This window comes from Ascidia mentula, chromosome 4 (genome assembly GCF_947561715.1).
Source record: "Ascidia mentula chromosome 4, kaAscMent1.1, whole genome shotgun sequence".
In the NCBI taxonomy this organism is placed as follows: Eukaryota; Metazoa; Chordata; class Ascidiacea; order Phlebobranchia; family Ascidiidae; genus Ascidia; species Ascidia mentula.
Genome location: NC_138569.1, coordinates 5,260,907 through 5,319,041, shown reverse-complemented (window position 1 = coordinate 5,319,041; position 58,135 = coordinate 5,260,907). Strand labels below are relative to the sequence as shown.

The window sequence follows — 58,135 nt, the reverse complement described above, 5'->3', positions numbered from 1 at the left end:
TAACCCACTGCGCAGCTGTCATTGAATGTAGGGTTATTGAATTTCACTTTAATTTCTATCTTTCTTTCATGTTCCTGATTGCTTTCATTGTACAGGCAACTTCTTTACAAAATGAATGGTCACAGAAATGATGCCTTCCGTTTAATACGACAATAAGAACATTTTACAGGACATTAAAAGAAGTCAAACATAGAACCAACATTAACAGAACATAATAACGTGTTCACTATTTTTGATGTTTTTTGAAGAACGTTTATAGGATACAATGGCCGTTGGGTTATATGTACAGAATGTCATGTAACACTTTATCGACAAAAGAAAGTGTAATTTTTTTTACTACAAAAATATTGCTTGTAATCAAGGGTGTTTAAGACGTGACTTCAATCCTGTTGAGCATTGTCTCAATGGTTTACAGGTATGGCAAGACTGCAATCGTAAAGTCGAAGCAGACTCTACTTGCATGAACAACAAAATACATTTCCTTTCAACAAACATCTTCCATTGACTTCTAAACCTGGGCATCCACCCACGTTGGAAAACGAGGCTTGTCCGTAGTTTACGTTGTGAGTCCAACACACTCTCTTACCAAGAAAGTTGTTGTCGTTTCCAATTTGAACCCAGTTGGCATCGGGCTGCGAGTCCCTGACAACAAAATGAAGTGAAGACGTTGAATAAGTTTTACTTCACAAATATGAACGATCGATGCTTTGTGTATATTAAATTAAATTAAATGCCAATCCTCCTTAACCCCAAAAATATTCAAGCATAATTCTTACAATATTGGGACCCATTTGTCCCCTTGCAAAACTCCAGTAAGCAGTGGAACTCCGTTGGGGCATATCTCGTCCGAAGTGCACAGATCTCGTCCTGGTTGCGCCTGACAGAAGCTACGAGCATTACCCCAAGTCAGCCATTCTGGATCCATTGTGAAGTGGTAAATGTTGTATGAGTATGGCTGGGGAAGGGTGGCTGCAAAATCAGATTTCATTTACAAATTTGCAGTGAATTTAAAGTGTAAATAGTGACTGCAGGAGTCAGCCTGTGCAAGTCGGTGACCGACGAATCTGCTTGTACGAATCAATATATATTATATACCTGGAACTTCAAAAGGAGTTAAATTTAGGCCAGACAATTGGAATGTTTTATAAAGCGGTTCAAACCTACCAGGGTTTGAACTGTCACAACACACTATATAGCCCTTTGGCACACAAGGATCGCCTGCGGATGTGAATCGGCAAGTTCCAGTTATAGTTCCCCACGTTGGTATTCCGAACCGTTCTATGTGCTTGAAACACTCCTTAGCGGTGCTGATTCCAACCCAATCGTTGTAGGTGTCCCTTGCAAAGAACGGCGTAAATTGACAAACGAAAAATACACTGGGTCTACCGCAATATTAACGGACCAGGTCCAAAATAGTTTACCATGGCTTTACAGAAAAGTCACTCAAGATTTCAAACGTGACCATTGAAGTTTACTTGTTGATGTGCAGCGTGAAAAAGGGCTCCTGCACGATATGATCTGCAATGTTTCCAAAAATTCACCTCATTGGAGCCCACTCATCTCCGTCTACAGGCTGAATTGCGGTCAATGAACCGTCTGTGCAGAATTCGTCGTAGGTGCAAAGGTCTTTTCCAAGTTCTAAGCAATAGGAGCGCGCGGAATCCCAGGTCAAGTACTCTCCGCCCAGGTTAACTGGAACAAACTCAACTTTATCAGGGGGAAGCACAGGAAAAGATTACAGTTTTTTCCACGTCGTCATTTGCAAATCCAAGAATCCGAATCGTTTAAAAGAAACGCAACACAAACAGTGCCAATCATGACAAATGTAGACCTACTCCTTGTAGGGTCAAGTTCACCTGCGTTGCAGTAAGGAAAGTTTCCCACATCCCAAGCGCCATTTTCATCACAGGAGGTCGAAGACGGTCCCACCAGCACCCCGTTATCACAATGAAAAGTAACAGTGGTGTCCGCGGTGATCACGTCTGGTCCCGTTGCATTAACAAATGGAGCCAAGCACGGCAGGGGATCACAGACTAATGCAAAATGTGGGATATAAAAATGTGCAATTTTACTCTGAATTTTGCATACTAACTTCGTGAACAAGTTCCGGGATCGTCGCTCGACCAGTCATTGTACATGCAAGTGTTGGACAAAGGAGCATTCAGATGATAGTTGGCATCACACATATAGTTAACTGTGGTGCCATGTGTGTGTGTGGTTCCACTGGGCATGTTTCCCCCATTGCTTGGCACAGTCGGCAAATTTTCACAATCTTCAAAATAAAAACTTTAAATTTAATAGTCTGTTCTCCTGGCACATTAAAAACGTAACTTTATTAACGCCTGTTATCCAACAAGGCTGCCTTGATGAATTAAATAAACATTAAATTACTATATGCCTGGCAGCAACAGAAACATTATTTCAAAAACGTTTGTTGCTTTCTTTCTGCAAATCAATTCAATTTACTTTGGCCGTTGCAATCTAAACAACGAAGCTTAAGGAAAATTTGGGTAATGTTTGAAAAAAACAACTATAAGATATAGCCACAAAATATAACTACACGGTACTACATTCGATACAAACATAGACAAAAATACGAATTAAAAAATATCGTTGGAAGGTCAACAGATTAAAAAAAATACTTGACGTAAACGGATATTAAGTTTTACATACAAAATATTCTACCTATGTAACATGTTGGAAAAGTGCTCCATACGCCGTATTCGTCGCATTGAACCATAGTAGATCCTTCAAGAATTCCTTGTGAACAACTTAATGTAATTGTTTGTCCAGTTAGTTGGGGGTCATTCGGCGTTATTGGATTCAAATTTGGGTCCAAGGGCGAAGGCAAAGGATCACAAACTGTAGAAAAACTTGTGATAAACGCTTAACAAATTAATATATCAACAAATTGTTATACTATGCAGCCTATTTTAAGATTTAAGTCATCTCACATTGTATTTATTAACTTTAATTTTCGAATAAAAAGAAGTCTTACTTCTGGTGCAAGTTGGGGCGGTGTCGGTTGACCAATCGTTGAACGTACATGTGTTGGAATTATCTCCATCCAGGTAGTAGCTGGCGTCACATGCATATCTGACAGTGGTTCCATGTGCATGGGTTGTTCCACTAGGAGCGTTTCTTCCGTTTGCTATGATTTGTGGCAGGTCAATGCAATCTATAAAAGGTATTTATCGCGAACATTTTTCGAGGGAGTCCGAGAACTGTTTGGAAATGAGGTTTTCAAACGAGATATTCTACCTATGTAACATGTTGGAAAAGTGCTCCATACGCCGTATTCGTCGCATTGAACCATAGTAGATCCTTCAAGAATTCCTTGTGAACAACTTAATGTAATTGTTTGTCCAGTTAGTTGGGGGTCATTCGGCGTTGGTGGATTCAAGTTTGGGTCCAAGGGCGAAGGCAAAGGATCACAAACTGTAGAAAAATGTGTGATAAACGCTTAACAAATTAAACATATCAACAAATTGTTATACCATGCAGCCTATTTTAAGATTTAAGTCACCTTACATAGTATTTATTAACTTTACTTTTCGAATAAAAAGAAGTCTTACTTCTGGTGCAAGTTGGGGCGGTGTCGGTTGACCAATCGTTGAACGTACATGTGTTGGAATTATCTCCATCCAGGTAGTAGCTGGCGTCACATGCGTAGTTGACAGTGGTTCCATGTGCATGGGTTGTTCCACTAGGATCGTTTCCTCCGTTTGCTATGATTTGTGGCAGGTCAATGCAATCTATAAAAGGTATTTATCGCGAACATCTTTCAAGGGAGTCCGAGAACTGTTTGGAAATGAGGTTTTCAAACGAGATATTGTACCTATGTAACATGTTGGAAAAGGGTCCCATTCGCCGTTTCCGTCGCATTGAACCATAGTAGATCCTTCAAGAATTCCTTGTGAACAACTTAATGTAATTGTTTGTCCAGTTAGTTGGGGGTCATTCGGCGTTGGTGGATTCAAGTTTGGGTCCAAGGGCGAAGGCAAAGGATCACAAACTGTAGAAAAACTTGTGATAAACGCTTAACAAATTAATATATCAACAAATTGTTATACCATGCAGCCTATTTTAAGATTTAAGTCACCTTACATAGTATTTATTAACTTTACTTTTCGAATAAAAAGAAGTCTTACTTCTGGTGCAAGTTGGGGCGGTGTCGGTTGACCAATCGTTGAACGTACATGTGTTGGAATTATCTCCATCCAGGTAGTAGCTGGCGTCACATGCGTAGTTGACAGTGGTTCCATGTGCATGGGTTGTTCCACTAGGATCGTTTCCTCCGTTTGCTATGATTTGTGGCAGGTCAATGCAATCTATAAAAGGTATTTATCGCGAACATCTTTCAAGGGAGTCCGAGAACTGTTTGGAAATGAGGTTTTCAAACGAGATATTGTACCTATGTAACATGTTGGAAAAGGGTCCCATTCGCCGTTTCCGTCGCATTGAACCATAGTAGATCCTTCAAGAATTCCTTGTGAACAACTTAATGTAATTGTTTGTCCAGTTAGTTGGGGGTCATTCGGCGTTGGTGGATTCAAGTTTGGGTCCAAGGGCGAAGGCAAAGGATCACAAACTGTAGAAAAACTTGTGATAAACGCTTAACAAATTAATATATCAACAAATTGTTATACTATGCAGCCTATTTTAAGATTTAAGTCACCTCACATTGTATTTATTAACTTTAATTTTCGAATAAAAAGAAGTCTTACTTCTGGTGCAAGTTGGGGCGGTGTCGGTTGACCAATCGTTGAACGTACATGTGTTGGAATTATCTCCATCCAGGTAGTAGCTGGCGTCACATGCGTAGTTGACAGTGGTTCCATGTGCATGGGTTGTTCCACTAGGATCGTTTCCTCCGTTTGCTATGATTTGTGGCAGGTCAATGCAATCTATAAAAGGTATTTATCGCGAACATCTTTCAAGGGAGTCCGAGAACTGTTTGGAAATGAGGTTTTCAAACGAGATATTGTACCTATGTAACATGTTGGAAAAGGGTCCCATTCGCCGTTTCCGTCGCATTGAACCATAGTAGATCCTTCAAGAATTCCTTGTGAACAACTTAATGTAATTGTTTGTCCAGTTAGTTGGGGGTCATTCGGCGTTATTGGATTCAAATTTGGGTCCAAGGGCGAAGGCAAAGGATCACAAACTGTAGAAAAACTTGTGATAAACGCTTAACAAATTAATATATCAACAAATTGTTATACTATGCAGCCTATTTTAAGATTTAAGTCATCTCACATTGTATATATTAACTTTACTTTTCGAATAAAAAGAAGTCTTACTTCTGGTGCAAGTTGGGGCGGTGTCGGTTGACCAATCGTTGAACGTACATGTGTTGGAATTATCTCCATCCAGGTCGTAGTTGGCGTCACATGCATATCTGACAGTGGTTCCATGTGCATGTGTTGTTCCACTAGGATCGTTTCCTCCGTTTGCTATGATTTGTGGCAGGTCAATGCAATCTATAAAAGATATTTATCGCGAACATTTTTCGAGGGAGTCCGAGAACTGTTTGGAAATGAGGTTTTCAAACGATATATTGTACCTATGTAACATGTTGGAAAAGGGTCCCATTCGCCGTTTCCGTCGCATTGAACCATATTAGATCCTTCAAGAATTCCTTGTGAACAACTTAATGTAATTGTTTGTCCAGTTAGTTGGGGGTCATTCGGCGTTGGTGGATTCAAGTTTGGGTCCAAAGGCGAAGGCAAAGGATCACAAACTGTAGAAAAATGTGTGATAAACGCTTAACAAATTAAACATATCAACAAATTGTTATACTATGCAGCCTATTTACAGATTTAAGTCACCTTACATTGTATTTATTAACTTTACTTTTCGAATAAAAAGAAGTCTTACTTCTGGTGCAAGTTGGGGCGGTGTCGGTTGACCAATCGTTGAACGTGCATGTGTTGGAATTATCTCCATCCAGGTCGTAGTTGGCGTCACATGCGTAGTTGACAGTGGTTCCATGTGAATGGGTTGTTCCACTAGGATCGTTTCCTCCGTTTGCTATGATTTGTGGCAGGTCAATGCAATCTATAAAAGGTATTTATCGCGAACATTTTTCGAGTGAGTCCGAGAACTGTTTGGAAATGAGGTTTTTAAACGAGATATTGTACCTATGTAACATGTTGGAAAAGGGTCCCATTCGCCGTTTCCGTCGCATTGAACCATATTAGATCCTTGAAGAATTCCTTGTGAACAACTTAATGTAATTGTTTGTCCAGTTAGTTGGGGGTCATTCAGCGTTGGTGGATTCAAGTTTGGGTCCAAGGGGGGCAAAGGATCACAAACTGTAGAAAAAACTTGTGATAAACGCTTGACAAAATAAACATATCAACAAATTGTTATACCATGCAGCTTATTTTAAGATTTAAGTCACCTTACATTGTGTTTATTAACTTTACTTTTCGAATAAAAAGAAGTCTTACTTCTGGTGCAAGTTGGGGCGGTGTCGGTTGACCATTCGTTGAACGTACAGGTGTTGGAATCATCTCCATCCTGGTGGTATTTGGCGTCACATGTATAGTTGACAGTGGTTCCATGTGCATGGGTTGTTCCACTAGGATTGTTTTCTCCGTTTGCTATGATTTGTGGCAGGTTTGTGCAATCTACACAGAATGTATTTATCGCAAACATCTTTCAAGGGAGTCCTTAAAATGTTTAGCCGTTTCATGATACTTGAGGCAGATTTTGGCAACCTGCGCATATAGCATATTTATGTGTGAGGTGCAGAACGATGAACTGCTTTGACGCATCAGTGAAATTTTGTGAGTGGTGACGTTCTGACGATCGACGTCTAAACCATTGTAGCTGGACCAGTGTAAAAAGTAAATTTTAAAGCTTACTAATATCACATTGTGGTGCGTCGTAGAACCACGTGTTGTCTCCCAGACACGTGTTGCTGTCCGCGCCCAACAGTATACCGACAGAACATGAGTAACTCACAGTGTCGCCGCCGCGGAATGGACTGGAACCATTTACCACAACGTATTCGTTGGTTGGCGCTGCGGAGCAACCTAACAATACAAGCAAGAGGTCAGTTGAACAAAAGTTAAGTGAGTGGGGACTCTGAGTTTTAAATTATTAAAATTTAAATCAACGTTTATTATATTGATAGAAGGCACAGTACGTCATATGACTACAATTTTGGCAATATCTTTACCCACGTCTAGTTTAAACTAATTATGGGTCGTTTCTTGAATCTGCAACGTAGAGGAAATTAATTTACGTGTATACGCACAAAACAACAGTATTGTATAGCCGATAACTTACTTCCACAGAATCCACAAGTCATTCGGCAATCCTCAACAGCAAAATTACAAACATTTCGTTGGACGTAAATTTGACATGTTTCGGTCGCGACAATGTCTATGCAATCTACAACAAACAAACGTGGTTTTAACGTTTTACTTTAGCTAAAAAAAAACCTTAGTTAAAATTACTAGTTACATACTAATATTCAAAGCTTTTATTCTCGCTGTCTTGCATCTGCAGCAGTGCTTTTTTGTTTGCTATTACTTACCTGGAACACATAACGGTGCCGCATTAGACCACGCCCCATTAGTACACAAGTTGGTTTCGGGTCCTGTGAGTTGATGGTAATCGTTGCACCCGTAATTCACACTCTCTCCATTCGCATACCTCCGATTGGTCGGGTTCACGCCATCCGAAGGTATCATGGGCGGCGCATCACAAGAACCGCCTGCAATACATTGAACCGGTAATCATAGTCCATCATCATGGTGCGCAAAAAGGTCACAATATTTGCGCATGAAAATAAGGCTTATTCAATGGGTAAGGACCTTGCCGAAATAATAAAGAAAATGTTGGAATACAGTTTGTTCAGAATCCACTTACTGGAAAACCAGGCTTACTTGAGTCGCATGATGGTAAATTCCCGCTCGTCAACGACCAGGCAAGGTTTCCTGTTGGTCCTGAACATGTGCTCTCAGATTGACCAACGATATTCGCGCTGGGATCGCTGCACTCATATCGAATAGTCGATCCATTGGTCAAGGGTGGAGTGGAAACAATAGTTAATTCGCTTGAAGTTGGAACTGTTGGGCACACTAAATAATATTAAGCAGCGTTTATTTCATTCTTACACCAAATCAGAAAACCACACAATATCCGAAAACAGTGTGCAACTGGATATGTCTCAAAATATAGCACAGAATTTACAAAAAATTATTGGTCTAAACAGCTATTAGAAGCAACAAATTCATCTGATTATCAACTAACTGCAATGTATTAGCCTTAATTTGACTACATAGCCTCAACCGAAACAAAAACCAACCCTTACATTGCTCGCAGTATGGGGCGACATTCGAAGTCCACGTTTGGTTAGATTGGCAAGTGTTGTCGGCGACACCAACTGGAGTGTAGCCAGTATTGCAGTGATATGTTACCACGACACCCACAGTATGTGTGACTCCAGCTGGTTGATTGAAACCATTTGCGGCGATCAGGGGCAGTGGAGGACACACTGCGAACAGTTACGTTTGCGTTAGCTTAATATTTAAGATAGTTTTCCACCAAAGGCAAATTATTTTTCGGTATTTTTAAAATACACAACTTGCACCAATTAACAAAATACATTGTTTTGTTTCTCAAGAATGTTTTTTGCGATATGCGCTTGTAACAGTGCGGAATGGGTAATGCCAAACTTCAATTGTTTTAAGAAATGATTTGAAAACGCCGAATATAACACTTACAGGCGCATAATTCCGGTTGGCAAGTACGGGCGCAGTTCGATAGCACGCTGTTGCACAAATTTGCGTTTTTGTAAACTAGACATATAGCCTCTGTCCATAAGTCTGTACACTCTGAGAAAAATAAATATTGATGAGCATATTTCAATACACAAATTTGTGCAAACCAAATCTTGAACTTATACCTTGACAAATCCCGCGACCGAAAATCGTTAGGAAAACGAGAAGAAACTTTTCCTTCATAATATTCTGTAACATTAAAACTGCAATAAAAAAATAAATCGGTTTCTTCTTTGCGTAATTTGCATACAGTAAATCTTTAATATGACAATAATTATTACAAATGCGTCCATACAAAAACGGTGCTATTATAATAGTAAATTTAATTTTCACAATTGCTGTTATCCATTATCCTTCCGCCAAACCCCACACACCTATACTAAAACAACACCAGTTCTGTATTCGTCCTGGTGGTCGTTGCAACTGAACGGAGGTCCCAAGCATCTGAGTTATAACAAGCGCTGATCTACGCTTCGTTGAAAAACACCGCAGCTCACTTCTAAGAGCAACAATGGGGGTGATGCACGTTTCCTGTGTTACCGGTTTAGGTTTTTATCTGGTATAAACCATTGTCAATTGTTTTGTTGAGCAATATGCAATGTACTGTAGTGTCTTTGCTCGTGGTTAACAAAATGACTGCCGTTAAGGTGCTTCCTGGCGTGTGTAAATATTAACGCCGTGAAATGCTCAAACGTGGTAACCGCCTAAAAGAGATCTAGCCTACCTTTAGATATATTGAAATATTCCAATCCACTCACAAATTTTGTTTCCACTGAGTTACTCACATCGTGGGAATTCGGCGCAATTGAAGCGAGGTTTGGGTGGTGAACGGGTGCTGGTATCTCATGAACATTTAAACTTGCTGAAGGTTGTTCCATAATGCCCGGTGCATAGATCCGATCCACATGCAGTCGTCTCTATGAGATTCAGACACGACATGATGATGCTGGCAGTAAAAAACATTGGTGAATATCTGGGGGAGAAATACGATAAATACGCATTTCTACGATAAGTTGGAAGGATGCCTGAAAAGATAATCACCCGGCGAACTCACGCCCATGGGCTAAGCAGGCCAGACGCTCTACCAATTGAGCTACAAAACTCAGCGGTCGAACGGAGGTATATTGTAAGTAGCCAAGATACACTGGTGCGCAAGCGATAACTTGCCGGTAACCCTTTACCAATATGTTTAGTATTTCTACCACTATAATCAGGTTACACACGAACTTAAAACGTTGGACTGAGTTTTCCGGTCAGTTCATGCAAACTCTATGACGTGTTTATCACGAACAGCTTTTGAAGGAGTCCGTAAACTGTTTGGCAATGAGTTTTGTACACGGGATATTCTACCTGTGTTACATGTTGGCACAGAACCCCATACGCCGTCTCCGTCGCATCAAAACGTACTCGGCCCTTCAAGAATTCCTTGCGAACAATTAAATGTGACGTTTTCACGCGTAAGGTGTGGGTTATTGAGCATGGATGGAAAAAAGATCCAAGCATTGCAAAGCATTACAACTATTATACTGATGGAAAGTTATGCATTTCACAAACGCCGTATTACTCTGTTCTTCCGCGCAAAACCCTACACCTTAAAACGACATCAGTTCTGTATTCGTCTTGGTGGTCGTTGAAACTGAACGGAGGTCCGGAGTATCTGAGATAATAACAAGCGCCGATTTAAGCTTCGTTGAAAAACTCTACAGCTCACTCCCAAGAGCAACAATGGGGGTGATGCACGTTTCCTGTGTTACCGGTTTTGGTATTGATGTGTTAACCATAGCTAAATGTTTTGTTGAACAATATGCAATGTACTGTACTGCCTGCGCGTGGTTAACAAAATGGCCGCCGCAAGGCACTACCTGGCGTGTGTAAGTATTAACGCCGTGAAATGCTCCAGCATAGTAACCGCGTAAAAGAGTTGTAGTCTTAGTTTTAACATCTTTGGTTAGTTTGAAATATTCCAATCCATTTACAAATTTTGTTTCCACTGAGTTACTCACATCGTGGGAATTCGGCGCAATTTAAGCGAGGGTGGGTTGGTGGATGGGTGCTGGTATCTCATGAAGATTTAAACTTGCTGAAGGTTGTTCCATAATGCCCGGTGCATAGATCCGATCCGCATGCAGTCGTCTCTATGAGATTCAGACACGACATGATGATGCTGGCAGTAATAAACATTGGTGAATATCTGGGGAGAAATACGATAAATACGCATTTCTACGATAAGTTGGAAGGATGCCTGAAAAGATAATCACCCGGCGAACTCACGCCCATGGGCTAAGCAGGCCAGACGCACTACTAATTGAGCTACAAAACTTAGCGGTCGAACGGAGGTATATTGTAAGTAGCCAAGATACACTGGTGCGCAAGCGATAACTTGCCGGTAACCCTTTACCAATATGTTTAGTATTTCTACCACTAAAATCAGGTGACACACGAACTTAAAACGTTAGACTGAGTTTTCCGATCAGTTCATGCAAACTCTATAACGTGTTTATCACGAACAGCTTTTGAAGGAGTCCGTAAACTATTTGGCAATGAGTTTTGTACACGGGATATTCTACCTGTGTTACATGTTGGCACAGAACCCCCATACGCCGTCTCCGTCGCATTAACACGTACTCGGCCCTTCAGGAATTCCTTGCGAACAATTAAATGTGACGTTTTCACGCGTAAGGTGTGGGTTATTGAGCATGGATGGAAAAAAGATCCAAGCATTGCAAACCATTACAACTATTATACTGATGGAAAGTTATGCATTTTACAAACGCCGTATTACTCTGTTCTTCCGCGCAAAACCCTACACCTTAAAACGACATCAGTTCTGTATTCGTCTTGGTGTTCGTTGAAACTGAAAGGAGGTCCGGAGTATCTGAGATAATAACAAGCGCCGATTTAAACTTCGTTGAAAAACTCTACAGCTCACTCCCAACAGCAACAATGGGGGTGATGCACGTTTCCTGTGTTACCGGTTTTGATGTGTTAACCATAGCTAATTGTTTTATTGAACAATATGCAATATATTGTACTGACTTTGCGCCTGGATAACAAAATGGCCGCCGCAAGGCGCTACCTGGCGTGTGTGAGTATTTACCCTTGAAATGCTCCAGCATAGTAACCGCATAAAAGAGATGCAGTCTTAGTTTTACATCTTTGGGTATATTGAAATATCCCAATCCATTTACAAATTTTGTTTCCACTGAGTTACTCACATCGTGGGAATTCGGCGCAATTGAAACGAGGATGGGGTGGTGGATGGGTACTGGTATCTCATGAAGATTTAAACTTGCTAAGGGTTGTTCCATAATGCCCGGTGCATAGATCCGATCCACATGCAGTCGTCTCTATGAGATTCAGACACGACATGACGATGCTGGCAGTAATAAACATTGGTGAATATCTGGGGAGAAATACGATAAATACGCATTTCTGCGATAAGTTGGAAGGATGCCTGAAAAGATAATCACCCGGCGAACTCACGTCCATGGGATAAGCAGTCCAGACGCTCTACCAATTGAGCTACAAAACTCAGCGGTCGAACGGAGGTATATTGTAAGTAGCCAAGATACACTGGTGCGCAAGCGATAACTTGCCGGTAACCCTTTACCAATACGTTTTGTATTTCTACCACTATAATCAGGTGACGCACGAACTGAAAACGTTAGACTGAGTTTTCCGGTAAGTTCATGCAAACTCTATAACGTGTTTATCACGAACAGCTTTTGAAGGAGTCCGTAAACTGTTTGGTAATGAGTTTTGTACACGAGATATTCTACCTGTGTTACATGGTGGCACAGAACCACATACGCCGTATCCGTCGCATTGAAACGTACTCCGCCCTTCAAGAATTCCTTGTCAACAATTAAATGTGACGTTTTCACGCGTAAGGTGTGGGTTATTGAGCATGGATGGAAAAAAGATCCAAGCATTGCAAAGCATTACAACTATTATACTGATGAAAAGTTATGCATTTTACAAACGCCGTATTACTCTGTTCTTCCGCGCAAAACCCTACACCTTAAAACGACATCAGTTCTGTATTCGTCTTGGTGGTCGTTGAAACTGAACGGAGGTCCGGAGTATCTGAGATAATAACAAGCGCCGATTTAAGCTTCGTTGAAAAACTCTACAGCTCACTCCCAAGAGCAACAATGGGGGTGATGCACGTTTCCTGTGTTACCGGTTTTGGTATTGATGTGTTAACCATAGCTAAATGTTTTGTTGAACAATATGCAATGTACTGTACTGCCTGCGCGTGGTTAACAAAATGGCCGCCGCAAGGCACTACCTGGCGTGTGTGAGTATTAACGCCGTGAAATGCTCCAGCATAGTAACCGCGTAAAAGAGTTGTAGTCTTAGTTTTAACATCTTTGGTTAGTTTGAAATATTCCAATCCATTTACAAATTTTGTTTCCACTGAGTTACTCACATCGTGGGAATTCGGCGCAATTTAAGCGAGGGTGGGTTGGTGGATGGGTGCTGGTATCTCATGAAGATTTAAACTTGCTGAAGGTTGTTCCATAATGCCCGGTGCATAGATCCGATCCGCATGCAGTCGTCTCTATGAGATTCAGACACGACATGATGATGCTGGCAGTAATAAACATTGGTGAATATCTGGGGAGAAATACGATAAATACGCATTTCTACGATAAGTTGGAAGGATGCCTGAAAAGATAATCACCCGGCGAACTCACGCCCATGGGCTAAGCAGGCCAGACGCACTACTAATTGAGCTACAAAACTTAGCGGTCGAACGGAGGTATATTGTAAGTAGCCAAGATACACTGGTGCGCAAGCGATAACTTGCCGGTAACCCTTTACCAATATGTTTTGTATTTCTGCCACTATAATCAGGTGACGCACGAACTTAAAACGTTAGACTGAGTTTTCCGATCAGTTCATGCAAACTCTATAACGTGTTTATCACGAACAGCTTTTGAAGGAGTCCGTAAACTATTTGGCAATGAGTTTTGTACACGGGATATTCTACCTGTGTTACATGTTAGCACAGAACCACATACGCCGTATCCGTCGCATTAAAACGTACTCGGCCCTTCAAGAATTCCTTGTGAACAATTAAATGTGACGTTTTCACGCGTAAGGTGTGGGTTATTGAGCATGGATGGAAAAAAGATCCAAGCATTGCAAAGCATTACAACTATCATACTAATGGAAAGTTATGCATTTCACAAACGCCGTATTACTCTGTTCTTCCGCGCAAAACCCTACACCTTAAAATAACATCAGTTCTGTATTCGTCCTGGTGGTCGTTGAAACTGAACGGAGGTCCGGAGTATCTGAGATAATAACAAGCGCCGATTTAAGCTTCGTTAAAAAACTCTACAGCTCACTCCCAAGAGCAACAATGGGGGTGATGCACGTTTCCTGTGTTACCGGTTTTGGTATTGATGTGTTAACCACAGCTAATTGTTTTGTTGAACAATATGCAATATATTGTACTGCCTTTGCGCCTGGATAACAAAATGGCCGCCGCAAGGCGCTACCTGGCGTGTGTGAGTATTTACCCTTGAAATGCTCCAGCATAGTAACCGCGTAAAGAGATGCAGTCTTAGTTTTACATCTTTGGGTATATTGAAATATCCCAATCCATTTACAAATTTTGTTTCCACTGAGTTACTCACATCGTGGGAATTCGGCGCAATTGAAGCGAGGGTTGGGTGGTGAACGGGTGCTGGTATCTCATGAACATTTAAACTTGCTAAGGTTGTTCCTTGGTGCCCGGTGCATAGATCCGATCCACATGCAGTCGTCTCTATGAGATTCAGACACGACATGATGATGCTGGCAGTAAAAAAACATTGGTGAATATCTGGGGAGAAATACGATAAATACGCATTTCTACGATAAGTTGGAAGGATGCCTGAAAAGATAATCACCCGGCGAACTCACGCCCATGGGCTAAGCAGGCCAGACGCTCTACCAATTGAGCTACAAAACTCAGCGGTTGAACGGAGGTATATTGCAAGCAGCCAAGATACAATGGTGTGCAAGCGATATCTTGCCGGGAACCCTTTACCACTATGCTCATGCGACGCACGAACTTACAACTTTAGACTGAGTTTTCCGGTAAGTTAATGCAAACTGTAGAACGTGTTTATCACGAACAGGTTTTGAAGGAGTCCGTAAACTGTTTGGCAATGAGTTTTGCACACGAGATATTCTACCTGTGTTACATGTTGGCACATACCCCCATACGCCGTCTTCGTCGCAAAAAAAACATACTGCGCACATCAGGAATTCCTTGCGAACAATTGGATGTGACGTTTTCTCGCTTCAGGTGTGGGTTATTGAGCGATGCTGGAAAAAGTTGGATCAAAAAGGAAAAAGCATTGCAACTATTATACTGGTGAAAAGTTTTACATTTCACAAACGCCGTATTATTGGTTTTCTTGTGCGCAAAACCCTACACCTTAAAACGACATCAGTTCTGTATTCGTCCTGGTGGTCGTTTCAACTGAACGGAGGTCCGGAGTATCTGAGATAATAACAAGCACCCATCTAAGCTTCGATGAAAAACACCTCGCTCCCTAGAACACAAATGGGGGGTGATGCACGTTTCCTGTGTTACCGGTTTTGGTATTGATCTGGTATAAACCATAGTCAATTGTTTTGTTGAACAACATGCAATATATTGTACTGCCTGCGCGTGGTTAACAAAATGGCCGCTGTGAGGTGCTACCTGGCGTGTGTAAATATTATCGCCGTGAAATGCTCAAACGTAGTAACCGCGTAAAAGAGATCCAGCCTTAGTTATTGAAATATCCAAATCCATTCACAAAATTTTCGTCTCTGCCAGATTCAGACACAAAATCATGTTGGCGGTGATAAGCGTTAGTGAATAGCTTGAGTGAAAATGTTTTTTGCCACAAACCTTGTAATTTAGTTGTGTTAAAACTTTAAAAGATTTTAACTTCTGAAATACCGGTAAACTAAGTTTACAGATCACGCAGCCCAGGAATTGCAGTCTAGCCAGATCAGCCACAATACGATAGCTGTGATCGCCAATTGAGGCCTGCGCATTGGGGCGATCCTGTCAATCCAGCGATTGCATGAAACATTATAGCATGTAATAACTAAATTAGAAACAACTGGAAGTGGTGCATCTAACGTTCGCGATTCGTTTGCCAATAAGTTATGAAAACAAAGGCTGCTTTAGGGCTGATTGCTTTGTTTAAGTATTTTACATGTCCTACTGCTGGGCCAATAAACAAACTCAGAGAATTATATGCAGCAATATGTAGTTTTAAACGCGTCATTTGCGAAACGGAGGTCCGGGGCATCTGAGATAATAACAAGCGCCGATCTAAACTACGTTGAAAAACACCGCAGCTCGCTCCCTCCCAGGAGCAACAATGGGGGTGATGCACGTTTCCTGTGTTACCGGTTTTGGTATTGATTGTTGTTAACCACAGCTAATTGTTTTGTTGAACAATATGCAATATACTGTACTGCCTTTGCGCCTGGGTAACAAAATGGCGACTGTGAGGTGCTACCTGGCGTGTGTGAGTATTAACGCCGTGAAGTGCTCAAACGTGGTAACCGCGTTAAAGAGTTGCACCCTTAATTTTAACATCTTTGGGTATATTGAAATATCCCAATCGATTCACAAAATTTTTGTACCACTGAGTTACTCACATCGTGGGAATTTGGCGCAATTAAGGCGAGGGTCGGGTGGTGGATGGGTGCTGGTTTCTCATGAACATTTGAAGTTGCTGAAGGTTATTCCATAATGCCCGGTAAATAGATTCGATCCACATGCAGTCGTCTCTGTGAGCTTCAGACACAAAATCATGTTGTTCAACACAAACCTTTAATTTTAGATGTACTCGAACTGCAAAAGAGTTTGTCTTGTGCAATATCTATTAACTAAGGTAGGAAATAACAACTGGAAATTATCAAGCACGATTCTATACTATTCTGTTATGAAACTAACGGTTGTTGGGCCCAAATCCTTGAAGTAGTTCCTACCGCTGGTCCAAAATCAGAGGAGTATATGCAGGTATTTGCAGTTTCAAATGCGTACTTGTTGTGTGTATTCGGGGGAATAACGGAGACGGCCTGTTTAAGCCTAAGGCAAATCTTCCCTTTCAAAATAACGTCAACGACACACTCTTCGTAAGGAATGATTCAACATCCCCTGGTTGTATTGCGTTTTCCTTAAACAACAAATTTAGCAATGCTGCTTTAATAAAAGTAGCCTAAAGATCGATCAATTTGTTTGTGGATAATGTGTGACAATGAATTGAATACTTCTTTGCTCTAATGTTCAGTGCTAAAGTTATTTTCCTATACAAATTTATTTCAAACGTTACTTGCAAAGGAAAAACCGTAATGAAATCAAATTTTATTGTAAAAATGGGATAGCGGCTCTATGTGCAAGATATTTAATGATTACGTTACGACAGTTAGTTTAAAGCCGGCGTAACCTTTTTGCGATTCCCAACCAACCACAAAAGACCCTCCTCATGACTATGAGTGAATTTCCGGCAACTCGACAATCTGTTTCCTTTATGTCTTTGTTCCATTAATTCATAGAAGTTTCCTGTGTACCTAGAACGATTACAATACATCGGGTTGCCAGTAGTGTATTAGTCAAGCTGATTGTTATTGTAATCTGTACCACTGCCTTTTTTCTTTCAGCAACACTGCTCAATAGACTGGAACGCTTCACGCAGCCTAGATTTCAAAATAGGGTATATTGAAATATTCCGATCCATTTACAAATTTTGTTTCCACTAAGTTACTCACATCGTGGGAATTCGGCGCAATTTAAGCGAGGATGGGGTGGTGGATGGGTGCTGGTTTCTCATGGACATTTGAAGTTGCTGAAGGTTGTTCCATAATGCCCGGTGCATAGATCCGATCCACATGCAATCGTCTCTACGAGAGTTACACACAAAATCATGTTGTTTATCACAAACCTTTAATTTTTGATTTAGATGTACTAGATTGTGCAATATCTATAAACTGAGGTAGAAACGAACAAGTGGAAATTATCATGTACGATTCTCTTACCATTATTTTATGAAACTAAAGGTTGTTGGAACCGATTCCTTGTTCCTGCCGCTAGTCCAATATCAGAGGAGTTAATGCAGGTATTAGTAGTTTCAAATGCGTACTTGTTGTTTGTTATCGTGGGAATAACGGACACGGCCTGTTTAACCCTAAGGCAAATCTGCCCTTTAAAAATAAAAACAACGACACACTCTTCGTAAATTGACAGATTTCCGAAAACAATCCTCTTTGTTCTTTACAAAAATAGAATTTGGTTCAAAGTGCAAAGTTGTAACATTGTTACAGAGAAGCTAAACCGAGGGCTTTAAAAGTCTGGTTCGCCGAAGTTCGCGATATAGCCCGAGTAACGTTGCTGTTAAAATGGCGACTGTCTATATGGCCACTTCATCACATGCAGCACTCATTTCAGTGCCTAGTTACACTTTAATTACACCTGTTTGTTTCACTGCTTTCAATAATTAAATGATCGAAAACTAAGTCCCCATTTCCAGTGGCTCGATCCAAAGCCCTTCACATTTTTATAAGGCAAGACGTTAATGCCAAAACACAATACATTATCAACATTAGACAGCAAATTTCCTGCTCCACAGCCAGTGTTGATAAATTCTTTGACAAGCAGATTGCGATGTGGTTTGTCTAGTGCGCTGATAACAGAGGGTGCACAAATCTCACCATTTGTTGAAGAAAAAACAAAGTTGCGAATACATACGGCGCGAACCGAGGACAAACGAGCAAAGTAAATAATATTGTACAAATTTGCACAAACGCTATAACAGTATTTGCATGATAGAATACAATTTTGAACGTGAAGAGTGTCTGAAAAATAATCTATTTGAAATCTGACGTCCTTGGGGCTAAGAATGGCCAACGCCCTTCCACTTCAGCCACAAAACTCAGCGGTTGAACGAGGTATATTGAAGTATCCAAGATACACAGGTGCGCAAGCGATAACTTGCCGGGCAACCTTCACAAATGCGTAAAGGATTTCTACGACTATAATCAGATAACGCAGCATACTTTATTAAACCTAGCTAATGTTTTGATGCAAAAAACTTGACGCATTTCGAAACCTTTGTTTCCGTTTGATTCGTTTTTGATTATCGAACTGAATCCTCTTGGTTTGATTTTTGATAATGTTATGCATCAATAAACCTCGCTCAATGAAACGGAAAAACTCTGTGACGTTTCGGAGATTTTTGATTAGCCTTTGAAACAGTTGACTGTTGATGTATGATGCCCGGAGCTGAAATTCGATCTCGTACAGGAAATGTGTGCCAAGGCTCGAATTTTAACAAAGAACCAAGTGGTCGCCGAAATGCAGAGGCCGACACGCCTCTTAACAAATTGCTGTAACTCGGCCTATGTTATGACAAAATAAGAAAAGGATTTCAATAAAATGCCCCGCAGAGCTTTCATTCAAAAACAACATAAACAGCAAAGTGAATGTTATAGTGAGTAAATAGTACGGCCCGCTGATACATAACAGAGTTTGGCTTTGGAATGCGGCTTACGAGTGTATCAACACCCCCCTGTGGTATTGCGTTTTCTTTAAACAACAAATTTAGCATATAGATCGATCAATTTGTGTGTGAATAATGTGTGACAATGAATTGAATACTTCTTTGCTCTAATGTTTAGTGCTAAAGTTATTTTCCTACAAATTTATTCCAAACGTTACTTGGAAAGGAAAAACCGTAAAGAAATAAAGTTTTATTGCAAAAATGGGCCAGCGGCTCTGTGTGCATGATAATCGATGATCACGTCACAACAGCCAGTTTAAAGCCGGCGTAACCTTTTTGCGATTCCCAACCAACGACAAAAGGCCCTCCTCATGGCTATGAGTGAATTTCCGGCAGCTCGACAATCTGTTCCCTTCATGTCTTTGTTCTATAAATCCAAACCAATTTCCTGTGTACCTAGAACGATTACAATACATAGGGTTGCCAGTAGTGTATTAGTCAAGCTGTTTGTTATTGTAACCTGTACCACTGCCTTTTTTTCTTTCAGCATGAATGCTCAATAGACTGAACGCTTCACGCAAGACTCACTATGCATTTAAATGCCTCGGTTAGATCCCTGGTGCTGATTAAAATCACAGTATGTTCCATTTACTGTTCATAGCAAGCAAGATGTGCAAAACTGGTCCAACAGCGCCAGCATAAAACAGTCAAAGTTATCGAACAACCTAAACATTCATCAGACAAGCGCCATTATTCACCAGATCGGTTTAAAAAGCATCCTAAGTCCTGTCAGCAACAACGCATATACAACTTCCATGGACGTGCGTTCAGCCAAGGTTTCGGCAACCTATGTGGTTTCGGAGCCTCATTTGGCTATTTCACCCTCTGTTATGGCTCCTGAGGCACCCTCTGCTATGGCTCAAAGTTCACTGACAACATGTAGTGACGTTTATCCCGCTTCTAATGCTAAAGGGTGAGAAATTTGGTTTGCAGCACTGGGTATATGGGTTAGTTTATTTCAAAAATATTGCTACCGGCGTTTTGCATGCCAAAGGTTGCCGGCCTCTAGCCTAGACCATTCGGATGGGTTGGATCTTCTGTGTCTTAATTATTTGCGTCAGACATATAAAACAGCGGAACTGTTTGCAATTTAATAAATATACGCTTGGGTCGGAGTTTTTTGATTTGCGAATATAGAAACTTTTACGAAACATAATTGCACAGTTACCATGTTATAGCGGCAAGATGGAAAACGAAACAACAAAATCATATAAGCCAGTGAAACCCTACCGCATACAATCATATTAAATATGTAATGTCGAGGTAAAGTTACTGGCCGCCAAAAACTTGGCAATGACGACAAACGCACCTGATGGTCATTGTTCTCTGAAATGAGTATCTCACCATTGTTTGCTACTGATAAATGCCCAACTACAGGAGAGCTACTTTCACCGACAATAAGGCTGTGGGGCTATTTGTGCCTAGTGTTCTAACGTTGTTTCACAAAATGTTGTAGCAACAGGTCTGGCCCAGGAGGCTACGCTATAAAAATAGCTAAACCCAAACTAGGCTCTCGCTACTTCTAATAAAATTCATTTGTCACTTTTAGGCAACTCTTCATCCGTTTATTACGTCACAAAATTATAATCGATCTTTGAAACTGATTATCGGCAATTTCTCTACAAATAGATGAGTTAACGAAGGAAATTTGGATAGGGAACAATAAAGCATAAACTTTTTGTAGTTTGCACAAATACAAATACACATATCAACCGGAAACCTCGTCAAATGTTGAATTTACAACATGTGAACGCGATCATGGCGAAATAAATGATTTTTTTCTAAAATACGACAACTTGTTGTATATGCATGCTGTGGGTCTGCGTTATTGCAAGCACTTTTTTATCGAAAAGTGGGCGCACGCTCTACTTGGGCGAACAACAATACACATTTCTCTTCAATCGACATACGCCGGCGGTTTCAAAACCTGGACACCCAGATAAATCCGACCAGGCGGCTGCTCCGTAATTATCGTTGTGAGTCGAACACACTCGCTCACCCCTGTGATTGTCGTCGTTTCCGATTTGAATCCAGTCATCATCAGGTGCCACATCTCTGATATAAAGAAAGCTTGCATTATACGAACTGTCCCATTGCAATTTAGTAGCAGCACCATTGTGGTGGCGTTTTAGTTGCTACTTGTGTATAAGAAGTACCAGCAGGCACGAATGTAAAAAAACAATTTCAAAATTTAACATATATATACTGTAGTACCGACAACCTTAGATGTATAGTTCATATTAAGTTTGCCTTATATTTGTCCCTTTTTTTAGAGAAAGAAGCAAAGCTTACAGTATTGGGGCCCAGTTGTCCCCTTGCAACACTCCAGTAACCAGTGGAACTCCGTTGGGACATATCTCGTTCATAGTGCACATATCTCGCCCTGGTTGTGCCTGACAGAAGTTTCGGCTCTCATCCCATGTCACCCATGCTGGTTCCAATGTGAAGTGATAAATATTGTATGATACCAGGGTCTGAACTGTCACAACACACTATATAGCCCTTTGGCTGACAAGGATCGCCTGCGGATGTGAATTGGCAAGTTCCAGTTATAGTTCCCCACGTTGGTATTCCGAACTTATCTATGTGCTTGAAACACTCCTTAGCGGTGGTGATTCCAACCCAATCGTTGTAGGTGTCCCTTGCAAAGAACGACGTAAATTGACAAACGAAAAATACACTGGGTCTACCGCAATATTAACGGACCAGGTCCAAAATAGTTTACCATGGCTTTACAGAAAAGTCACTCAAGATTTCAAACGTGACCAATGAAGTTTACTTGTTGATGTGCAGCGTGAAAAAGGGCCTCTGCACGATTTGATCTACAAAGTTTCCAAAAATTCACCTCATTGGAGCCCACTCATCTCCTTCTACCGGCTGAATTGCGGTCAATGTATCGTTTGTACAGAATTCGTCGTAGGTGCAAAGGTCTTTTCCAAGTTCTAAGCAATAGGAGCGCGCGGAATCCCAGGTCAAGTATTCTCCGTCCAGGTTAACTGGAAAATGAAACTCAACTTTATCAGGGTGAAGCAAACGAAAAGATTACAGTTTTTTCCATGTCGTCATTTGCAAATCCAAGAATCTGAATCGTTTAAAGGGCAATAAAAAACAAACAATACAAGTCATGCTAAATGTAGTCCTATACTTCTTGTAGGGTCAAGTTCACCTGCGTTGCAGTAAGGAAAACTCGCCACGTCCCAAGCGCCATTTTCATCACAGGAGGTCGAAGACGGTCCCACCAGCACCCCGTTATCACAATGAAAAGTAACAGTGGTGTCCGCGGTGATCACGTCTGGTCCCGTTGCATTAACAAATGGAGCCAAGCGCGGCAGGGGATCACAGACTAATGCAAAACGTAAGATATTTTAAGTTTCTTTTCTGTGCATGGAGTGGGGAAATTGTACAGTTTTACTCTGAATTTAATATAACTTGCATACTAACTTCGTGAACAAGTTCCGGGATCGTCGCTCGACCAGTCGTTATACATGCAAGTGTTGTACAAAGGAGCATTCAGATGATACTTGGCATCACACATATAGTTAACTGTGGTGCCATGTGTGTGTGTGGTTCCACTGGGCATGTTTCCCCCATTGCTTGGCACAGTCGGCAAATTTTCACAATCTTTACAACAAAACTTTTGTTCTTTCTTTTAACAAATTAATTCAATTTACATTGGCTGTTAGAATTCAAACAACAAAATTTGAGTAAGATGTGGGAAATGCTTGCAAGAAACAACCACAAGATATAACCACAAAATATAACCACACGGTACTACATTCCATACAAACATAAACAAAAATAAGAATTAAAAAATATTGTTTGGAAGGTCAACATATCAAAAAAAATACTCAACATAAAACAATTAACAACTCAAGGACAAAAAAACGTTAAGTTATGGATATTAAGATTTACACACGAGATATTCTACCTATGTAACATGTTGGAAAAGTGTCCCATTCGCCGTTTCCGTCGCATTGAAACATATAAGATCCTTCAAGAATTCCTTGTATACAACTTACTGTAACTATTTCTCCAGCTAGTTGTGGGGTATTCAGCGATGGTGAATTTAAGTTTGGGTCCAAGGAGGGCAAAGAATTACAAACTGTAGAAAAAATTTGTGATAAACGCTTAAAAAATCATAAGGTATTTTGTTTTCTCTTTGTTAAATATATTTAAAAGTTGTAATACCATGCAGCTGATGTTTGGTCGTCTTACTTTGTATTTTGAACCTTTACTTTTCCAATAAATGAAAGTCTTACTTCTGGTGCAATTTGGGGCGGTGCCGGTTGACCAATCGTTGAACGTACAGGTGTTAGAATCATCTCCGTTCCGGTGATAGTTGGCGTCACATGTATAGTTGACAGTGGTTCCATTTGCATGGGTTGTTCCACTAGGATCGTTTCCTCCGTTTGCTGTGATTTGTGGCAGGTCCATGCAATCTATAGAACGTATTTATTACGATCATCTTTCAAGAGAGTCGGCAAACTGTTTGGCTATGAGGTTTTCAAGGGATATATTCTACCTGTGTTACATGTTGGAAAAGTGCTCCATTCGCCGTTTCCGTCGCATTGAATCATATCAGATCCTTCAAGAATTCCTTGTGTACAACTTAATGTAATTGTTTCTCCAGTTAATTGTGGGGTATTCAGCGATGGTGGATTCAAGTATGGATCCAAGGAGGGCAATGAATTACAAACTGTAGAAAAACGTTTGATAAACGCTTGATAAAACATCAGCTATTTTTTTACCCTTTATTTAACAACCTAACATGTTGTAATAACATGCAGCTTATTTTGACTCATCTTTCTTTTGTCTTTATTAATAAATGAAATCCTTACTTCTGGTGCAATTTGGGGCGGTGCCGATTGACCAAACGTTGATCGTACAGGTGTTAGAATCATCTCCATCCCGGTGATAGTTGGCGTCACATGTGTAGTTGACAGTGGTTCCATTTGCATGGGTTGTTCCACTAGGATCGTTTGCTCCGTTTGCTGTGATTTCTGGCAGGTTCGTGCAATCTGTGCACAACGTATTTGTAACGAACATTCAAGGGAGTTCTTAAAATGTTTTGCCGTTTGATAATACTTGAGGCGGATTTTGCATCCTGAATGTATGGCGTATTTATGTGTGAGGTGCAGAATGATCAACTGCTTTGACGCATCAGTACAACTTTGTGACTGGTGACGTTCTTGTCTGGTGAAAGGCAAAACTTCCATTTGCCCAGCATAAGTGGTTTCCATAACAGCAGCAAAGAGGAGAACGCGTCTCATAAACTCACTTGTGTTACAACTGGCTACTGGTCCAAAGCGACAGTAAACAGCAAACTATCGACGTCTAAACCATTGTGTCCGGACCAGTGCAAAAAGAAAATTTTAAAACTTACTAATATCACATTGTGGTGCGTCAGAAAACCACCTGTTGTCTCCCAGACACGTGTTGCTGTCCGCGCCCAACAGTATACCGACAGAACATGAGTAACTCACAGTGTCGCCGCCGCGGAATGGACTGGAACCATTTACCACAACGTATTCGTTGGTTGGCGCTGCGGAGCAACCTAACAATACAAGCAAGAGGTCAGTTGAACAAAAGTAAGTGAGTGGGGACTCTGAGTTTTAAATTATTAAAATTTAAATCAACGTTTATTATATTGATAGAAGGCACAATACGTCATATGACTATAATTTTAGCCATATCTTTACCCACGTCTAGTTTAAACTAATTATGGGTCGTTTCTTAAATCTGCAACGTAGAGGAAATTAATTTGCGTGTATACGCACAAAACAACAGTATTGTATAGCCGATAACTTACTTCCACAGAATCCACAAGTCATTCGGCAATCCTCAACAGCATAATTACAAGTGGTTCGTTGGAGGTAAATTTGACATGTTTCGGTCGCGACAATGTCTATGCAATCTACAACAAACAAACGTGATTTTAACGTTTTACTTTAGCTAAAAAAATACCTTAGTTAAAATTACTAGTTACATCATATTAATATTCAAAGCTTTTATTCTCGCTGTCTTGCATCTGCAGCAGTGCTTTTTTGTTTGCTATTACTTACCTGGAAAACATAACGGTGCCGCATTAGACCACGCCCCATTAGTACATAAGTTGGTTTCGGGTCCTGTGAGTTGATGGTAATTGTTGCACCCGTAATTCACACTCTCTCCATTCGCATACCTCCGATTGGTCGGGTTCACGCCATCCGAAGGTATCATGGGCGGCGCATCACAAGAACCGCCTGCAATACATTGAACCGGTAATCATAGTCCATCATCATGGTGCGGAAAAAGGTCACAATATTTGCGCATGAAAATAAGGCTTATTCAATGGGTAAGGACCTTGCCGAAATAATAAAGAAAATGTTGGAATACAGTTTGTTAAGAATCCACTTACTGGAAAACCAGGCTTACTTGAGTCGCATGATGGTAAATTCCCGCTAGTCAACGACCAGGCAAGGTTTCCCAATGGCCCTGAACATGTACTCTCAGATTGGCCGACGATATTCGCGCTGGGATCGCTGCACTCATATCGAATAGTCGATCCATTGGTCAAGGGTGGAGTGGAAACAATAGTTAATTCGCTTGAAGTTGGAATTGTTGGGCACACTAAAGAGTAATAAGCAGGGTTTAGTTCACTCTTACATCAAAGTAGAAAACCACATAATATCCGAGTATAGTGTCCAACTGGGTACGTCTTTTTGATTATATATATAGCAACAATTTTATTATATGGACATATGCAGCAGCATTCAGCCGAAAAGGAAGAAACGAAGAACGATAAGTAAAGGCGGGGCGAATGTATCTGTACCACAATTGTGCACTACAGTTGTATCTGATTATGAACTGCAAATGTACTAGCCTTGATGTAACCACATAGCCTTCTTGACAAACCGAAAGAAAAACTCTTACATTGCTCGCAGTATGGGGCGACATTCGAAGTCCAGGTTTGGTTAGATTGGCAAGTGTTGTCGGCGACACCAACTGCAGTGTAGCCAGTATTGCAGTGATATCTTACCAGGACACCCACATTATGTGTGACTCCAACTGGTTGATTGAAACCATTTGCGTCGATCAGGGGCAGGGAAGGACAAACTGCGAACAGGTACGTTTGCGTTAGCTGAATATTTAAGATAGTTTTCCAGCAAAGGCAAATTATTTTTCGGTATTTTAAAAATACTTTACACAACTTGCACCAATTAACAAAATACATTGTTTTGTTTCTCAAGAATGTTTTTTTGCGATCTGCGCTAGTAACAGTGCGGAATGGGTAATGCCAAACTTCAATTATTTTAAAAAAGGATTTAAAAACGCCGAATATAACACTTACAGGCGCATAATGCCGGTTGGCAAGTAAGGAAGCAGTTCGATAGCACGCTGTTGCACAAATTTAGGTTTTTGTAAATTAGACAGGTAGGCCCTCCCCATAAGTCTGTACAGCCTGCGAAAAATAAATATTGATGAGCATATTTCAATATACATATTTATGCAAACCAAATCTTGAACTTATACCTTGACAAATCCCGCGACCGAAAATCGTTAGGAAAACGAGAAGAAACTTTTCCTTCATAATATTCTGTAACATTAACTGCAATAAAAAAATAAATCTGTTTCTTCTCTGCGTAATTTGCACACAGTAAATCTTTAATATGACAATAATTATTACAAATGCGTCCATACAAAAACGGTGCTATTATAATAGTAAATTTATTTTTCGCAATTGCTGTTATCCTGTATCCTTCCGCCAAACCCCACACACCTATACTAAAACAACACCAGTTCTGTATTCGTCCTGGTGGTCGTTGCAACTGAACGAAGGTCCCAAGCATCTGAGTTATAACAAGCGCTGATCTACGCTTCGTTGACAAACACCGCAGCTCACTTCCAAGAGCAACAATGGGGGTGATGCACGTTTCCTGTGTTACCGGTTTAGGTTTTTATCTGGCATAAACCATTGTCAAATGCAATGTGCTGTAGTGTCTTTGCTCGTGGTTAACAAAATGACTGCCGTTAAGGTGCTTCCTGGCGTGTGTAAATATTAACGCCGTGAAATGCTCAAACGTGGTAACCGCCTAAAAGAGATCTAGCCTAAGTTTAAACACCTTTAGATATATTGAAATATTCCAATCCACTCACAAATTTTGTTTCCACTAAGTTACTCACATCGTGGGAATTCGACGCAATTTAAGCGAGGTTTGGGTGGTGAACGGGTGCTGGTATCTCATGAAGATTTAAACTTGCTGAAGGTTGTTCCATAATGCCCGGTGCATAGATCCGATCCGCATGCAGTCGTCTCTATGAGATTCAGACACGACATGAAGATGCTGGCAGTAAAAAACATTGTGAATATGTGGGGAGAAATACGATAAATACGCATTTCTACGATAAGTTGGAAGGATGCCTGAAAAGATAATCACCCGGCGAACTCACGCCCATGGGCTAAGCAGGCCAGACGTTCTACCAATTAAGCTACAAAACTCAGCGGTATAAGAACGGAGGTATATTGTAAGTAGCCAAGATATACTGGTGCGCAAGCGATAACTTGCCTGTAACCCTTTACCAATATGTTTAGTATTTCTACCACTATAATCAGGTGACACACGAACTTAAAACGTTAGACTGAGTTTTCCGGTCAGTTCATGCAAACTCTATAACGTGTTTATCACGAACAGCTTTTGAAGGAGTCCGTAAACTGTTTGGGAATGAGTTTTGTACACGAGATGTTCTACCTGTGTTACATGTTGGCACAGAACCGCATACGCCGTCTCCGTCGCATTAAAACGTACTGGGCCTTTCGAAAGTTCATTGTGAACAATTAAATGTAACGTTTTCACGCGTCATGTGTGGGTTATTGAGCATGGGTGGAAAAAAGATCCAAGCATTGCAAAGCATTACAACTATTATACTGATGAAAAGTTATGCATTTTACAAACGCCGTATTACTCTGTTCTTCCGCGCAAAACCCTACACCTCAAAACGACATCAGTTCTGTATTCGTCCTGGTGGTCGTTGAAACAGAACGGAGGTCCGGAGTATCTGATAATAACAAGCGCCGATTTAAACTTCGTTAAAAAAACCCCCAGCTCACTCCCAAGAGCAACAATGGGGGTGATGCACGTTTCCTGTGTTACCGGTTTTGGTATTGATGTGTTAACCACAGCTAATTGTTTTGTTGAACAATATGCAATGTACTGTAGTGCCTTTGCGCCTGGGTAACAAAATGTCTGCCGCCGCAAGGTGCTACCTGGCGTGTGTGAGTATTAACGCCGTGAAATGCTCATAGTAACCGCGTAAAAGAGTTGTAGTCTTAGTTTTACATCTTTGGGTATATTGAAATATTCCAATCCATTTACAAATTTTGTTTCCACTGAGTTACTCACATCGTGGGAATTCGACGCAATTTAAGCGAGGGAGGGGTGGAGGATGGTTGCTGGTATCTCATGAAGATTTAAACTTGCTGAAGGTTGTTCCATAATGCCCGGTGTATAGATCCGATCCACATGCAGTCGTCTCTATGAGATTCAGACACGACATGGTGATGCTGGCAGTAATAAACATTGGTGAATATCTGGGGAGAAATACGATAAATACGCATTTGTACGATAAGTTGGAAGGATGCCTGAAAAGATAATCATCCGGCGAACTCACGCCCATAGGCTAAGCAGGCCAGACGCACTACTAATTGAGCTACAAAACTCAGCGGTCGAACGGAGGTATATTGTAAGTAGCCAAGATGCATTGGTGCGCAAGCGATAACTTTCCGGTAACCCTTTAACAATATGTTTTGTGTTTCTACCACTAAAATCAGGTGACGCACGAACTTAAAACGTTAGACTGAGTTTTCCGGTCAGTTCATGCAAACTGTATAACTGAACGGAGGTCCGGAGCATTTGAGATAATAACAAGCGCCGATTTAAGCTTCGTTGAAAAACTCTACTGCTTGCTCCCAAGAGCAACAATGGGGGTGATGCACGTTTCCTGTGTTACCGGTTTAGGTTTTGATCTGGTATAAACCATAGTCAATTGTTTTGTCAAGCAATATGCAATATATTGTCCTGCCTTTGCCCCTGGGTAACAAAATGACTGCCGCCGCAAGGTGCTACTTGGCGTGTGTGAGTATTAACGCCGTGCAATGCTCCAGCATAGTAACCGCGTAAAAGAGTTGCAGTCTTAATTTTACATCTTTGGGTATATTGAAATATCCCAATCCATTTACAAATTTTGTTTCCACTGAGTTACTCACATCGTGGGAATTCGGCGCAATTGAAACGGGGGTTGGGTGGTGGATGGGTGCTGGTATCTCATGAAGATTTAAACTTGCTGAAGGTTGCTCCTTGGTGCCCGGTGCATAGATCCGATCCACATGCAGTCGTCTCTATGAGATTCAGACACGACATGATGATGCTGGCAGTAATAAACATTGGTGAATATGTGGGGAGAAATACGATAAATACGCATTTCTACGATAAGTTGGAAGGATACCTGAAAAGATAATCACCCGGCGAACTCACGCCCATGGGCTAATCAGGCCAGACGTTCTACCTATTGAGGTACAAAACTCAGCGGTTGAACGGAGGTATATTGCAAGCAGCCAAGATACAATGGTGCGCAAGCGATATCTTGCCGGGAACCCTTTACCAATATGTTTAGTATTTCTACCACTATGCTCATGCGACGCACGAACTTACAACTTTAGACTGAGTTTTCCGGTAAGTTAATGCAAACTTTAGAACGTGTTTATCACGAACAGGTTTTGAAGGAGTCCGTAAACTGTTTGGCAATGAGTTTTGCACACGAAATATTCTACCTGTGTTACATGTTGGCACAGAACCCCATACGCCGTCTTCGTCGCAAAATACTGCGCACGTCCGGGGCATCTGAGATAATAACAAGCGCCGATCTAAGCTACGTTGAAAAACACCGCAGCTCGCTCCCTCCCAAGAGCAACAATGGGGGTGATGCACGTTTCCTGTGTTACCGGTTTTGGTATTGATTGTTGTTAACCACAGCTAATTGTTTTGTTGAACACTATGCAATATATTGTACTGTCTTTGCGCCTGGGTAACAAAATGGCGACCATGAGGTGCCACCTGGCGTGTGTGAGTATTAACGCCGTGAAGTGCTCAAACGTGGTAACCGCGTAAAAGAGTTGCACCCTTAATTTTAACATCTTTGGGTATATTGAAATATCCCAATCGTTTTACAAAATTTTTGTACCACTGAGTTACTCACATCGTGGGAATTTGGCGCAACTAAGGCGAGGGTGGGGTGGTGGATGGGTGCTGGTTTCTCATGAACGTTTGAACTTGAAGCTGAAGGTTAAATAGGTTCGATCCACATGCAGTCGTCTCTATAAGATTCAAACACAAAATCATGTTGTTCAACACAAACCTTTAATTTTAGATGTACTCGAACTGCAAAAGAGTTTGTCTTGTGCAATATCTATTAACTAAGGTAGGAAATAACAACTGGAAATTATCAAGCACGATTCTATACTATTCTGTTATGAAACTAACGGTTGTTGAGCCCAAATCCTTGAAGTAGTTCCTACCGCTGGTCCAATATCAGAGGAGTATATGCAGGTATCAGCTGTTTCAAATGCGTACTTGTTGTTTGTAATCGTGGGAATAACGGAGACGGCCTGTTTAACCCTAAGGCAAATCTGCCCTTTCAAAATAACGTCAACGGCACACTCTTCGTAAGGAATGTATCAACATCCCCCGGTTGTATTGCGTTTTCCTTAAACAACACATTTAGCATTGCTGCTTTAATACAAGTAGCCTAAAGATCGATTAATTTGTGTGTGAATAATGTGTGACAATGAATTGAATACTTCTTTGTTCTTATGTTTAGTGCTAAAGTTATTTTCCTATACAAATTTATTTCATACGTTACTTGCAAAGGAAAAACCGTAAAGAAATCAAATTTTATTGTAAAAATGGGATAGCGGCTCTATGTGCAAGATATTTAATGTTTACGTTACGACAGCCAGTTTAAAGCCGGCGTAACCTTTTTGCGATTCCCAACCAACGACAAAAGGCCCTCCTCATGACTATGAGTGAATTTCCGGCAACTCGACAATCTGTTTCCTTCATGTCTTTGTTCCATTAATTCATAGAAGTTTCCTGTGTACCTAGAACGATTACAATACATAGGGTTGCCAGTAGTGTATTAGTCAAGCTGTTTGTTATTGTAATCTGTACCACTGCCTTTTTTCTTTCAGCAACACTGCTCAATAGACTGGAACGCTTCACGCAGCCTAGATTTTAACATAGGGTATATTGAAATATTTCAATCCATTTACAAATTTTGTTTCCACTAAGTTACTCACATCGTGGGAATTCGGCGCAATTTAAGCGAGGATGGGGTGGTGGATGGGTGCTGGTTTCTCATGGACATTTGAAGTTGCTGAAGGTTGTTCCATAATGCCCGGTGCATAGATCCGATCCACATGCAATCGTCTCTACGAGAGTTATACACAAAATCATGTTGTTTATCACAAACCTTTAATTTTTGATTTAGAAGTACTAGATTGTGCAATATCTATAAACTGAGGTAGAAACGAACAACTGGAAATTATCATGTACGATTCTCTTACCATTATTTTATGAAACTAAAGGTTGTTGGAACCGATTCCTTGTTCCTGCCGCTAGTCCAATATCAGAGGAGTATATGCAGGTATTAGTAGTTTCAAATGCGTACTTGTTGTAATCGTGGGAATAACGGACATGGCCTGTTTGACCCTAAGGCAAATCTGCCCTTTAAAAATAACGTCAACGACACACTCTTCGTAAATTGACAGATTTCCGAAAACAATCCTCTTTGTTCTTTACAAAAATAGAATTTGGTTCAAAATACAAAGTTGTAACATTGTTACAGAGAAGCTAAACCGAGGGCTTTAAAAGTCTGGTTCGCCGAAGTTCGCGATATAGCCCGAGTAACGTTGCTGTAAAAATGGCGACTGTCTATATGGCCACTTCATCACATGCAGCACTCATTTCAGTGCCTAGTTACACTTTAATTACACCTGTTTGTTTCACTGCTTTCAATAATTAAATGATCGAAAACTGAATCCCCATTTCCAGTGGCTCGATCCAAAGCCCTTCACATTTTTATAAGGCAAGACGTTAATGCCAAAACACAATACATTATCAACATTAGACAGCAAATTTCCTGCCCCACAGCCTGTGTTGATAAATTCTTGGACAAGCAGATGTCGATGTGGTTTGTCTAGTGCGCTGATAACAGAGGGTGCACAAATCTCACCATTTGTTGAAGATAAAACAAAGTTGCGAATACATACGGCGCGAACCGAGGACAAACGAGCAAAGTAAATAATATTGTACAAATTTGCACAAACGCTATGACAGTATTTGCATGATAGAATACAAGTTTGAACGTGAACAGTGTCTGAAAAATAATCTATTTGAAATCTGACGTCCTTGGGGCTAAGAATGGCCAACGCCCTTCCACTTCAGCCACAAAACTCAGCGGTTGAACGAGGTATATTGAAGTATCCAAGATACACAGGTGCGCAAGCGATAACTTGCCGGGCAACCTTCACAAATGCGTAAAGGATTTCTACGACTATAATCAGATAACGCAGCATACTTTATTAAACCTAGCTAATGTTTTGATGCAAAAAACTTGACGCATTTCGAAACCTTTGTTTCCGTTTGATTCGTTTTTGATAATCGAACTGAATCCTCTTGGTTTGATTTTTGATAATGTATGCATCAATAAACCTCGCTCAATGAAACGGAAAAACTCTGTGGCGTTTCGGAGATTTTTGATTAGCCTTTGAAACAGTTGACTGTTGATGTATGATGCCCGGAGCTGAAATTCGATCTCGTACAGGAAATGTGTGCCAAGGCTCGAATTTTAACAAAGAACCAAGTGGTCGCCGAAATGCAGAGGCCGACACGCCTCTTAACAAATTGCTGTAACTCGGCCTATGTTATGACAAAATAAGAAAAGGATTTCAATAAAATGCCCCGCAGAGCTTTCATTCAAAAACAACATAAACAGCAAAGTGAATGTTATAGTGAGTAAATAGTACGGCCCGCTGATACATAACAGAGTTTGGCTTTGGAATGCGGCTTACGAGTGTATCAACACCCCCCTGTGGTATTGCGTTTTCTTTAAACAACAAATTTAGCATATAGATCGATCAATTTGTGTGTGAATAATGTGTGACAATGAATTGAATACTTCTTTGCTCTAATGTTTAGTGCTAAAGTTATTTTCCTACAAATTTATTCCAAACGTTACTTGGAAAGGAAAAACCGTAAAGAAATAAAGTTTTATTGCAAAAATGGGCCAGCGGCTCTGTGTGCATGATAATCGATGATCACGTCACAACAGCCAGTTTAAAGCCGGCGTAACCTTTTTGCGATTCCCAACCAACGACAAAAGGCCCTCCTCATGGCTATGAGTGAATTTCCGGCAGCTCGACAATCTGTTCCCTTCATGTCTTTGTTCTATAAATCCAAACCAATTTCCTGTGTACCTAGAACGATTACAATACATAGGGTTGCCAGTAGTGTATTAGTCAAGCTGTTTGTTATTGTAACCTGTACCACTGCCTTTTTTTCTTTCAGCATGAATGCTCAATAGACTGAACGCTTCACGCAAGACTCACTATGCATTTAAATGCCTCGGTTAGATCCCTGGTGCTGATTAAAATCACAGTATGTTCCATTTACTGTTCATAGCAAGCAAGATGTGCAAAACTGGTCCAACAGCGCCAGCATAAAACAGTCAAAGTTATCGAACAACCTAAACATTCATCAGACAAGCGCCATTATTCACCAGATCGGTTTAAAAAGCATCCTAAGTCCTGTCAGCAACAACGCATATACAACTTCCATGGACGTGCGTTCAGCCAAGGTTTCGGCAACCTATGTGGTTTCGGAGCCTCATTTGGCTATTTCACCCTCTGTTATGGCTCCTGAGGCACCCTCTGCTATGGCTCAAAGTTCACTGACAACATGTAGTGACGTTTATCACGCTTCTAATGCTAAAGGGTGAGAAATTTGGTTTGCAGCACTGGGTATATGGGTTAGTTTATTTCAAAAATATTGCTACCGGCGTTTTGCATGCCAAAGGTTGCCGGCCTCTAGCCTAGACCATTCGGATGGGTTGGATCTTCTGTGTCTTAATTATTTGCGTCAGACATATAAAACAGCGGAACTGTTTGCAATTTAATAAATATACGCTTGGGTCGGAGTTTTTTGATTTGCGAATATAGAAACTTTTACGAAACATAATTGCACAGTTACCATGTTATAGCGGCAAGATGGAAAACGAAACAACAAAATCATATAAGCCAGTGAAACCCTACCGCATACAATCATATTAAATATGTAATGTCGAGGTAAAGTTACTGGCCGCCAAAAACTTGGCAATGACGACAAACGCACCTGATGGTCATTGTTCTCTGAAATGAGTATCTCACCATTGTTTGCTACTGATAAATGCCCAACTACAGGAGAGCTACTTTCACCGACAATAAGGCTGTGGGGCTATTTGTGCCTAGTGTTCTAACGTTGTTTCACAAAATGTTGTAGCAACAGGTCTGGCCCAGGAGGCTACGCTATAAAAATAGCTAAACCCAAACTAGGCTCTCGCTACTTCTAATAAAATTCATTTGTCACTTTTAGGCAACTCTTCATCCGTTTATTACGTCACAAAATTATAATCGATCTTTGAAACTGATTATCGGCAATTTCTCTACAAATAGATGAGTTAACGAAGGAAATTTGGATAGGGAACAATAAAGCATAAACTTTTTGTAGTTTGCACAAATACAAATACACATATCAACCGGAAACCTCGTCAAATGTTGAATTTACAACATGTGAACGCAATCATGGCGAAATAAATGATTTTTTTCTAAAATACGACAACTTGTTGTATATGCATGCTGTGGGTCTGCGTTATTGCAAGCACTTTTTTATCGAAAAGTGGGCGCACGCTCTACTTGGGCGAACAACAATACACATTTCTCTTCAATCGACATACGCCGGCGGTTTCAAAACCTGGACACCCAGATAAATCCGACCAGGCGGCTGCTCCGTAATTATCGTTGTGAGTCCAACACACTCGCCTACCCCTGTGATTGTCGTCGTTTCCGATTTGAACCCAGTCATCATCAGGTGCCACATCTCTGATATAAAGAAAGCTTGCATTATACGAACTGTCCCATTGCAATTTAGTAGCAGCACCATTGTGGTGGCCTTTTAGTTGCTGCTTGTGTATAAGAAGTACCAGCAGGCACGAATGTAAAAAAACAATTTCAAAATTTAACATATATATACTGTAGTACCGACAACCTTAGATGTATAGTTCATATTAAGTTTGCCTTATATTTGTCTCTTTTTTTAGAGAAAGAAGCAAAGCTTACAGTATTGGGGCCCAGTTGTCCCCTTGCAACACTCCAGTGAGCAGTGGAACTCCGTTGGGACATATCTCGTCCGAAGTGCACAGATCTCGCCCTGGTTGTGCCTGACAGAAGTTTCGGCCCTCATCCCATGTCACCCATGCTGGTTCCAATTTGAAGTGATAAATGTTGTACGAGTATGGCCCGGGAAGGGTGGCTGCAAAATCAGATTTGATTTACAAAGTTGCGGCGAAAATAAACAACATTAAGTATAGTAGAGCAAATGTAAATAGTGTCTACAGGAATCAGCCTGTGCAAGTCGGTGGCCGAAACTGCCTTTACGAATCAATATATATTATATACCTGGAACTTCAAAAAGGAGTCAAATTTAGGCCAGACAATTGGAATGTTTTATAAAGCGGGTAAAACATACCAGGGTCTGAACTGTCACAACACACTATGTAGCCCTTTGGCACACAAGGATCGCCTGCGGATGTGAATCGGCAAGTTCCAGTTATAGTTCCCCACGTTGGCACTCCGTGCATATCTATATGCTTGAAACACTCCTTAGCGGTGGTGATTCCAACCCAATCGTTGTAGGTGTCCCTTGCAAAGAACGACGTAAATTGACAAACAAAATATATACTGGGTCTACCGCAATATTAACGGACCAGGTCCAAAATAGTTTACCATGGCTTTACAGAAAAGTCACTCAAGATTTCAAACGTGACCAATGAAGTTTACTTGTTGATGTGTAGCGTGAAAAAGGGCCCCTGCAGGATATGATCTACAAAGTTTCCAAAAATTCACCTCATTGGAGCCCACTCATCTCCTGCTACCGGCTGAATTGCGGTCAATGAACCGTCTGTGCAGAATTCGTCGTAGGTGCAAAGGTCTTTTCCAAGTTCTAAGCAATAGGAGCGCGCGGAATCCCAGGTCAAGTACTCTCCGCCCAGGTTAACTGTAAAATGAAACTCAACTTTATCAGGGTGAAGCACTAGAAAGCATAGCAGTTTTTTCCACATCTTCATATGCAAATACTAGAATCCGGATCGTTTAAAAGAAACGCAACACAAACAATGCCAATCATGACAAATGTAGACCTACTCCTTGTAGGGTCAAGTTCACCTGCGTTGCAGTAAGGAAAACTCGCCACGTCCCAAGCGCCATTTTCATCACAGGCGGTCGAAGACGGTCCGACCAGCACTCCGTTATCACAATGAAAAGTAACAGTGGTGTCCGCGGTGATCACGTCTGGTCCCGTTGCATTAACAAATGGAGCCAAGCACGGCAGGGGATCACAGACTAATGCAAAATGTGGGATATAAAAATGTGCAATTTTACTCTGAATTTTGCATACTAACTTCGTGAACAAGTTCCGGGATCGTCGCTCGACCAGTCGTTATACATGCAAGTGTTGGACAAAGGAGCATTCAGATGATAGTTGGCATCACACATATAGTTAACTGTGGTGCCATGTGTGTGTGTGGTTCCACTGGGCATATTTCCCCCATTGCTTGGCACAGTCGGCAAATTTTCACAATCTTTACAACAAAACTTTTGTTGCTCTCTTTTAACAAATTAATTCAATTTACATTGGCTGTTGGAATTCAAACAACAAAATTTGAGAAAGATGTGGGAAATGCTTGAAAGAAACAACCACAAGATATAACCACAAAATATAACCACACGGTACTACATTCCATACAAACATAAACAAAAATAAGAATTAAAAAATATTGTTTGGAAGGTCAACATATCAAAAAAAATACTCAACATAAAACAATTAACAACTCAAGGACAAAAAAACGTTAAGTTATGGATATTAAGATTTACACACGAGATATTCTACCTATGTAACATGTTGGAAAAGTGTCCCATTCGCCGTTTCCGTCGCATTGAAACATATAAGATCCTTCAAGAATTCCTTGTGAACAACTTACTGTAACTATTTCTCCAGCTAGTTGTGGGGTATTCAGCGATGGTGAATTTAAGTTTGGGTCCAAGGAGGGCAAAGAATTACAAACTGTAGAAAAAATTTGTGATAAACGCTTAAAAAATCATAAGGTATTTTTTTCTCTTGTTAAATATATTTAAAAGTTGTAATACCATGCAGCTGATGTTTGGTCGTCTTACTTTGTATTTTGAACCTTTACTTTTCCAATAAATGAAAGTCTTACTTCTGGTGCAATTTGGGGCGGTGCCGGTTGACCAATCGTTGAACGTACAGGTGTTAGAATCATCTCCGTTCCGGTGATAGTTGGCGTCACATGTATAGTTGACAGTGGTTCCATTTGCATGGGTTGTTCCACTAGGATCGTTTCCTCCGTTTGCTGTGATTTGTGGCAGGTCCATGCAATCTACAGAACGTATTTATTACGATCATCTTTCAAGAGAGTCGGCAAACTGTTTGGCTATGAGGTTTTCAAGGGATATATTCTACCTGTGTTACATGTTGGAAAAGTGCTCCATTCGCCGTTTCCGTCGCATTGAATCATATCAGATCCTTCAAGAATTCCTTGTGTACAACTTAATGTAATTGTTTCTCCAGTTAATTGTGGGGTATTCAGCGATGGTGGATTCAAGTATGGATCCAAGGAGGGCAATGAATTACAAACTGTAGAAAAACGTTTGATAAACGCTTGATAAAACATCAGCTATTTTTTTACCCTTTATTTAACAACCTAACATGTTGTAATAACATGCAGCTTATTTTGACTCATCTTTCTTTTGTCTTTATTAATAAATGAAATCCTTACTTCTGGTGCAATTTGGGGCGGTGCCGATTGACCAAACGTTGATCGTACAGGTGTTAGAATCATCTCCATCCCGGTGATAGTTGGCGTCACATGTGTAGTTGACAGTGGTTCCATTTGCATGGGTTGTTCCACTAGGATCGTTTGCTCCGTTTGCTGTGATTTCTGGCAGGTTCGTGCAATCTGTGCACAACGTATTTGTAACGAACATTCAAGGGAGTTCTTAAAATGTTTTGCCGTTTGATAATACTTGAGGCGGATTTTGCATCCTGAATGTATGGCGTATTTATGTGTGAGGTGCAGAATGATCAACTGCTTTGACGCATCAGTACAACTTTGTGACTGGTGACGTTCTTGTCTGGTGAAAGGCAAAACTTCCATTTGCCCAGCATAAATGGTTTCCATAACAGCAGCAAAGAGGAGATCGCGTCTCATAAACTCACTTGTGTTACAACTGGCTACTGGTCCAAAGCGACAGTAAACAGCAAACTATCGACGTCTAAACCATTGTGTCCGGACCAGTGCAAAAAGAAAATTTTAAAACTTACTAATATCACATTGTGGTGCGTCAGAAAACCACCTGTTGTCTCCCAGACACGTGTTGCTGTCCGCGCCCAACAGTATACCGACAGAACATGAGTAACTCACAGTGTCGCCGCCGCGGAATGGACTGGAACCATTTACCACAACGTATTCGTTGGTTGGCGCTGCGGAGCAACCTAACAATACAAGCAAGAGGTCAGTTGAACAAAAGTTAAGTGAGTGGGGACTCTGAGTTTTAAATTATTAAAATTTAAATCAACGTTTATTATATTGATAGAAGGCACAGTACGTCATATGACTATAATTTTAGCCATATCTTTACCCACGTCTAGTTTAAACTAATTATGGGTCGTTTCTTAAATCTGCAACGTAGAGGAAATTAATTTGCGTGTATACGCACAAAACAACAGTATTGTATAGCCGATAACTTACTTCCACAGAATCCACAAGTCATTCGGCAATCCTCAACAGCATAATTACAAGTGGTTCGTTGGAGGTAAATTTGACATGTTTCGGTCGCGACAATGTCTATGCAATCTACAACAAACAAACGTGATTTTAACGTTTTACTTTAGCTAAAAAAATACCTTAGTTAAAATTACTAGTTACATACTAATATTCAAAGCTTTTATTCTCGCTGTCTTGCATCTGCAGCAGTGCTTTTTTGTTTGCTATTACTTACCTGGAAAACATAACGGTGCCGCATTAGACCACGCCCCATTAGTACACAAGTTGGTTTCGGGTCCTGTGAGTTGATGGTAATCGTTGCACCCGTAATTCACACTCTCTCCATTCGCATACCTCCGATTGGTCGGGTTCACACCATCCGAAGATATCATGGGCGGCGCATCACAAGAACCGCCTGCAATACATTGAACCGGTAATCATAGTCCATCATCATGGTGCGCAAAAAGGTCACAATATTTGCGCATGAAAATAAGGCTTATTCAATGGGTACCTTGTCGAAATAATAAAGAAAATGTTGGAATATAGTTTGTTAAGAATCCACTTACTGGAAAACCAGGCTTACTTGAGTCGCATGTTGGTAAATTCCCGCTCGTCAACGACCAGGCAAGGTTTCCTGTTGGTCCTGAACATGTACTCTCAGATTGACCAACGATATTCGCGCTGGGATCGCTGCACTCATATCGAATAGTCGATCCATTGGTCAAGGGTGGAGTGGAAACAATAGTTAATTCGCTTGAAGTTGGAACTGTTGGGCACACTAAAGAGTAATAAGCAGGGTTTAGTTCACTCTTACATCAAAGTAGAAAACCACATAATATCCGAGTATAGTGTGCAACTGGGTACGTATTTTTGATTATATATATATATCAATAATTTTATTATACGGACGTATGCAGCAGCATTCAGCCGAAAAGGAAGAAACGAAGAACGATAAGTAAAGGCGGGGCGAATACATCTGTACTACAATTATGCACTACAATTGTATCTGATTATGAACTGCAAATGTACTAGCCTTGGTTTAACCACATGTCCGTCTTGAAAAACCGAAACAAAAAACAACCCTTACATTGCTCGCAGTATGGGGCGACATTCGAAGTCCACGTTTGGTTAGATTGGCAAGTGTTGTCGGCGACACCAACTGGAGTGTAGCCAGTATTGCAGTGATATGTTACCAGGACACCCACATTATGTGTGACTCCAACTGGTTGATTGAAACCATTTGCGGCGATCAGGGGCAGTGGAGGACAAACTGCGAACAGGTACGTTTGCGTTAGCTTAATATTTAAGATAGTTTTCCACCAAAGGCAATTTATTTTTCGGTATTTTAAAAATACTTTACACGACTTGCACCAATTACATTGTTTTGTTTCTCAAGAATGTTTTTTTGCGATATGCGCTTGTAACAGTGCGGAATGGGTAATGCCAAACTTCAATTGTTTTAAGAAATGATTTAAAAACGCCGAATATAACACTTACAGGCGCATAATCCCGGTCGGCAAGTAAGGAAGCAGTTCGATAGCACGCTGCTGCACAAATTTGCGTTTTTGTAACCTAGACATATAGCCTCTGTCCATAAGTCTGTACACTCTGCGAAAAATAAATATTGATGAGCATTTCAATATACAAATTTGTGCAAACCAAATCTTGAACTTATACCTTGACAAATCCCGCGACCGAAAATCGTTAGGAAAACGAGAAGAAACTTTTCCTTCATAATATTCTGTAACATTAAAACTGCAAGAAAAAAATAAATCGGTTTCTTCTCTGCGTAATTTGCACACAGTAAATCTTTAATATGACAATAATTATTATATATGCGTCCAAACAAAAACGGTGCTATTATAATAGTAAATTTCATTTTCACAATTGCTGTTATCCTGTATCCTTCCGCCAAACCCCACAAACCCACATTAAAACAACACCATTTCTGTATTCGTCCTGGTGGTCGTTGCAACTGAACGAAGGTCCCAAGTATCTGAGTTATAACAAGCGCTGATATACGCTTCTTTGAAAAACACCGCACCTCACTTCTAAGAGCAACAATGGGGGGGAAATGCACGTTTCCTGTTTACCGGTTTTGGTATTGATCTGGTGTAAACTATATAGTCATTTGTTTTGTTGAGCAATATGCATATATTGTACTGCCTTTGCGCGTGGTTAACAAAATGGCCGCCGTGAGGTGCTACCTGGCGTATGTAAGTATTAACGCCGTGAAATGCTCAAACGTGGTAACCGTGCAAAAGAGATCCAGCCTTAGTTTTAACATCTTTGGGTATATTGAAATATCCCAATCCATTCACAAAATTTTGTTTCCACTGAGTTACTTACATCGTGGGAGTTCGGCGCAATTGAAGCGAGGGTTGGGTGGTGAACGGGTGCTGGTATCTCATGAACATTTAAACTTGCTAAGAGTTGTTCCATAATGCCCGGTGCATAGATTCGATCCACATGCAGTCGTTTCTGCGAGATTCGGACACAAAATAATGATTGCAGTGATAAGCGTTGGCGAGTAACTGGGAAGAAAATGCGATAAATACGCATTTCTATGATAAGTCGGAACGATGCCTGAAAAGTTAATCACCTGGCGAACTCACGCCCTTGAGCTAAGCAGGCCAGACGCTCTACCAATTGAGCTACAAAACTCAGCGGTTGAACGGAGGTATATTGCAAGCAGCCAAGATACAATGGTGTGCAAGCGATATCTTGCCGGGAACCCTTTACCAATATGTTTAGTATTTCTACCACTATGCCCATGCGACGCACGAACTTACAACTTTAGACTGAGTTTTCCGGCAAGTTTATGCGAAGTCTATAACGTGTTTATCACGAACAGGTTTTGAAGGAGTCCGTAAACTGTTTGGCAATGAGTTTTGCACACGAGATATTCTACCTGTGTTACATGTTGGCACATACCCCCATACGCCGTCTTCGTCGCAAAAAAAACATACTGCGCACATCAGGAATTCCTTGCGAACAATTGGATGTGACGTTTTCTCGCTTCAGGTGTGGGTTATTGAGCAATGCTGGAAAAAGTTGGATCAAAAAGGAAAAAGCATTGCAACTATTATACTGGTGAAAAGTTTTACATTTCACAAACGCCGTATTATTGGTTTTCTTGTGCGCAAAACCCTACACCTAAAAACGACATCAGTTCTGTATTCGTCCTGGTGGTCGTTTCAACTGAACGGAGGTCCGGAGCATCTGAGATAATAACAAGCACCCATCTAAGCTTCGATGAAAAACACCTCGCTCCCTAGAACAAAAATGGGGGGTGATGCACGTTTCCCATGTTACCGGTTTTGGTATTGATCTGGTATAAACCATAGTCAATTGTTTTGTTGAACAACATGCAATATATTGTACTGCCTGCGCGTGGTTAACAAAATGGCCGCCGTGAGGTGCTACCTGGCGTGTGTAAATATTAACGCCGTGAAATGCTCAAACGTAGTAACCGCGTAAAAGAGATCCAGCCTTAATAATTGAAATATCCAAATCCATTCACAAAATTTTCGTCTCTGCCAGATTCAGACACAAAATCATGTTGGCAGTGATAAGCGTTAGTGAATAGCTTGAGTGAAAATGTTTTTTGCCACAAACCTTGTAATTTAGTTGTGTTAAAACTTTAAAAGATTTTAACTTCTGAAATATTTGTAAACTAAGTTTACAGGTTACGCAGCCCAGGCATTGCAGTCTAGCCAGATCAGCCACAATGCGATAGCTGTGATCGCCAATTGAGGCCTGCGCATTGGGGCGATCCTGTCAATCATGCGATTGCATGAAACATTACAGCATGTAATAGCTAAATTAGAAACAACTGGAAGTGGTGCATCTAACGTTCGCGATTCGTTTGCCAATCAGTTATGAAAACAAAGGCTGCTTTAGGGCTGGAGGCTTTGTTTAAGTATTTTACATGTCTTACTGCTGGGCCAATAAACAAACTCAGAGGAATATATGCAGCAATATGTAGTTTTAAACGCGTCATTTGCGAAATGGAGGTCCGGGGCATCTGAGATAATAACAAGCGCCGATCTAAGCTACGTTGAAAAACACCGCAGCTCGCTCCCTCCCAAGAGCAACAATGGGGGTGATGCACGTTTCCTGTGTTACCGGTTTTGGTATTGATTGTTGTTAACCACAGCTAATTGTTTTGTTGAACAATATGCAATATACTGTACTGCCTTTGCGCCTGGGTAACAAAATGGCGACTGTGAGGTGCTACCTGGCGTGTGTGAGTATTAACGCCGTGAAGTGCTCAAACGTGGTAACCGCGTTAAAGAGTTGCACCCTTAATTTTAACATCTTTGGGTATATTGAAATATCCCAATCGATTCACAAAATTTTTGTACCACTGAGTTACTCACATCGTGGGAATTTGGCGCAATTAAGGCGAGGGTCGGGTGGTGGATGGGTGCTGGTTTCTCATGAACATTTGAAGTTGCTGAAGGTTATTCCATAATGCCCGGTAAATAGATTCGATCCACATGCAGTCGTCTCTGTGAGCTTCAGACACAAAATCATGTTGTTCAACACAAACCTTTAATTTTAGATGTACTCGAACTGCAAAAGAGTTTGTCTTGTGCAATATCTATTAACTAAGGTAGGAAATAACAACTGGAAATTATCAAGCACGATTCTATACTATTCTGTTATGAAACTAACGGTTGTTGGGCCCAAATCCTTGAAGTAGTTCCTACCGCTGGTCCAAAATCAGAGGAGTATATGCAGGTATTTGCAGTTTCAAATGCGTACTTGTTGTGTGTATTCGGGGGAATAACGGAGACGGCCTGTTTAAGCCTAAGGCAAATCTTCCCTTTCAAAATAACGTCAACGACACACTCTTCGTAAGGAATGATTCAACATCCCCTGGTTGTATTGCGTTTTCCTTAAACAACAAATTTAGCAATGCTGCTTTAATAAAAGTAGCCTAAAGATCGATCAATTTGTTTGTGGATAATGTGTGACAATGAATTGAATACTTCTTTGCTCTAATGTTCAGTGCTAAAGTTATTTTCCTATACAAATTTATTTCAAACGTTACTTGCAAAGGAAAAACCGTAATGAAATCAAATTTTATTGTAAAAATGGGATAGCGGCTCTATGTGCAAGATATTTAATGATTACGTTACGACAGTTAGTTTAAAGCCGGCGTAACCTTTTTGCGATTCCCAACCAACCACAAAAGACCCTCCTCATGACTATGAGTGAATTTCCGGCAACTCGACAATCTGTTTCCTTCATGTCTTTGTTCCATTAATTCATAGAAGTTTCCTGTGTACCTAGAACGATTACAATACATCGGGTTGCCAGTAGTGTATTAGTCAAGCTGATTGTTATTGTAATCTGTACCACTGCCTTTTTTCTTTCAGCAACACTGCTCAATAGACTGGAACGCTTCACGCAGCCTAGATTTTAAAATAGGGTATATTGAAATATTCCGATCCATTTACAAATTTTGTTTCCACTAAGTTACTCACATCGTGGGAATTCGGCGCAATTTAAGCGAGGATGGGGTGGTGGATGGGTGCTGGTTTCTCATGGACATTTGAAGTTGCTGAAGGTTGTTCCATAATGCCCGGTGCATAGATCCGATCCACATGCAATCGTCTCTACGAGAGTTACACACAAAATCATGTTGTTTATCACAAACCTTTAATTTTTGATTTAGATGTACTAGATTGTGCAATATCTATAAACTGAGGTAGAAACGAACAAGTGGAAATTATCATGTACGATTCTCTTACCATTATTTTATGAAACTAAAGGTTGTTGGAACCGATTCCTTGTTCCTGCCGCTAGTCCAATATCAGAGGAGTTAATGCAGGTATTAGTAGTTTCAAATGCGTACTTGTTGTTTGTTATCGTGGGAATAACGGACACGGCCTGTTTAACCCTAAGGCAAATCTGCCCTTTAAAAATAAAAACAACGACACACTCTTCGTAAATTGACAGATTTCCGAAAACAATCCTCTTTGTTCTTTACAAAAATAGAATTTGGTTCAAAGTGCAAAGTTGTAACATTGTTACAGAGAAGCTAAACCGAGGGCTTTAAAAGTCTGGTTCGCCGAAGTTCGCGATATAGCCCGAGTAACGTTGCTGTTAAAATGGCGACTGTCTATATGGCCACTTCATCACATGCAGCACTCATTTCAGTGCCTAGTTACACTTTAATTACACCTGTTTGTTTCACTGCTTTCAATAATTAAATGATCGAAAACTAAGTCCCCATTTCCAGTGGCTCGATCCAAAGCCCTTCACATTTTTATAAGGCGTTAATGCCAAAACACAATACATTATCAACATTAGACAGCAAATTTCCTGCTCCGCAGCCAGTGTTGATAAATTCTTTGACAAGCAGATTGCGATGTGGTTTGTCTAGTGCGCTGATAACAGAGGGTGCACAAATCTCACCATTTGTTGAAGAAAAAACAAAGTTGCGAATACATACGGCGCGAACCGAGGACAAACGAGCAAAGTAAATAATATTGTACAAATTTGCACAAACGCTATAACAGTATTTGCATGATAGAATACAAGTTTGAACGTGAAGAGTGTCTGAAAAATAATCTATTTGAAATCTGACGTCCTTGGGGCTAAGAATGGCCAACGCCCTTCCACTTCAGCCACAAAACTCAGCGGTTGAACGAGGTATATTGAAGTATCCAAGATACACAGGTGCGCAAGCGATAACTTGCCGGGCAACCTTCACAAATGCGTAAAGGATTTCTACGACTATAATCAGATAACGCAGCATACTTTATTAAACCTAGCTAATGTTTTGATGCAAAAAACTTGACGCATTTCGAAACCTTTGTTTCCGTTTGATTCGTTTTTGATAATCGAACTGAATCCTCTTGGTTTGATTTTTGATAATGTATGCATCAATAAACCTCGCTCAATGAAACGGAAAAACTCTGTGGCGTTTCGGAGATTTTTGATTAGCCTTTGAAACAGTTGACTGTTGATGTATGATGCCCGGAGCTGAAATTCGATCTCGTACAGGAAATGTGTGCCAAGGCTCGAATTTTAACAAAGAACCAAGTGGTCGCCGAAATGCAGAGGCCGACACGCCTCTTAACAAATTGCTGTAACTCGGCCTATGTTATGACAAAATAAGAAAAGGATTTCAATAAAATGCCCCGCAGAGCTTTCATTCAAAAACAACATAAACAGCAAAGTGAATGTTATAGTGAGTAAATAGTACGGCCCGCTGATACATAACAGAGTTTGGCTTTGGAATGCGGCTTACGAGTGTATCAACACCCCCCTGTGATATTGCGTTTTCTTTAAACAACAAATTCAGCATATAGATCGATCAATTTGTGTGTGAATAATGTGTGACAATGAATTGAATACTTCTTTGCTCTAATGTTTAGTGCTAAAGTTATTTTCCTACAAATTTATTCCAAACGTAACTTGGAAAGGAAAAACAGTAAAGAAATAAAGTTTTATTGCAAAAATGGGCTAGCGGCTCTGTGTGCATGATAATTGATGATCACGTCACAACAGCCAGTTTAAAGCCGGCGTAACCTTTTTGCGATTCCCAACCAACGACAAAAGGCGCTCCTCATGGCTATGAGTGAATTTCCGGCAGCTCGACAATCTGTTCCCAGCTTCATGTCTTTGTTCTATAAATCCAAACCAATTTCCTGTGTACCTAGAACGATTACAATACATAGGGTTGCCAGTAGTGTATTAGTCAAGCTGTTTGTTATTGTAACCTGTACCACTGCCTTTTTTTCTTTCAGCATGAATGCTCAATAGACTGAACGCTTCACGCAAGACTCACTATGCATTTAAATGCCTCGGTTAGATCCCTGGTGCTGATTAAAATCACAGTATGTTCCATTTACTGTTCATAGCAAGCAAGATGTGCAAAACTGGTCCAACAGCGCCAGCATAAAACAGTCAAAGTTATCGAACAACCTAAACATTCATCAGACAAGCGCCATTATTCACCAGATCGGTTTAAAAAGCATCCTAAGTCCTGTCAGCAACAACGCATATACAACTTCCATGGACGTGCGTTCAGCCAAGGTTTCGGCAACCTATGTGGTTCCGGAGCCTCATTTGGCTATTTCACCCTCTGTTATGGCTCCTGAGGCACCCTCTGCTATGGCTCAAAGTTCACTGACAACATGTAGTGACGTTTATCACGCTTCTCATGCTAAAGGGTGAGAAATTTGGTTTGCAGCACTGGGTATGGGTTAGTTTATTTCAAAAATATTGCTACCGGCGTTTTGCATGCCAAAGGTTGCCGGCCTCTAGCCTAGACCATTCGGATGGGTTGGATCTTCTGTGTCTTAATTATTTGCGTAAGACATATAAAACAGCGGAACTGCGTTTGCAATTAAATAAATATACGCTTGGGTTGGAGTTTTTTGATTTGCGAATATAGAAACTTTTACGAAACATAATTGCACAGTTACCATGTTATAGCGGCAAGATGGAAAACGAAACAACAAAACCATACAAGCCAGTGAAACCCTACCGCATATAATCATATTAAATATGTAATGTCGAGGTAAAGTTACTGGCCGCCAAAAACTTGGAAATGACGACAAACGCACCTGATGGTCATTGTTCTCTGAAATGAGTATCTCACCATTGTGTGCTACTGATAAATGCCCAACTACAGGAGAGCTACTTTCACCGACAATAAGGCTGTGGGGCTATTTGTGCCTAGTGTTCTAACGTTGTTTCACAAAATGTTGTAGCAACCGGTCTGGCCCAGGAGGCTACGCTATAAAAATAGCTAAACCCAAACTAGGCTCTCGCTACTTCTAATAAAATTCATTTGTCACTTTTAGGCAACTCTTCATCCGTTTATTACGTCACAAAATTATAATCGATCTTTGAAACTGATTATCGGCAATTTCTCTACAAATAGATGAGTTAACGAAGGAAATTTGGATAGGGAACAATAAAGCATAAACTTTTTGTAGTTTGCACAAATACAAATACACATATCAACCGGAAACCTCGTCAAATGTTGAATTTACAACATGTGAACGCGATCATGGCGAAATAAATGATTTTTTTCTAAAATACGACAACTTGTTGTATATGCATGCTGTGGGTCTGCGTTATTGCAAGCACTTTTTTATCGAAAAGTGGGCGCACGCTCTACTTGGGCGAACAACAATACACATTTCTCTTCAATCGACATACGCCGGCGGTTTCAAAACCTGGACACCCAGATAAATCCGACCAGGCGGCTGCTCCGTAATTATCGTTGTGAGTCGAACACACTCGCTCACCCCTGTGATTGTCGTCGTTTCCGATTTGAATCCAGTCATCATCAGGTGCCACATCTCTGATATAAAGAAAGCTTGCATTATACGAACTGTCCCATTGCAATTTAGTAGCAGCACCATTGTGGTGGCGTTTTAGTTGCTACTTGTGTATAAGAAGTACCAGCAGGCACGAATGTAAAAAAACAATTTCAAAATTTAACATATATATACTGTAGTACCGACAACCTTAGATGTATAGTTCATATTAAGTTTGCCTTATATTTGTCCCTTTTTTTAGAGAAAGAAGCAAAGCTTACAGTATTGGGGCCCAGTTGTCCCCTTGCAACACTCCAGTAACCAGTGGAACTCCGTTGGGACATATCTCGTTCATAGTGCACATATCTCGCCCTGGTTGTGCCTGACAGAAGTTTCGGCTCTCATCCCATGTCACCCATGCTGGTTCCAATGTGAAGTGGTAAATATTGTATGAGTATGGCCCGGGAAGGGTGGCTGCAAAGTCAGATTTGATTTACAAATTTGCGGTGATTTTGAACAACCTTTAATTTAGTTAAGCAAATGTAAATAGTGACCACAGGAATCAGCCTGTGCAAGTCGGTGGCCGACGAATCTGCCTTTACGAATCAATATATATTATATACCTGGAACTTCAAAAAGGAGTTAAATTTAGGCCAGACAATTGGAATGTTTTATAAAGCGGGTAAAACATACCAGGGTCTGAACTGTCACAACACACTATATAGCCCTTTGGCTGACAAGGATCGCCTGCGGATGTGAATTGGCAAGTTCCAGTTATAGTTCCCCACGTTGGTATTCCGAACCTATCTATGTGCTTGAAACACTCCTTAGCGGTGGTGATTCCAACCCAATCGTTGTAGGTGTCCCTTGCAAAGAACGACGTAAATTGACAAACGAAAAATACACTGGGTCTACCGCAATATTAACGGACCAGGTCCAAAATAGTTTACCATGGCTTTACATAAAAATGACACTCACGATTTCAAACGTGACCAATGAAGTTTACTTGTTGATGTGCAGCGTGAAAAAGGGCCCCTGCACGATATGATCTGCAAAGTTTCCAAAAATTCACCTCATTGGAGCCCACTCATCTCCTGCTACCGGCTGAATTGCGGTCAATGTATCGTTTGTGCAGAATTCGTCGTATGTGCAAAGGTCTTTTCCAAGTTCTAAGCAATAGGAGCGCGCGGAATCCCAGGTCAAGTATTCTCCGCCAAGGTTAACTGGAAAATGAAACTCAACTTTATCAGGGTGAAGCAAACGAAAAGATTACAGTTTTTTCCATGTCGTCATTTGCAAATCCAAGAATCTGAATCGTTTAAAGGGCAATAAAAAACAAACAATACAAGTCATGCTAAATGTAGTCCTATACTTCTTGTAGGGTCAAGTTCACCTGCGTTGCAGTAAGGAAAACTCGCCACGTCCCAAGCGCCATTTTCATTACAGGAGGTCGAAGACGGTCCCACCAGCACCCCGTTATCACAATGAAAAGTAACGTTGGTGTCCGCGGTGATCAAGTCTGGTCCCGTTGCATTAACAAATGGAGCCAAGCGCGGCAGGGGATCACAGACTAATGCAAAACGTAAGATATTTTAAGTTTCTTTTCTGTACATGGAGTGGAGAAATTGTACAGTTTTACTCTGAATTTACATTAACTTGCATACTAACTTCGTGAACAAGTTCCGGGATCGTCGCTCGACCAGTCGTTATACATGCAAGTGTTGGACAAAGGAGCATTCAGTTGATAGTTGGCATCACAAGTATAGTTAACTGTGCTGCCATGTGTGTGTGTGGTTCCATTGGGCATGTTTCCCCCATTGCTTGGCACAGTCGGCAAATTTTCACAATCTTTACAATAAAACTTTTGTTGCTCTCTTTTAACAAATTAATTCAATTTACATTGGCTGTTGGAATTCAAACAACAAAATTTTAGAAAGATGTGGGAAATGCTTGAAAGAAACAACCACAAGATATAACCACAAAATATAACCACACGGTACTACATTCGATACAAACATAAAAAAAAATAAGAATTAAAAAATATTGTTGGAAGGTCAACATATCAAAAAAAATACTCAACATAAAACAATTAACAACTCAAGGACAAAAAAAACGTTAAGTTATGGATATTAAGATTTACACACGAGATATTCTACCTATGTAACATGTTGGAAAAGTGTCCCATTCGCCGTTTCCGTCGCATTGAACCATATCAGATCCTTCAAGAATTCCTTGTGAACAACTTACTGTAACCATTTCTCCAGTTAGTTGTGGGGTATTCAGCGATGGTGGATTCAAGTTTGGGTCCAAGGAGGGCAAAGAATTACAAACTGTAGAAAAAATTTGAGATGAACGCTTAAAAAAAACATCAGGTATTTTGTTTTCTCTTTGTTAAATATATTTAAAAGTTGTAATACCATGCGGTTTATCTTTAGTCATCTTACTTTGTATTTTTAACCTCTACTTTTCCAATAAATGAAAGTCTTACTTCTGGTGCAATTTGGGGCGGTGCCGGTTGACCAATCGTTGAACATACAGGTGTTAGAATCATCTCCGTTCCGGTGGTAGTTGGCGTCACATGTATAGTTGACAGTGGTTCCATGTGCATGTGTTGTTCCACTAGGATCGTTTCCTCCGTTTTCTGTGATTTGTGGCAGGTCCATACAATCTATAGAACGTATTTATTACGATCATCTTTCAAGAGATTCGGCAAACTGTTTGGAAATGAGGTTTTCAAGCGAGATATTCTACCTGTGTTACATGTTGGAAAAGTGTCCCATTCGCCGTTTCCGTCGCATTGAACCATATAAGATCCTTCAAGAATTCCTTGTGAACAACTTACTGTAACTATTTCTCCAGTTAATTGTGGGGTATTCAGCGATGGTGAATTCAAGTTTGGGTCCAAGGAGGGCAAAGAATTACAAACTGTAGAAAAAATTTGTGATAAACGCTTAAAAAATCATCAGGTATTTTGTTTTCTCTTTGTTAAATATGTTTAAAAGTTGTAATACCATGCAGCTGATGTTTGGTCGTCTTACTTTGTATTTTGAACCTTTACTTTTCCGACAAATGAAAGTCTTACTTCTGGTGCAATTTGGGGCGGTGCCGGTTGACCAATCGTTGAACGTACAGGTGTTAGAATCATCTCCGTTCCGGTGATAGTTGGCGTCACATGTATAGTTGACAGTGGTTCCATGTGCATGTGTTGTTCCACTAGGATCGTTTCCTCCGTTTTCTGTGATTTGTGGCAGGTCCATGCAATCTGTAGAACGTATTTATTACGATCATCTTTCAAGAGATTCGGCAAACTGTTTGGAAATGAGGTTTTCAAGCGAGATATTCTACCTGTGTTACATGTTGGAAAAGTGTCCCATTCGCCGTTTCCGTCGCATTGAACCATATCAGATCCTTCAAGAATTCCTTGTGAACAACTTACTGTAACTATTTCTCCAGTTAGTTGTGGGGTATTCAGCGATGGTGAATTCAAGTTTGGGTCCAAGGAGGGCAAAGAATTACAAACTGTAGAACAAATTTGTGATAAACGCTTAAAAAATCATCAGGTATTTTGTTTTCTCTTTGCTAAATATATTTAAAAGTTGTAATATCATGCAGCTGATGTTTGGTCGTCTTACTTTGTATTTTGAACCTTTACTTTTCCAACAAATGAAAGTCTTACTTCTGGTGCAATTTGGGGCGGTGCCGGTTGACCAATCGTTGAACGTACAGGTGTTAGAATCATCTCCGTTCCGGTGATAGTTGGCGTCACATGTATAGCTGACAGTGGTTCCATGTGCATGTGTTGTTCCACTAGGATCGTTTCCTCCGTTTGCTGTGATTTGTGGCAGGTCCATGCAATCTATAGAACGTATTTATTACGATCATCTTTCAAGAGATTCGGCAAACTGTTTGGAAATGAGGTTTCAAGCGAGATATTCTACCTGTGTTACATGTTGGAAAAGTGTCCCATTCGCCGTTTCCGTCGCATTGAACCATATCAGATCCTTCAAGAATTCCTTGTGAACAACTTACTGTAACTATTTCTCCAGTTAATTGTGGGGTATTCAGCGATGGTGAATTCAAGTTTGGGTCCAAGGAGGGCAAAGAATTACAAACTGTAGAAAAAATTTGTGATAACCGCCTAAAAAAACATCAGGTATTTTGCTGTTTTCTCTTTGTTAAATATATTGAAAAGTATTCTTGTAATACCATGCAGCTGATGTTTGGTCATCTTACTTTGTATTTTGAACCTTTACTTTTCCAATAAATGAAAGTCTTACTTCTGGTGCAATTTGGGGCGGTGCCGGTTGACCAATCGTTGAACGTACAGGTGTTAGAATCATCTCCGTTCCGGTGATAGTTGGCGTCACATGTATAGTTGACAGTGGTTCCATGTGCATGTGTTGTTCCACTAGGATCGTTTCCTCCGTTTGCTGTGATTTGTGGCAGGTCCATGCAATCTATAGCACGTATTTATTACGATCATCTTTCAAGAGAGTCGGCAAACTGTTTGGCTATGAGGTTTTCAAGGGATATATTCTACCTGTGTTACATGTTGGAAAAGTGCTCCATTCGCCGTTTCCGTCGCATTGAATCATATCAGATCCTTCAAGAATTCCTTGTGTACAACTTAATGTAATTGTTTCTCCAGTTAGTTGTGGGGTATTCAGCGATGGTGGATTCAAGTATGGATCCAAGGAGGGCAATGAATTACAAACTGTAGAAAAACGTTTGATAAACGCTTGATAAAACATCAGCTATTTTTTTACCCTTTTTTTAATAACCTAACATGTTGTAATAACATGCAGCTTATTTTGACTCATCTTTCTTTTGTCTTTATTAATAAATGAAATCCTTACTTCTGGTGCAAGTTGGGGCGGTGTCGGTTGACCAAACGTTGATCATACAGGTGTTAGAATCATTTCCATCCAGGTGATAGTTGGCGTCACATGTGTAGTTGACAGTAGTTCCATTTGCATGGGTTGTTCCACTAGGATCGTTTCCTCCGTTTGCTGTGATTTCTGGCAGGTTCGTGCAATCTGTACACAACGTATTTGTAACGAACATTCAAGAGAGTTCTTAAAATGTTTTGCCGTTTGATAATACTTGAGGCGGATTTTACATCCTGAATGTATGGCATATTTATGTGTGAGGTGCAGAATGATCAACTGCTTTGACGCATCAGTGCAACTTTGTGACTGGTGACGTTCTTGTCTGGTGAAAGGCAAAACTTCCATTTGCCCAGCATAAATGGTTTCCATAACAGCAGCAAAGAGAAGATCTCATAAACTCACTTGTGTTACAACTGGCTACTGATCCAAAGTGACAGTAAACAGCAAACTATCGACGTCTAAACCATTGTAGCTGGACCAGTGCAAAAAGAAAATTTTTAAGCTTACTTATATCACATTGTGGTGCGTCGGAAAACCACGTGTTGTCTCCTAGACACGTGTTGCTGTCTGCGCCTGACAGTATACCGACAGAACATGAGTAACTCACAGTGTCGCCGCCGCGGAATGGACTGGAACCATTTACCACAACGTATTCGTTGGTTGGCGCTGCGGAGCAACCTAACGATACAAGCAAGAGGTCAGTTGAACAAAAGTAAGTGAGTGGGGACTCCGAGTTTTAAATTATTAAAATTGTTTATTATATTGATAGAAGGCACAGTAGGTCATTTATTTACAATTTTAGCCATAACTTTACCCACGTCTAGTTTAAACTAAAAGTGGGTCGTTTCTTAAATCTACTACATAGACAAAAAGAAAAGTGAAAAAATGAAAACGTATGCATACAAACAACAGTATTGCATAGCCAATAACTTACTTCCACAGAATCCACAAGTCATTCGGCAATCCTCAACAGCAAAATTACAAACATTTCGTTGGACGTAAAGTTGACATGTTTCGGTCGCGACAATGTCTATGCAAACTACAACCAAGAAACGTGGGTTAAACGTTTAACTTTAGCTAAAAACATCTTAGTTAAAGTTACCAGGTGCATTATACAAGTATTTAAAGCTTTCGTTCTGGCCCTCTTTCATCTGCAGCATTGCTTTATTTTTTGCTATTACTTACGTGGAACACACAACGGTGCCGCATTAGACCACGCCCCATTAGTACACAAGTTGGTTTCGGGTCCTGTGAGCTGATGGTAATCGTTGCACCCGTAATTCACACTCTCTCCATTCGCATACCTCCGATTGGTCGGGTTCACACCATCCGAAGGTATCATGGGCGGCGCATCACAAAAACCGCCTGCGATACATTGAACCGGTAATCGTAAGTAGTCCATCATCATGGTGGGCAAAAAGGTCACAATATTTGCGCATGAAAATAAGGCTTATTCAATGGGTAAGGACCTTGTCGAAATAATAAAGAAAATATTGGAATACTGTTTGTTCAGAATCCACTTACTGGAAAACCAGGCTTACTTGAGTCGCATGATGGTAAATTCCCGCTAGTCAACGACCAGGCAAGGTTTCCTGTTGGTCCTGAACATGTACTCTCAAATTGGCCGACGATATTGGCGCCGGGATCGCTGCACTCATATCGAATAGTCGATCCATTGGTCAAGGGTGGAGTGGAAACAATAGTTAATTCGCTTGAAGTTGGAATTGTTGGGCACACTAAAGAGTAATAAGCAGGGTTTAGTTCACTCTTACATCAAATCAGAAAACCACACAATATCCGAAAACAGTGTGCAACTGGATATGTCTCGAAATATAGCACAGAATTTACAAAAAATTATTGGTCTAAACAGCTATTAGAAGCAACAAATTTATCTGATTATCAACTAACTGCAATGTATTAGCCTTAATTTGACTACATAGCCTTAAGCGAAACAAAAACCAACCCTTACATTGCTCGCAGTATAGGGCGACATTCGAAGTCCACGTTTGGTTAGATTGGCAAGTGTTGTCGGCGACACCAACTGGAGTGTAGCCAGTATTGCAGTGATATGTTACCACGGCACCCACAGTATGTGTGACTCCAGCTGGTTGATTGAAACCATTTGCGGCGATCAAGGGCAGTGGAGGACAGACTGCGAACAGTTACGTTTGCGTTAGCTTAATATTTAAGATAGTTTTTCACCAAAGGCAAATTATTTTTCGGTATTTTTAAAATACTTTACACAACTTGCACCAATTAACAAAATACATTGCTTTGTTTCTCAAGAATGTTTTTTTGCGATATGCGCTAGTAACAGTGCGGAATGGGTAATGCCAAACTTCAATTGTTTTAAGAAATGATTTAAAAACGCCGAATATAACACTTACAGGCGCATAATTCCGGTTGGCAAGTACGGGCGCAGTTCGATAGCACGCTGTTGCACACATTTGCGTTTTTGTAAGCTAGACATATAGCCTCTGTCCATAAGTCTGTACAGTCTGCGAAAAATAAATATTGATGAGCATATTTCAATATACAAATTTGTGCAAACCAAATTTTGATCTTACCTTGACAAATCCCAAGACCGAAAATAGTCAAGAAGACGAAAAGAAACTTTTCCTTCATGATTCACTGTAACCTTTACTGCAACCGTAAAAAAAGCTTCGAATCTATTTCTTCTGTTAGATGAGTGATTTGCAAACAGTAAATAGTTTTGTGGCCAAAACTATCAAAACCGCGTCTATTAGGAAAAGAGTGCTGTTAAATCGAGAATGCTATATTTTTCACAATCGCCGTAAACTGTAACCTTCTGGCTAAACCCTACACCCTAAAACGACATCAGTTCTGTATTCGTCCTAGTGGTGGTTGCAACTGAACGGAGGTCCCGAACATCTCAGATAATAACGAGCACCCATCTAAGCTTCGTTGAAAAACACCTCGCTCCCTAGAACAAAAATGGGAGGTGATGCACGTTTCCTGTGTTACCGGTTTAGGTATTGATCTGGTTTAAACCATAGTCAATCGTTTTGTTGAACAATATATTGAGCTATAGGGACGGTTGGCCTGTGGGAAGGGTGGGGTGGTAGACGGGTGCTGGTTTCTCATGCACATTTGAAGTTGCTGAAGGTTGTTCCATAATGCCCGGTGCATAGATCCGATCCACATGCCGTCGTCTATGAGATTCAGACACAAAATCACGATGGCAGCAATAACCGTTATAGTGAATAGGTGGCGAAATGGGACAGTTTGTTGTGTGTTTGTGTTATGATGTACACACGATCATGGTTGTCATTGCGACGTAGTTAGGTGTTAATATAAACCCAATGGGTCATCATATTGTAACATAAGCTTAAATCATTAAACCAATATTGGCTCGGGTGTTTTGAAATATGGCGACTCATTATAATAAACGACTGTATGCTGTACAGTTATCACAAAAGCTACGGAGGAAACGGATGATTTCATCAAACAGTCTCGTAGCACGTTCCGAGAACGATTGTTCCTTCCACCGGAAAACAACTCTTTTACGTCTCGGGGGGCTCATCCAGTTTGGTCGTTTACTAATCAAAATGCAACATACTGTGGATGCACCGCTGATCTCTGTATTGTCAGACACCGTATGATGATACCATGAGGTAATGCTCGCCTTCGAGTATTATTGCAACCAAAATGACTTCCTGTACAAGTACAACACAAGATTGATCCATTTTGCGTTAATTTGCTCATAATGTTGGTCGTTGCGGAAAGCCGACTTTTTGGGGGGGAGGTTTGTTTGATGGAAGACCTATGTGTTTTCATGTGGTTAACTGACGCCGTCATTATACGATTTTGGGGCTGACACCGAGGTGTTAATTACTTCAAGAGCATATTTTCCGCAGAAATGTTCACATTTTTACGGGGTGAAAGCGGATTTTATTGTCTTCTGTGGTAACATATTTCCCATCGTTGCACTTTGGGTCATTCTTCGTCAGAATTGCTTTCTTTAATACAAGCATTATCAATTAAAAAAAGTTCGACTTCGACAGTAGAGGTGATATTGAGATACTGGCTTTGCTACTGTTTTTGATGCCTTGTGTTAACGGGGCCCGACCGAATGAGTTATACCTGTCTTCGTTTGCATACTACCACCATTATACTGGGGTACTAAAAAACACGTTGGTTATAACAATACAGCATGACTAATACACGACAATCGGCATTTTAGTCTTTGTTCTAGGTACGGAGGAAACGGATTATTTTGTGGAATTATCCGGTGTCGTATACCGATAACAATTGTTCCACCAACAGAAAACAAATCATAGTCACGAGTTGCTTCGTTTTGTGAGCAAAAGAAGGCATAGATGTCCGAGCCTCTGATTATTCGTCGTGACGTAACCATTTCAATGTATGTCTTAGTGAAGCACCTTACGACCTCTCACGCCGCCAAATGTACCCCATATTTTTGGCAGAGATATCCTACAAAATCCAGT

At 40.6% G+C, this 58,135-nt stretch overlaps 3 protein-coding genes across 3 annotated transcripts; all 3 read right to left on the bottom strand.

The window, feature by feature from the left end:
• Positions 1–452: 452 nt before the first annotated feature.
• Positions 453–8,981, bottom strand: LOC145897859 (sushi, von Willebrand factor type A, EGF and pentraxin domain-containing protein 1-like). Its single transcript, XM_082986312.1, has 25 exons — positions 8,924–8,981; positions 8,742–8,852; positions 8,330–8,512; positions 7,902–8,096; positions 7,550–7,729; positions 7,300–7,404; positions 6,873–7,043; positions 5,881–6,060; positions 5,567–5,743; positions 5,304–5,483; positions 4,991–5,167; positions 4,728–4,907; positions 4,415–4,591; positions 4,152–4,331; positions 3,839–4,015; positions 3,576–3,755; positions 3,262–3,438; positions 2,999–3,178; positions 2,686–2,862; positions 2,093–2,272; positions 1,857–2,033; positions 1,542–1,692; positions 1,165–1,337; positions 777–969; positions 453–642 (listed from the first exon to the last, which is right to left on the bottom strand). Exons 1-25 carry the CDS (start codon positions 8,979–8,981, stop codon positions 453–455), a joined length of 4,209 nt encoding a protein of 1,402 aa, XP_082842438.1.
• A 12,791-nt stretch (positions 8,982–21,772) lies between these two features.
• On the bottom strand, positions 21,773–26,930 carry LOC145897858 (sushi, von Willebrand factor type A, EGF and pentraxin domain-containing protein 1-like). The gene is made up of 15 exons (XM_082986311.1): positions 26,873–26,930; positions 26,691–26,801; positions 26,273–26,455; positions 25,775–25,969; positions 25,423–25,602; positions 25,170–25,274; positions 24,744–24,914; positions 24,199–24,378; positions 23,883–24,056; positions 23,620–23,799; positions 23,289–23,462; positions 22,802–22,981; positions 22,527–22,703; positions 22,206–22,356; positions 21,773–22,001 (listed from the first exon to the last, which is right to left on the bottom strand). The coding sequence occupies exons 1-15, from the start codon at positions 26,928–26,930 to the stop codon at positions 21,773–21,775; spliced, it is 2,448 nt and encodes an 815-aa protein (XP_082842437.1).
• Positions 26,931–28,798: 1,868 nt separating this feature from the next.
• LOC145897857 (sushi, von Willebrand factor type A, EGF and pentraxin domain-containing protein 1-like) lies at positions 28,799–56,291 on the bottom strand. The gene is made up of 45 exons (XM_082986309.1): positions 56,234–56,291; positions 56,054–56,164; positions 55,636–55,818; positions 55,208–55,402; positions 54,852–55,031; positions 54,601–54,705; positions 54,174–54,344; positions 53,634–53,813; positions 53,318–53,491; positions 53,055–53,234; positions 52,716–52,889; positions 52,454–52,633; positions 52,123–52,296; positions 51,860–52,039; positions 51,529–51,702; positions 51,266–51,445; positions 50,934–51,107; positions 50,446–50,625; positions 50,171–50,347; positions 49,850–50,000; positions 49,471–49,643; positions 49,059–49,251; positions 48,694–48,821; positions 45,282–45,414; positions 44,983–45,114; positions 44,661–44,784; positions 41,837–41,968; positions 41,165–41,228; positions 40,985–41,095; positions 40,575–40,757; positions 40,071–40,265; positions 39,723–39,902; positions 39,473–39,577; positions 39,046–39,216; positions 38,501–38,680; positions 38,185–38,358; positions 37,922–38,101; positions 37,594–37,767; positions 37,106–37,285; positions 36,849–37,046; positions 36,552–36,702; positions 36,175–36,347; positions 35,766–35,958; positions 31,692–31,823; positions 28,799–28,928 (listed from the first exon to the last, which is right to left on the bottom strand). The coding sequence occupies exons 1-45, from the start codon at positions 56,289–56,291 to the stop codon at positions 28,799–28,801; spliced, it is 7,170 nt and encodes a 2,389-aa protein (XP_082842435.1).
• Positions 56,292–58,135: the final 1,844 nt, after the last annotated feature.

Excerpts from the sequence above, each read along its gene's own strand:
- LOC145897859 (XM_082986312.1), bottom strand. The coding sequence starts at position 8,981 with ATGAAGGAAAAGTTTCTTCTCGTTTTCCTAACGATTTTCGGTCGCGGG. Across the intron at positions 4,592-4,727 it reads CGCCCCAACTTGCACCAGAA|TTTGTGATCCTTTGCCTTCG; the intron begins GTAAGACTTCTT and ends GTTTTTCTACAG. Across the intron at positions 2,863-2,998 it reads CGCCCCAACTTGCACCAGAA|TTTGTGATCCTTTGCCTTCG; the intron begins GTAAGACTTCTT and ends GTTTTTCTACAG.
- LOC145897857 (XM_082986309.1), bottom strand. The coding sequence starts at position 56,291 with ATGAAGGAAAAGTTTCTTTTCGTCTTCTTGACTATTTTCGGTCTTGGG. Across the intron at positions 49,252-49,470 it reads TTGTGACAGTTCAGACCCTG|CCACCCTTCCCGGGCCATAC; the intron begins GTATGTTTTACC and ends CTGACTTTGCAG. Across the intron at positions 37,286-37,593 it reads TTTTCCAACATGTTACATAG|ATTGTGAAAATTTGCCGACT; the intron begins GTAGAATATCTC and ends TTTGTTGTAAAG.
- LOC145897858 (XM_082986311.1), bottom strand. The coding sequence starts at position 26,930 with ATGAAGGAAAAGTTTCTTCTCGTTTTCCTAACGATTTTCGGTCGCGGG. Across the intron at positions 24,379-24,743 it reads CGCACCACAATGTGATATTA|ATTGCACGAACCTGCCAGAA; the intron begins GTAAGTTTTAAA and ends CGTTGTGCACAG. Across the intron at positions 23,800-23,882 it reads TTTTCCAACATGTAACACAG|ATTGCATGGACCTGCCACAA; the intron begins GTAGAATATATC and ends TACGTTCTATAG.